The sequence below is a fragment of the Polypterus senegalus genome, chromosome 3 (genome assembly GCF_016835505.1).
Source record: "Polypterus senegalus isolate Bchr_013 chromosome 3, ASM1683550v1, whole genome shotgun sequence".
Classification (NCBI taxonomy): Eukaryota; Metazoa; Chordata; class Cladistia; order Polypteriformes; family Polypteridae; genus Polypterus; species Polypterus senegalus.
The window spans coordinates 282,722,225-282,794,313 of NC_053156.1; the positions used below are offsets into that span (position 1 = coordinate 282,722,225).

Below are 72,089 nucleotides of genomic sequence, written 5' to 3' on the forward strand. Positions count from 1 at the left end.
GAAGCTTCAGTTTGCATCAATAACATTTGCTCAGACTACTTTAAACTAGAACGTGGCACAAGACAAGGATGCCCTTTGTCACCACTGCTGTTTGCAATTGCCATTGAACCACTGGCAATACATTGTCGAAATACTGATCAGATAAAGGGGATTAGCAGAGAAGGACTGGAACAGAAAATCTCATTATATGCAGATGACATGGTACTGTATATATCGGACCCAGAAAATTCTGTGCCTGCAGTCTTAGCAGCACTCACAGAATTTCAAAAGCTCTCTGGTCTCAGAATTAATCTGAATAAAAGTGTACTCTTTCCGTGAATTCTCAAGCATATAATATTAGATTAGACACCCTTCCTTTTATCATTGCAGAACAGTTTAAATACCTCGGGGTAAACATCACAAGTAAACATAAAGCTCTTATCAACAAAATTTCGTCGTCTGCATGGAAAAAATTAAACAAGACTTGCATAGATGGTCAACCCTTCATCTCACACTAGCTGGAAGAATTAACACTGTTAAGATGAATATTCTTCCTAAGCTCCTTTTTATTTCAAAACATACCAATATACATTAATAAATCGTTCTTTAAGCAATTAGATTCAACAATAACCTCATTTATTTGGAATTCTAAACATCCACGCATCAAAAGAGCGACCCTACAAAGACAAAAGGCAGAAGGCGGCATGGCTCTACCTAACTTCCAGTTTTATTACTGGGCGCAAATATACAGTCGATAAGAACCTGGACACAAATAGAAGAACATACACAGGCATGGACCGCAATAGAAGTAAAATCCTGCAGTACTTCTTTGTATTCCTTGCTCTGGGCTCCAATAAACACACGATATCGGCAATACACTAATAACCCAATTGTGCTCCACTCACTTAGAATCTGGAACCAATGTAGAAAGCATTTTAAGACGGAGAAGCTTCTTTCTGTGGCACCCTGCAAAGAACCACCTCTTTCAACCCTCACAAACATATGCAGTTTTAATATCTGGAAAAATTTGGAATTAACTTGCTTAGAGATCTTTATATAGACAACGCCTTTGCATCCTATGAACAATTACATTCCAAATTTAACATTCCAGCTACAAATTTCTTTCACTATCTTCAAATCAGGAACTTTGTTAAACAGAACCTTCCAGATTTTCCTCATCTTGCACCCTCATCCACGCTGGAAAAATATTGCTCAATTTCAAGGAGTTAGACTCCATCTCTACAATATATAAAATCCTTTTACAATCCCTTCCTTTCAAAGATCCAAGAGGACACTGGGAAAATGACCTCTCAATTAATATATCAGAAAAGGAGTGGAAAGTAGCAATGCAGAGAATTCACTCAAGCTCCATATGCAAAGCATACAATTATACAACTCAAAATTATATATCGAGCACATCTGTCTCGACTAAAACTCTCCAAAATGTTTCCAGGGCATGATCCAACCTGTGAACGTTGCAACCAAGCCCCAGCCTCACTAGGTCACATGTTCTGGGCCTGCACCAAATTAACATTATTCTGGACAAAAATTTTAATTACCTCTCAGACAGTCTTGGACTCACAATCCCTCCTAACCCATTAACAGCTGTGTTTGGGGTTCTTCCAGAGGGGCTTAAAGTGGAGAAAGACAAACAAATTGTGATCGCATTCACTACACTGTTGGCACGCAGACTTATTCTGATAAACTGGAAGAACCCAAACTCTCCTCTTTTAAGTCAGTGGGAAACTGATGTGTTATATTATTTAAAATTGGAAAAATCAAATACTCAGTAGAGGATCTGTGCAGACTTTTTTCAAAACATGGCAGGATCTAATCAGTAATATTTTGAAATAAGTTTATAAAGCACAGAGAATTTGTTGATTTAGGTATTTTTAAAGCCTTAAATTTTACACCTTTGGCTTGCTCTCTCTCTCAAGGGTGGGGATCGATCTGTTCTTACATAATTTTTTTTGTAAAAACTTGATTGCTATGTATTGATTGTAATAAAATTAATAAATAAAAAAAAAAAAATTAAACATAGGCATGCCGCTCATCACATATGTTTTAATAATACGCAAAATGCAACTCACGCACGTCTCTTATAAAAACCTTAAAAGTGTGTGCACCCGTTTTAATGGCAGTTAAACTGAGTTGTTTGTTCCTCCTTTGCTAGGGATGTGCGAGCTTGCCCGTGAATCGGATTAGTTGATTTTTCTAATTATTTAACCATTTTGAAAGTACATATCTGTATATATTTTAACAAAGAGTATTTTTTCTTGTCAACACAAAGGGCAAAAGGTCAAAAACAGAGAGCAAGTAAATACGAATAAGTCAGTAAGCCCCGTGAGGCGTCTTAACATTGTCCAAATGACCTTAATAGAGATAAAGTGACACAGCGTTAGCAACCTACCTAACGAGTTATCAGACTTGCCTGTTCAGACCACCAACATCCATTTAAAGCTCATCCACCATTTTAAGATCGCGATCTGCCTGTCATTACCCAATTTGCGCGCGCAGGCGTATTGAAAGCCTAACATGGCGTAGTGTTCACGCAGGCGTTAAACAGATTGGGCAGCACCGTAAAGTGTGTGATGACGTAACATTTCAATAAACACGCACATGCAGATCGGGCCGCAACGGAACCAGGTAGTGACACACACCGCATGCGCTTAATGAAAAACATCCATTTTCCAACCCGTTGAATCCGAACACAGGGTCACGGGGGTCTGCTGGAGCCAATCCCAGCCATCACAGGGCGCAAGGCAGGAACCAACCGCAGGACACACACCAAGCACACACTACGGACAATTTAGAATCGCCAATCCACCTAACCTGCATGTCGACTGTGGGAGGAAACCGACGCAGACACGGGGAGAACATTCAAACTCCACGCAGGGGTCTCCTAACTGCGAGGCAGCAGCGCTACCACCGTGCCGCCCGAAAAAAACATAAAAAAAAAAATCACTGTACGGCACGACCCGATCTGAACTGTGCATGCAGCACAATTTAACATTACGGTTTATTCATTTTAGTTCCACATTAGTTGACCATAATGAAAACATTCATCCTGCAAAATAAACGAAGCAGCCTTTGTGGCGTAACGTTGATGTCCAATGTTTAATCGCCGTAAGAGGAAGCTTAGGTGTGCACAACTGATTAGCCCCAATTAAGGCGAACTACACGTTGTGTACTCTTTGTATTATTTGGCAGGTACTAATATATATATATGTTATATAAAGTCTGTAGTGTTTTTATTTTCCCACTCACGTAATAAACCATATAAAGTTTCCTTTCCTTTTGATCTATTGTTGCAATTTCCCTCTTATGTGCAAATTGTGTTTGTTTAAAAATATCTTCAGACATCAATTATTATTAATAAAATTGCTATTTTTCTTAAGGCATCAGGTTACAAAATCTAAAGTATCCAACCAGTTTTACAGAAATATATGGTCCTTATTCCAAAAAAAAAAAAGAAAAGAATTAACACAGTGTTGCATGGCATTGTGCTGACTGTCCCTGTCCTTAGTGTTAACTGTGACGGTCCACTTGTTAAAATTCTTTCATTCGTTCTCAGTTGTGCAGTCAGGTCAGATGCTGAAGAAATGAAGAGCATAAAGCCACCGGTTCAAATCCTCATTTATTCCAATGGCTATTAATCTTAAAGAGAAGTTTAACTTTATATCCACAGACTTAAATTAAGGAAGTGCTCTGTTATCGCTTGAATCAATCTATTTGATCTATTTTTTTTTCTTTTTTACAGTAAGTGCTTGTTGCTGTAGTTCATATTTGTAATATGTTTGTTCTTAGTGTTTTTAATTTTAATTCAAGGCGTCTCTGTAACACCCGCTGAGAAACCAACTTACCTATTAATATAAAACTGAACTGAATTTATCGGCTGTAAAATAAAATATTCTCCACTAACTGAGCAGAATTTAAAAAGCATGAAGTAGTTCAGTTTATGATGAACAGCGGGCAGTGATATTCTTTCTTACAAGTTTAATCAACATAACACACCGCTGTTTGTGTGCAGACTCCTCGTCTCATGTCAGTGATTTTATTCACCCATATTGACACAGAGCCAGTTCATTTTTATAACTTAAAAAAAGGAAATACAAATACACTTATCGTACATTTTTATTGAAGGAATAAATGGTATGTTTAAAAATAAAAGTGAAAGATCTGTGAACAATGTTTCTCAAAAACAAATTACACACTTATATTTATATGTATATATACTGCATGTATATTATGAGTAGAAAATTCAGTAATCATAAAGATGTATAAATGGTAAATGCATTTAACTAGAACACAACTACAATGAAAATGGCCAACAAGGGGAGGTGTTAAAAACTATTAGGGAAGGAGAACACAAATATATTTACAGATTTTTACTTTAGTATTTAAAAAAAAAAAAAAAAGTTAGCCATGGTTTTGAACACAAAAGTGAATCATTAAATTTGTCAAAAAAGGAAAAATGCTATTTTAGCTTTGTGAACAAGATGCTACTCAGTTTTTATCCAGCAATATTCCATTAAAATTCTGTTCTATTTAAACTGACATTTTTCCTGCTCTGTCCTTTAATATTTGTTCATTAATAATATTTTTACATCACCTTTGCTTACAAGTGTAGCTCAAATTGCTCCACAAAAATATACAGTTACAAAGAAAACTGAAGGCATTATAAAAGTAAATGAGAAGCAAATGGAGGGGTCCTTGTCCTTTGTAATAAATACACTGCCTGGTCAATTGGCCAGGGACAAAGACAAACTTGCAGCCTTCAAGGATACTGGTGATAATAAACCTCTGGGGGTCCCAAGCCAAAGCCCACACAGACCCCCTCCGCACATCCCAGCATATATGATTGTGGCGTCTCACTCCAATCACAATTCCATTTCAGGGTGTCTTGTGAACTTTTCTTCTGTCACAGGCAGTTGGAGTTGATGTAACAGACGGTGGAGACGCAGGGGGGCACCATTGCAATAAACTGGAAAAAAAACAACAGAGAAAAAGAGCAGAGGTTACCGCCCAGTGCAGATTTTACAAACTGTACAGAGTACCATTTCTAATCTATTACAACCAATGCAAGTAACTAAGAAAAAGCCAAATTAGAAAAGTGGGCTTGTTCAAGTTTTTTGAAATGCTTGACATTTGGAGCCTGGCACTTCTCTATTGGCAAAGCACTCCAGATTTTGTTGCACGAGTACAGAAAGCTGCCTTTTTTTATGGTTGATCTTGGAATAAAAAGCAAAGTAATGTTTGAGAAAAGAAATATTGGGAGCAGACACTTGAAAAAACAGGCAGGGCCTAAAACCCTCAAAGCCTTCTGATTATTTAATAGAACCTTAAAACCAATTCTAAGTGAGACAGCCAGCCAGTGTAATGAGACCGAGACAAAAAGGCCAATACCTCGTGATCACTTGGCAAAGGCACAGCAGATCAGACCAGAGACTGAGATGGAGGATTCTAGAAGTGCCAGGCAGGAGGGGCAGCTGCTACTTCAACATGGCACACATCTCTCCGTCCTTCTTCTTTAACTGCTGCCCCATAACACGACCGGACTCTTCTACTTCACTGTAACTGTTAAAAACATAAACACAGTAGATATTCACTCACGGAGTTCAAACATTAATAAAGTGTACTCTTACTTCTTATTCTGCCTCCTTTCTTGGTTCACCTGTAGATCAATTATTACCAAAGTAAACCATCACAATAGATAAAGGTCTGCTTAGAGTAAAGTCTAACTAATAATATTATTCTTAATTGTGTTTTTTGTTGTTGGATTTTGAAAGAACCCCAACTTAACTGCCATTATATGTAACATCATTTTTTTCCTTTTACATTACACATACAGTAGACATTGTGTTACAATCTCTGTATATCTGAACTTCTAATGTGATGTGCTCAGGTGTCAGTACTTACATGAAAACATCTTTGTTTTTCACTCCTGCATTAGTTTTGTATTAATTTAAAATTAAGTTTCGGTTCTTTCAAAATCCAACAAGAACAAGAACATAAATGTTATTTTGCAAAACAGAACAATATCCCGGTTTAGTGACTGCTGGGACTGATGCACCTCAGTCTCTGTGTTTGTGAGGATTCACGCTCTGAGGCTTTCCTGTCTAAAATTAAAAAGCCGTGTTAGTTACTGGACAGAGTGAGCAGACATATAGTACAGTATTCAAGGCAGCAAAATATTCCCAATCAAGTAATAAATATGGAGAGGCTTTGCAGGAATTGTGCACAAATTACTTTTGAAACTGGAAGCCTCAGTAGTCTTACCTGTAGAAATATAGAATATTAGAAATCTAATATGAACTGCACATCATCTTGAACTGGAAATCTTAAAAACAGAAGAAAAGAACATCCAGTTGGGTCTCAGAATTCGGGTACACTGGCATCTGTTCAGCCACATGGAAGGCTGGTTACCACCAGGCATCCTATAGGATCAAGAGAAAAAATACAATAAAGGGGCATTGTTTTTCTAACTGCAGCAATAAGAAATAAGTTCTCTAAGTAGCAAGGCTCCTCCATTATATTCAGTTAAATGTATGTATGTGTACTTCTATAAGCTTATAACACACGACAACAGCAGGTGCCCAGCCTGTCACTGTGCCACATCAGACAAATTTTAAAATTGCCTATTTTCAACCATGGAATTTTTTTCTACTAAATAAGGTTAAAGAAATCCATTAACAATTTGTAATGCTATTATCCGCATTCTGCTTTCTTGTAATAACTTCGTTGTTGCTACTCTTGTATGCAATATAGCCTTCATCATTATATTTTGTTAACTTTATTGTGGAAAAACTATTGCATTGATGTAATCGGATATCAACATAAAAAAAATGGCTTTGGAGGGCACACTTTACACCGATCGAGTGTCAGTCCTGCACTCCTAATTCTATTCCTAATTCGACACCTCGATTACATTGTTTTGCTTAATTATTAGCACGCCGTGTTCGCTCTTTAATATAAAAAATGTGGACAAATGTTAAAAGAAACACATCACCAAATGCTAATAGGGTGTTACGAAATAAATGACACACATCTATTAATCCATTAACCCAAACACGGAAAATGCTATGATTTTTACGATTAAACCACGAGATTACGAAGTGGTTTAACTAAAAGTGATGTACTTACAAAAAGATGTAGATGGCCATTAATAAAGTTCACAGACACACGTCGCATTTCATTTCGCTCCCTCTTCATTCGACTGGAGTTAAATTTTTCAGGCGACACATCTTCCATGACGTTATAAAATTCAAAAAAGTTGCCATCTTTTCCAGTAACTAGTCGACTTACAGACATAAATAAACGACAACACATAAATGACTCGCAAGTACAAGTCAAACCTGACGAGTGATGTGTGTCGTAAAACATTCGACATGCGCAGAACAAATTGGGCAGCGTCGTGAAATGAATTTTAATTAAGCAGAGAGCGCGTGCGCGAGACAAATCGGATGGGGTCTCATGTCGCAAAGTAAAAAAATGCAGATCGGACAGGGTCGTAATAGTAAAGCTCTGCGCATGCGTACGCAAATCGGGTAGCGACAGTGCCCAATGGAATTGAATTATCTGGATTAATACGTAGTTAAACATCTGCATCGAGTAAGGTTCATGTTTGAGCTCAGGTCACGTGCTTTCGCGCTATTGGCTTGTTAACTTGTATTCCTCTTCGTTTTAGCGCCCAAAGTGCTTTTCGGTACAGTCTTGAAAAATCGAAGCGTATCTTCAGAACGATGCCAGAAGGGATTTGGTTGCTAGAAGACCTATCCCAATGAAGGTACCACAATGGACCTTTACTTTGATCCTTAACAGACTCAATACCAGTGTTTCCCAAACTCGGTGCTCGGGACCCACTGTGACTGCAGATTCCTTATCAGTGACAACACCTTATAACACTGAGCGCTTTTAATTAGCTGTTTTTTCCCTTTTATTCGACATTCAGAAAAGCATAGCAGCGTGATTTTTACATGTATCAGCCATTTAGAAATTTCTGCTTTTTCTATAGGCTCACTTTTGGTGATTTCATTATATTTTGCCCTTTCTCTGTGCAGTTTTTCCACTTCGTTGTATCGTATTAATGACAATTTAAAAACGAGCAGAGCAGACACGCACGCAAACATCACTGAATAATCAAAGGCTGAAACTACTTTAGTGTCAGACCTACTAATTAGTAAATAATGGATTAATTAAACAATTACAACACATAGAAAAGTAGAATGAAAATCAAAATGAAAATAGTGTTAAAAAAAAAATAAAACATTATTCCTATATAACTGTTCGGTACATAAATATATTTAGCAGCCTTAGTTTTCTAATTTCTATATTGTTCCAAAAACACAGAACTTGGGATAATTAAGTGATGTGTTATTTCCCAGGAGTCCAATTAAAAAGAGAGGCTGGTTGGAACAAAAACCTGCAGCCACAGTGTGTCCCCAGGAGCGAGTTTGGGAAACACTGCTCTATACAGTAAATAGGTGGTAACTTATTGTGAAATACCATCAAGTCGTGATTTGAAAAGACACTCGTTGCATACAATAACACAGGCTAAGTCCAGGTTTCCTTAATTGATTAGTGTCCTGCTAGGTGGTCTACCATACATTATAGATTTTTTCCCTACATAGACGTTTTTGAAAGCACAAACCACAAACTTTATATGCAGAGACCCAATCCCAGAATTAAATGGTGCTTTGTCGAGCAATAATTTTACGAAGAACCATCACGTGCCATTTAAAGAAAAAAAAAAAACACAACAACACAGGATTTTCAAGAGTGTAATTGGGATGTATCCGTACCATATTTTGTAATATAACAATTGCCGAATTTGGCTAAACTCAGTCGGTGCCGAATTGAAAATTTTCCTGAGAATTCGGATTTTTCTACGCCAGAATGTAAAAGCACAGCGTGCAACAGTATTTTTTAATTTAGGCACAATTTAAAGATTCCAAAAAAATTACATACATACTGGGGCAATTTTACTATTGCAGCACCACAGTACTCAACCACCCTGTGCAATTTACTAATGAAATTATCATAACGTTACAAAACAAAACAAACTGAATGAGATCTTTAAAGCCCCTAAAGAGGCGGGTGGAGCCATGTCCGGAGCATCACTATTTTACCCAGCTAAAACAGAAAATAAAATACAACCCCAAGTTTAACACAACCTAAATAAAACTGTGTCGTGAACTTTGATGTTTGTGCTTCAACACCGACACAAGAGGGTATGGATCTGAAACAACTACTTGCAAGTTCTACAAGTCGCAACAAGGGCGACCACCTTTCCAGCCCTCTGAGAAGCCGAACAGTGGCCCACAGACGCAATCAGGTGGCTCATCAGGCACGGTTAAAACCGCAAGCCCTAAGTTAGTCCCTCGCCACATACAGTAGGAAACGAAGGCTCATCCGACACGGTTGAAACCATGACACCCCACCCAGTCCTTAGACACGCACTCTGCAATAGAGGCTCTTCAGTCGATGTTGAAACTGAAAGCCTCGCCCCAGCCCTAGCTGCATATAATCTGCTAAACAAACTACCAAGAGCGCGTCACATACCGACTAGAAATGCAATCTTTTATTTACTTTTCTTCTTCTGATCCAGTTTCGTACTTTTTGAGTGAGTTTGTCCTTTTATATCCCATCCAGCACTAATCAGACCCAACCACATGAGGCTCGGGGGAATACACCTCCTTCTAGTGCAGACAGTCTCCTCAGGCTTCTTGCAGGCGGTTGAACTAATGCACTATGGGCTTGTCAACTGCCATAAAAAGACAAAAGAATAAATAGTGTCTTCCAAATACTGACTGATAAACACCGGTCATTTCAGACGTAACGCGTTCAAGCTAATTAAACAAAGACAATGATACAGTATCAGTATATTTTTCCCGACCAGTATTGCCGCTTTTACCGTAACATTTAAAATTCCGAGATCCACTTAATCCGATTCAAAGTCGCAGGTGTCTGAGGCCATCCCGATTTGATTCACACGTTTGGGGGGTGGTAGTGTAGATTAGTCTTTAAAATCACCCAAACAAGGAGAGAACGCGCTAAGTCCTCGTTGATCATGACTAAGAAGTCAATGAAGCTACATTTTTTCTATCCATCCATCCATCCATTACCCAACCCGCTATATCTGCTGGAGCCAATCCCAGCCAACATAAGGCGCAAGGCAGGAAACAGACCCAGGGCAGGGCGCCACCACAGGGCACGCGCACGGGACAATTTAGAATCGCCAATGCACCTAACCTGCATGTCTTTGGACTGTGGGAGGAAACCGGAGTACCCGGAGGAAACCCACGTACACACGGGGAGAACATGCAAACTCCACGCAGGGAGGACCCGGGAAGCGAACCCAGGTCTCCTAACTCGCCACGCACAACCGGTTTTTGCCTTTTATGTGTAGCATCATTTTCTGATAGTGGATTAAAAAAAAGTCTTTTAAGTTGTCTTGTGCAGTTAATTCCACGGACCAGCTACGACCAATAACTACAGTACTGTAATTCCTCGTAACAAATACCGTATTTATTTTGCTACGCGAAAATACTTAGATTCAAATTCAGCTGAGCTTCTATGAAGAAATACCGAGATTTAGCGAATCCTTCATCATCAATACTAATCCCTCTGCCATGGAAATTATGAATAAGGAGTCTGGTGGCGGGGCACTGATGCAGAGAATGTGATGTGTACACTCTTAAAAATAAAGATGCCAGAGTAGTTCTTCAGAGCGATGCCATACAGGAACAATTTTTCGTTTCCAAAAGACGAATCCAAATCAAGATTAAAGAAAGAGCCTTTATTTATTTAGATCTGTAATAGGTCCCATACAGTAAATGACCTTGAATAAGTGGTAACAGATTTGCGAAATATCACTGGGTCCTGATTTTAAAGGGACTTTAGCAGCACACAATAACGCAGGCTGTGTCCCGGTTTTCTTAATCTGTTAGTGTCTTTCTAGGATACACGAAAGATTTTTTTTCCACATATAGACAAGTTTTTCAAATCACAAAGAACCAACCTCATATGCAAAAAACCCTCCCTAGATTTACATGGCACTTTATCAACTAATGTCTCTAGTCTATAAGAAACCACACAACCCAGTAAAGAACCATAAGATGCCATTAAAGCACTGTTATTTTTCAGAGTGTAAAATGTAAACATTGTATATATGATTATGAATATAAAGTATCTATCTATCTATCTATCTATCTATCTATCTATCTATCTATCTATCTATCTATCTATCTATCTATCTATCTATCTATCAATATAAAATTGTATATATGATTACACTGTTGCGTTTATCAGAATGGGGCTGTCAAATGAACATTCAGCTGGATTAAAGATACCCAAGCCCGTGAAATTAGAGGGAGCCTGAGTCTGAAAAAGTCTCTAAAGTGGGTGAAGGGATACGATCGCTTGAAACAAAAAAAGTCCAAATTAGCGTAAGCCGACCAAAGGGTGTTCATAACAAATGAGATGATTTACTTTATCAGGTAGAATTACATAATAAACAAGAATAGATTAATTAAGTATTAACACATATGCTTTAATTTAAATGTTTAAAATTGAAATATTCTTGATTGTAATAGAAAAATGTCCATTTTGTACCCTATGATAGAGGTACACTAGAGGTTTACTATAGATAGATCCACATAGTAAAGGACCACAAAAATTAAAAATCCCCCTTAATAAAAGGATAAGTGTCTGTGTTTCTATCTGCATATCCATCCGGTTTCTATGTTTCTGTTATTAGAAAAGATGGCACACCACATACCTTCTCTGCATGTAATAAAATGAATGGCATTTGTCATTCCAACAGATAACACATCAAAATATTTGTAGTAATGTATTTTGCAAACAGTATTTTAAAAACAGTGTAATATTACAGTTTTCACTGATGTTTGTGGTGTATATTGCAATTTTGCAAACAAAAATGACTTCTAGCAGTTTACAGAGTGAGAGTCAGGAGAGTTCCAATGAGAGAATATAAGTTTAGCAGAGATGGTACCTAGACACAATAACATCTGCTGGACAAAAGGCAAAGTAAGAGAAGAGTGGTCCAGTAAACAAAATATATGAGGCAAAAGGGGAATGTCAACAGAGAAGGTATTCAATAAGCAAATGGAAATATTTGTCTAAAAAGAAAAAAATGGAGAGCAGTCACCAGAACATATGGAAAAAAGTTCTAGAGATATTTAAAGGACATACAGTAAGTGACAAGATAGGATCAGCAGCCCAATACACAAAAGTTTATGAGGGGAGAAGTACAGATGATGTACAAATGTAAATTGTTCATGATGACAATTGGGGTTTTTGGAGGATGCTGAGATATTGTTAAGAATAGCTTTTCATAAGATGGGGAAAAAGAAACTGAATATAAGGGTAGAGGTCTAGTGGCTGTCTTACATAAATGTGCATATAGGGATGATACCTAAATCCTTACACTGGCTCCTGGTTAAGTTTAGGGCAGATTTCAAAATCCTCCTTTTAACATATAAAGCATTAAATGGCCAAGGTCCGACTTACTTGACTGAACTTATCATGACCTACAAGCCAGAGCGTACATTAAGATCTCAAGATGCCGGTCTGCTTATGATTCCAAGGATTAATAAAATAACAGTAGGAGGTCGAGCTTTTAGTTACAGGGCCCCTAAACTGTGGAATGGTCTTCCTGCTTCTATAAGAGATGCCCCTTCGTTCCCAGCCTTTAAATCTCGGCTGAAGACTCACTACTTCAGTTTAGCATATTCTGACTAGAGCTGCTGATTAACTGTACAGACTGCATCTCTGTTGTTAGTCATTAGCACTAAAACATAAGTCATTTGTTACTAACCCTCACCTATTTTGTTTCTGTTCTCAGTACTCAAATGTGGCAATTGGTGCCACGGCCCACCTGACAAGTTGTTTGTTTGCCTGTGGTAAAGTCATCCCTGATGGAGGATCACAGGAATCATGGGAAAGAGGGGTCCTTTCATTGGATTGGCTGGCCGAGCAACGTTTCAGCCGTTGAATGGCCAAATGGGGAGGCAGCTTGATGGATGAGGTCTCCAGGACTCTAAAAATATCCAAATCTTATTATGTGATATCATCTACTGTTAAATTCTGCTGCGTACTTCAAAAATCTTTATTATTATACTGTATTAAGGATTTGTTCTGTTCTGTGTATTGTATTGTATTGACCCCCTTCTTTTGACACCCACTGCACGCCCAACCTACCTGGAAAGGGGTCTCTCTTTGAACTGCCTTTCCCAAGGTTTCTTCCGTACAAGTTTTTTTTTGGGAGTTTTTTCTTGTCTTCTCAGAGAGTCAAGGCTGGGGGGCTGTCAAGAGGCAGGGCCTGTTAAAGCCCATTGCGGCACTTCCTTTGTGATTTTGGGCTATACAAAAATAAACTGTATTGTATTGTATTGTATACCGGCTTAAAGGCTGGAGATAGTATTTAAGCAGTAAAATTTATGAAGTGATGAGAAGGCAGTGCAGATGATATTTAGATCCCGGTAGCCTTAAGGAGTGAACTGATTTGAAGATATTAAAAGAAGGAAGCAGGAGAAGCAGAAAGCCTGGACCTTAGTAACTGGAAATTCAAAGTCCACAGTCATTGTAAATCTCACCCAGTGTTCTATGCCTCCAAGCAGCACATATCTGAAAAGAGATGGGCCTGTCAGTACAAAGGCATTGGTTGTGGAAGATGGGGTTATGGTTGTGCCAAAGTGGAGTTGTGCCAAGAATTTTCTCATCTTACTGCCAAATCTGCAGAGTATATATATCTTCTACTGTATATATATGACTTAAAATAGGGAGATGTGACTTCAATTTCAGAGCAGTAATGGGAAGAACAGAAAGAGATCTAGTGGTCACCATGTTGATTTCAAATTGTGAGGTGGATCAGATAGGGCATTACCAAGAAATAGCAAAATAAGATTGGCATATAAAGAGATTTTTAGGTAAGTGCCATGAGCCTTAATAGGGGTGATTAACTCAAGACTGCAAGCAGCAACAGTAAAGAGCTCAAGTGAGATATTAAAAAGTTAAGGAGATAATGAACAAATCATCTTCATGAAGGAGTAATATGATGTTTTGATCAAACTGATGTAGCTTGCACTAAAATCCATTGTTTGTAGTACTAGTAGAAAACACCTATTCATACAGTCGAAAGCCTTCTCCACATCAAGAGCCAGCAAAGCTATAGGTTGTATAGTATGGGAGCTTCATCTCTAATATGTAGAAGCAGATCTTATCTACTGTTTGATGGGAGCAGATAAAGCCAGTCGGGGCAGGGTGTATTAATTTATGAAAAATCCCTTCCAAATTAGGGTATAGAGATTTGATAACAACTTTGCCTCAGCATTCATCAGGGAGATGGGCTGTTAGTTAGAGCCAACCAATGGTTCTTTATTCTGTTTTAAAATAAGCGTAATTAATGCTAAAATAATTGAAGGGTTCAGATTGGAAGAAGAGATAGCAAAGATCAGTTGCAGTAGGCGTGTTTTTCGGGGTGCTACCAGAAAATGGAAAGAACCTTTGAAAAAAAAACCATCAGGCCCTGGGGATTTTCCAGAACTCAAGGAATCTAGAACCTCCTTCAGTTCTAATACTATTAGAACATTAGAACAATCTGCATCACAAGACCGTGCGTCTCCCCAGTTTTTGCAAATTTGTAGTAATATAGTTGCTATTTTCATTTCTTTTTCCTCGATACAGTCATGCAAATACATCACATAGCCAACTAGAACTTTTGAACATCAGTTCCCTTTCTAAAAATGCAGCACTGGACCATATTCAACCACCACTGGAGACAGCCAGAAGACCACCATTTAGCAAATCAGCTCTGCTGACAGCAAGAGCCCAGCAGTAGCGTCGAGAACATAAACAAAGGAAAAAGAAGTGTGGAGGTATTTGGGCTAGGCTTCAGCTAGCCCCCCACCATCTATGTCTGCCAAGCATTTTCCTTGCCAATGTTTGATCTCTGGCATACAAATTAGATGACTTCTGGATTACTTTATACACCTGAATTATGAACTGCGACATCATGATTTTTACAGAAATGTGGTTAACTGATTGTATCCTGGACAATGCTATTGAGCTGGAGGGACACACCATCTTCAGGGCCAACATAACCATACCATACCATTTTTATTTATTGAGTGCTTAAAAACACAGCATTACAACTGACCGAAGCGCTGTACAGTTAAAAAGAAGCAAGACTAAAAACAAAATATTAAAAACAAACATTAAGAGAGAATTAAAAGAGAGATACTAAAAACAGGTCAGAGGACTCAATAAAATAGAGAAATAGAAAGAAGCAAGTGGAAATGAGACAGGTTAAGAATTAAAAGCCAATGTGAAGAAGTGTGTTTTTAGGCGTGATTTAAATGTGGCGACTGAGGCGGCTTGCCTAACCACTAAAGGTAGGGAGTTCCAGAGTCTGGGTGCACAGACAGAGAAAGCCCTTTCACCACGAGCTTTAAAACTTGCCTTGGGAACGGTTAGGAGCAACTGATCTGCAGATCTAAGAACACGAAGAGGATTGTGACGATGGAGCAAGACACTCAAATAGGCGGGGGGTAGACCGTTTAGTGCCTTATAGTTTATTATTTTTTATTTACCTTTATTTAACCAGGCAAGACAGTTTAAGAACATGTTTCTTATTTACAACTGTGGTCTGGAAAGGGCAAAGCTTTAAGAGGGAAATGGGGGAAGAAAAAACAAAAACATATTAAGAAAGATACATATATACAATATAAACGAAATTACAAAAAGAAAAAGGAAAAAGAAAGGAAAAAAAATAAAGAAAGAAAGAAATGAAGCAAGAAACAGTGAATAAGTTACATGTTTACAAAAAATGTCATAAAATATTATATAAACAATAAGAACATTGGAGCAACAATGAATAGAGCAGCAGTGAATTGGAGCAGCTAGCCTAAATAACAGCGACACACGTCTTTATAATAAGCCGAAATCCGTGATTGGAAAGCTGATTTAGGAATGCAATTATTCAATTTTAACATGTTCTGCAGGTCATTCCAGTCTCCAGCAGCAGCGTTCTGAAAAGACGACAGGCCAAGTACAGAAGTAGCCTTAGGAACTGTCAGCAGAATCAGATTAGCAGAACGAGTATTATACACAGTAGAAGAAAAGTGTAACAATTCCTGTAAGTAAGGAGGGGAACAACCAAGGAGAGTTTTGTAAATAATCATAAGCCAATGGATTTTATGGCGGGTGTACAATGAAGACCAGTTGAGAGAAGAATACAGGGTACAATGATGGGTTTTGAAAGGAGCATTTGTTATGAACCGGATGGCAGAGTGATAAAGAACGTCGAGCTTCTGAAGCAGGCCTTTGGATGCTGATCTGTAAATAACATCACCATAGTCAAACATGGGAAGGATTGTCATTTGAACCAGAGTTTTCCTAGCAGATGATGTAAATGCAGAACGCATTCTATAAAGGAACCCAAGTTTTAATTTGATCCTAGACTTCAGATTGTCAATGTGTTTTGAGAAAGATAGAGTATTATCCAGCCAAATTCCCAGATATTTATATTCAGTAATCTGATCCAGTGGTGTCCCGTCAAGGGAACAGATACCTGGAGAGCTTGATGGAATATGACCTTTTTTACCGAACCACATAACTTTAGTTTTGGAAGTATTTAACTGGGGGTGCAAATTAGAAAGAGTCAGTTGCAAAATATTAAAACTAAGTTGGAGTTGCTGCAAGACTGTAGCAGGGGAAGGACCTGTAGAGTAAAGAATTGTGTCATCAGCGTAAAGATGGATAGATGAATCTGTAACCGAATTAGTGACAGTATTAATATAAATAGAAAAAAGTGTATAGGTTAAGAGGAGTATCTTAAAATCGATTCTGAATCTAACTGGCAGCCAGTGTAGGGTTTTTAAAATCGGTGTAATGTGTTGGCTTCTGCTGCTTCCAGTTAGAAGCCTTGCAGCCGCATTTTGAGCCAGTTGGAGTCTAGAAAGAGTGGCTTTATTGATACCATATAGGCAGGAATTAGAGTAGTCGAGCCGGAACGTAATGAATGCATGGTTTACTGATTCCAGGAGGTGGTTAGACAGAATAGGCTTGAGTTTGGCGATTCGCCTGAGATGGAAAAAGCAGGATTTTACTGTGCTGTTGACTTGAGCATCCATTTTCAGGACCGTATCCATTTTGATTCCAAGATTGGAGACAATGGTGGGGTCTGTTTGCAGTCGGGACTAACAACAATGACCTTGGTTTTTGAATCGTTCAGGTGAAGAAAGCTTACAGCCATCCAGTCCTTAATGTCAGATAGGCAGTCAAGGAGAGGTTTGGTGGAGTCAGTTGGCTTGAGGGGAAAATAAAATTGTCAGTCGTCAGCATATAGGTGATATGAAATTGCATGTTTTCTAAAAATTGCACCTAAAGGCAGGATATAGATTGAAAAAAGTAGTGGTCCTAAAATGGAACCCTGGGGGACCCCACATGGGAGTGGGACTGATTCAGATGAAAAATCGTCTAGCATGACTCTGAGAGTCCTGTTGCAGAAATATTACAACAATCGAGAACTCCGGTTAGACCAAAGGTGGCGGTTTGTACATTTATGTGAACAATGCTTTGTTTGCAGACACTGTTGTAACAGAAAGTCATTATTCTGCTGATCTGGAATATCTGATGATAAAATGTAGACTTTTTTACTTACCATGGGAATTAACGTCTATTATTATCACTGCTGTGCATGTACCACCGGATGCCTATGCAAAACTTGCAATGAAAGAACTGCATGCTGCTGTTAGCGAACAACATACAGCTGATCCAGATGTGGCTTTCGTTACTGTGGGCAATTTCAATCATTTCATATTTAGAACTGTATACTTTAAATTCCATTAAAACATCTCTTGTCCCACCCAAGGAAACAGAGTCTTGGATCACATGTATGCAAACATTGCTGAAGCCTAGAGTGCCTTTCAGCTCCACCACATTGGACAATCAGATCAACTTCTCCCTGCTCCCCCTCCCCAAATACACACCACTGATCAGACATGTGAGACCTTCAGTGAGAATGCTGAAAGTCTCGCCTAAAGAGGCACTCTGATTTATAGCAGAAGTTTTAGTATACAGATTGGTGCTTGTTTACCACAAATGCCACTCGGGACTCGGAAGTGGACATTGACAAGCACACCTCTTCTGTCCTAGATTACAGTGAAAGGTCTGAGTACTGAACCCTGCAGAACACCATATTTAACTTCTAAATATACATAATGTTAAAGATCTGTCACCACATTTCTGTTCATACTGAAATCTATTTGATAAATAAGAACTAAACATTGCAAGGACAATACATGAGACCCTGTGTAATAAATAGGATAAATAGAAATAGCAACATAATAACTGTTGAATTTCCTTCTTTCAGAGGATATTAGAATGTCAGTTTCACCATGTGTTAGTGTCATTTCTATACTGTAAATGGTGTAGAAACAAGACTAGAATTTCTCAGATAAATTGCAATGTGTAAGGTGAGACTGAAGCAGCGTGGCAACTACTTTTTGAGAACTTTACAAAGAAATCATCATGTCTTCTGTTGTGCACCCAATACTAGGTCTAGGGTAGGTTGGAATTTAATAAGCATGGAAACATGGAAGGTTTCAATGGAATTTAATTTTATTCAGCTTAACTAAAGATGTATTTTCTGCTAATCCAGCAGGATGGATAAAAAATAGGCAGGGCTTCATGGAACATAACCACCATGGGCACCAATATCAAAGTCAAATTCAAAATAAACTTTATTGTTATCTCAACCATATACAAGTATACAGAGACAAAAAATGATGAAGCTCAGGTATCACGATGTACACAAACTGCCTGAAATATGCCAATAAAATTAACTTCAACAATTAAACAAAAGTCCATAGTACTAGGGTGTTGTACCATGTTAGCCATTATGAATGTAGAGAAAAGCCAAGCAAAATGACACCTTTTATTGGCTAACTAAAAAGATTACAATATTCAAACTTTCGAGGCAACTCAGGCCTGAGTTTGAATATTGTAATCTTTTTAGTAAGCCAATAAAAGGTTTCATTTTACTTGGCTTTTCTCTACAAAAGTCAATTTAATGCAAGTTCCACAGATCAGAGCAGTGACTGATCTTTAAACATGATAGATGAGATGTCTTGTACATAGACTGGCATGTGTGATTGTCATCTAAGATTTTAGGGAAAGTGGGATATCATGGTGGTTGTATTATGTTTATGAGTCTGACAGCTAGGGGGGAAAACTATCACATAACCAGACAGACCAGGCTCTAATTCTGTAGTGTTTTACTAGGTGGCAAAAGAATGAGGAATCCATCAGAGAAATGAGAAAGGCCCTGCACAATGCAGCAGAGACCTTACAGACACAGCGTTTGGAGAATGTGTCTTTCAGAAAAGAGAGAGGCACCCTGATAATATTCTCCGATGACCTCACTATTCTCTGCAGTCTTTTGAAGTTTCTATATCAGACCATAATACAGCTGGTCACAACACTCTCAATGAAGCTTCTGTAAAACGTGAAGGAAATGGAAGACAAGAGGCTTGCTTACTTTAGTCACCTCAAAAAGTGTAGTCTCTAGTGTTTTTTTTTTCATTAAGGAAGTAGTATTGTTAGTCAATGAGAGGTCCTTGGTTATACACACACTGAGGATCTTGGCACTCTTTATAATCTCCACAGTGGAGCCAAGGACGCAGGCTGGGATGTGATCAGGTTGGGAGCATGCACCGATTGTAGTGCATTGCTGCACCCACCACAGGATGAGCCACCCGGATTGGGACTCGAATACAGCAGTGCAACAGGTGACACCTCAGCACCACACTGGAACAGTGTGAGTTTTTTTTACAGTGGCTGGAGTGTGAATCCTGCCACCAACCATTAAGTTTTCCCTGCAAGTTGGAGGACCGGCATGCAGGGCAATGTGATCAGGGATTTTTTTTTTTCTTGAAGTCATCAGTTAATTTCATTAGTTTTACCAATGCTGACTGACAGACTGGTATCTCTGCACCAAATGGCCAGCTGTTCCACCTCCTTTCTATATGCTATATGTATCAGTTCTAGCACAGCTATGCCCTCAGTGAACTCGATAATGTAATTAGGGCTGTGCGTTTCTGTGCAGTTCTGAGTCAGCAGGGTGAGGAATGGAGGGCTAAGTAAGCATGCAGCCCTTAGGAGATCCAGTACTCAGCTTGATGAACCTGGAAGTGTTGTGACCAATCCAAACTGACTGAGGCCTCTGTGCTAGTTTGGATTGGTCGTTTCTCTGTCTCTAACCATATCTGTCCTTAACTATTAAATGTCAAATGTATTGAATACTGATCTTACTGAGTATTTTCATTTATTAGGAGTTCTTGCAGTATTTTAAACAGAACATTGGATATCTGTTACTTGTGTAGAAAATGAATAATTTCAAACAAATTAATAAATGATGACCTTTTTGTCAGAATAAAGGTAAAGTAAGCATGTAGTTGCATTGCTTTTCAAGGTAGCATTTGGCAATGCAGAAATTAACACACAGGTAAAGGAGAATATATACTTTTTATTACAATGGATTAAATTAAAAAATATTACATTATAGTTTTAATAATTAAAAATATTACATTATAGTTTTAATAATCATTCTGAAAATAACAGTAAGAATTTTGAATTTCAAATGAATGTCTCTGACTTTCCAGGTCAGATTGCATAGTTATTCATCACCTTAATTAAACACTTTGATTTAAACAAATACATATTCCAAAAAATAATTTTCTTATCATAATTTTCTAAAATTATTCTCTAACATCCTGACGCCTATTAGCAAACCCACTTAATCCAGAATAAGGTTGCAGAAGTTTAGATTCCTATACAACATATTTAAACACAAGGTTGAAGAAAATGTGATCTCAAATCTCTTACAAATCCCCAAGATTATACAGTTAGGTCCATAAATATTTGGACAGAGACAACTTTTTTCTCATTTTGGTTCTGTACATTACAACAGTGAATTTTAAATGAAACAACTCAGATGCAGCTGAAGTGCAGACATTCAGCTTTAATTTAGTGGGTTGAACAAAACAATTGCATAAAAATGTGAGGCAACTAAAGTATTTTGTAACACAATCCCTTCATTTCAGGGGCTCAAAAGTAATTGGAGAAATTAAATAACTGGAAATAAAATGTTAATTTCTAATACTTGGTTGAAAACCCTTTGCTGGCAATGCCAGCCTGAAGTCTTGAACTCATGGACATCACCAGATGCTGGGTTTCCTCCTTTTTAATGCTCTGCCAGGCCTTTACTGCAGCGGCTTTCAGTTGCTGTTTATTTGTGGGCCTTTCTGTCCGAAGTTTAGTCTTCAACAAGTGAAATGCCTGCTCAATTGGGTTAAGATCAGGTGACCGACTTGGCCATTCAAGAATTTTCCACTTCTTTGCTTTAATAAACTCCTGGGTTGTTTTGGCTATATGTTTTGGGTCATTGTCCATCTGTATCATGAAATGCCCGCCGCCCAATCAATTTGAACGCATTTAGCTGGATTTGAGCAGACAGTATGTCTCTGAACACCTCAGAATTCATTCGGCTGCTTCTGTCCTGTGTCACATCATCAATAAACACTAGTGTCCCAGTGCCACTGGCAGCCATGCACCCCCAAGCCATCACACTGCCTCCACCATGTTTTACAGATGATGTGCTATCCTTTGGATAATGAGCTGTTCCACGCTTTCTCCATACTTTTTTCTTGCCATCATTCTAGTAGAGGTTGATCCTGGTTTCATCTGTCCAAAGAATGTTTTTCCAGAACTGTGCTGGCTTTTTTAGATGTTCTTTTGCAAAGTCCAATCTAGCCTTTTTATTCTTGAGGCTTATGATTGGCTTGCACCTTGCAGTGCACCCTCTGTATTTACTTTCATGCAGTCTTCTCTTTATGGTAGACTTGGATATCGATACGCCGACCAAGCCCTGGAGAGTCTTGGTCACTTGGTTGGCTGTTGTGAAGGGGTTTCTCTTCACCTTGGAAATGATTCTGCGATCATCCACCACTGTTGTCTTCTGTGGATGTCCAGGTCTTTTTGCTTTGCTGAGTTCACCAGTACTTGCTTTCTTTCTCAGGATGCACCAAACTGCAGATTTTGCCACTCGTAGTATTGTAGTAATTTCTCAGATGGGTTTTTTCTGTTTTCGCAGCTTAAGGATGGCTTCTTTCACCTGCATGGAGAGCTCCTTTGACCTCATGCTGTCTGTTCACAGCAAAATCTTCCACATGCAAGCAACACACCTCAAATCAACTGCAGGCCTTTTATCTGCTTAATTGATAATGACAGAACGACGGACTTGAACACACCTGCCCATGAAATAGCCTTTGAGTCAATTGTCCAATTACTTTTGAGCCCCTGAAATGAAGGGATTGTGTTAAAAAATGCTTTAGTTGCCTCACATTTTTATGCAATCGTTTTGTTCAACCCACTAAATTAAAGCTGAAAGTCTGCACTTCAGCTGCATCTGAGTTGTTTCATTTAAAATTCATTGTGGTAATGTACAGAACCAAAATGAGAAAAAAGTTGTCTCTGTCCAAATATTTATGGACCTAACTGTATACGTGATGCAATGAAGCATTCCCAGCAGTTATTGTAAACTTAACCTGCTCAGTCTTAATTAAGGGCTTATTTATTATATGTGTTATTTTAAATCTCTCCAGAGTTCACATTTTTTAAACTAACATCTATCTATCTATCTATCTATCTATCTATCTATCTATCTATCTATCTATCTATCTATCTATCTATCTATTTTAAAAAAGTGATCAAAATGGGTCTCAAAGCCAATCTCTTGAAGGTCTGAAGTGGCAGAACAAGCTACTGTGCCAACATGGTGCTCAAAGAAACAGTCTGTTAAAAACTAAGTACACCTCATTGAAAGTGTTGACTTTTCCAACATATTTGAAAGCCAAAACTGCAAGCAATGTTGACAGATAAAGGTGAGATACTTGAATAAATGGCACATAAAACTGACATGACATATTCACTCTCATAATCTAAATGAACAAAAATGCAGATTTGTCATGGGGAAGAAGTAAGTCCCCCTACATTGCCGTCACGAGCAGCCACACCACCTGCACTTCAGAACAGGTCATCCACCTGAAGCTAAGAGTGTTTGGGCCCAGCCAGTAATTGGATGGGAGATTAACCAGGAAATGCTAGGGTTGCTGCTGGAATAGGTGTTGGTGAAGACAGCAGGGTGTGCCAACCCTGTGGTCTGAATATGGACCCCAAAGCACCAGTGCAGTGACAGGGACACTGTGTTGTAAAAATGGCACCATCTTTTTGGTTGAGATGTAAAGCTGAGGTCCTGACTCTCTGTGGTCATATAAGATCCCTGGGCATCCTACGTAAAGAGTATGGTGTATTCCAATATCCCGGTTAAGTAGTCCACCACAGCCTGATCATTCTGGGCCCTTAATCATGCACAGTCTCTGATTGGCTAACTATCTCTCACCCCTTCACCTCCAAATAGCTAATGTGTGGTGGTACAAAATGGCCACTGTCACATCATCCTGGTTGATACTGCATATTAGTATTGGTTGAAGTGGCTCCCCTTTCACTGTGTAAAGAACGTTGAGTACCTTGAATAGTACAATATAAATATAATTAATTATTATTATTACATTGCTCACCACTTTAAATTTGTCAATTTAGAATCAGATTATATGCTTATGATTGGAACCTACTTAAGGAGTACTTAAGTTGTCTTGTCTTATTTAAACAACAGATATCAAGGGTCTGGTGTCCTCTTTGCCAATGATATGTGTGGTGTCTTCATGCCAAGATCAAAATAACTCTTTAATGCCTTCAAAGAGAAAATTGTGGCTGCCTTGAAATCTAGCCAAGTATTTTAAAAGATCAGCAAATTATTTGAAAACAATCATTCTTCTATGATGAAAATCACCTACTAGACAACTGCTAATTTGTCTAGGACTGGCCAGAAAATTCAGCCAAAGAATTGATCATTTATTACAAAGGAAATCTCCAAGAACCCCAAAATTTCATGATATCTGCCAGTAACTATTGTAATCATTGGTGTCAAAGTGTGTATATCTACAATCAGAAAGAGATTGCACAAGTTTGACCTGCATTGAAAGTGTGCCAGGAAAAAGTCTTTGCTGTCGATGAAGAATATTAGAACAATACTACAGTTTGCCGTTAAGTCTCTAGGCCAAGACCAGGCATTCTGAAATAATGTACTCATCACAGCATTCAATGTTCCACAATAACCATAGACTTGTTTAGCACAAACTGAAGATAGCATTTCAGGAGAAGAACCTCTTACCAGTTGTAAAGCATAGTGGTCGAAATGTAATAACTTGGGATTACTTTACCACCTCAGGGCCTGGGCAGCCGACAGTCATCGAGTCAACTCTGAATTCTGCAGCATATCAAAGTATGCTTGAGGAAAATGTGAGGTCATCTGCCCTAAAAGGGGCATTGAATCAGAAATGGACCTTTCAACATGATAATGATTCAAAACACACTTGCAAATCCACCAGGGAAAGGCTCAAAAAGAAGAAGTGGAGCATTTTGGGCTGACCTGGTTAAAGACCTGATTTGAATCCAACTGAAATGTTTTGTAGGGATCTGAAACAGGTAGGGCATGCAAGAAAATCCAAAAACATCTTGAAAATGAAGGAATATCATATGGAGGAGAGATTAAAATTTCATAGAATCAATGTCAGAGACTGGTGGGCAGCAATGCAAAATACACAAGATCATTTCTGATACAAGGAGCAACATCGGCTCCTGAGGCCAATGGTAGATTTACTTCTTCCCAGAAGATCATTACATTTATTGATATTTTTGTGGAATAAATGAGTAAAAATGCACATTTTCCTTGTATTTTTATTCAGGTATCTCACCTTTACTTGTAGGAACTGTTTGCATGAAGATCCACTTTTTCCCTATTGAAATATACTGAAAAAGTCAACAATTTCAATGGGGTATACTTAATTTTAAATCAACATACTCTAATTCTTTGATTTAAAAGAATGAAGGAATGACTGTGAGTATTGAAAAAGTTGATAATTTATTCCCATCAACCTAAATATGAAATTTCTGAAGTTGCCTGAAATTTTCATTATTCCTTACTCTGACATAAATAATACAATTTCAATAGTGAAAGGATAATGGAACATCCATTTTAAATATTAAAATATGTTTTTTCTCAAATTTCACTTAATTACTCTAAAGTCTTGTAAAAAAAAAACAAAAGTATACAGTTTTTTTCCGTTTTTTGAAAAGAAAAGAGATAAATCTTGCCATGAAAGCATTGTGAAAAGTCTACCTCAAGTAAAGCAGAAAAACAATTCCTGAAAAATTAATTTTAAACCTCAAATATGACTCAGTGGCCATTGCTTATTTGGATGCTGTAGCGAATATGGCATTAAACTTGAGACCTCTGTCTTCCCTGTCTTCCATGTAAACATCTTTGAATCCAGTGGCCTGCAGGACATCAATGTAGGGTTCTGGCTGCCATATCTTACCTCGAAGGGGCCCAAAGTAAACCTCCTTTTTGATACTGTGCAGCTTGAATGTAGTTACCATCACTCCTTCTGTTAATAAATGGAAGGAAAAAAATATGTCAAAAAATTCAGACATGAGCATCAGTAGGCTTTGCACCCTAGGAACCAAGATACACAAACAATTCTGGAACATTTCAGTAATTATTTGTTGTTCTGAGGTTGATCTTTCTGACCATAAAATAGGTTATTACAATAGCATTTGATGACAAGAATTCATAATTAGTTGCAGAAGTACAGTATTTGAGGGTTCCTCTAGAGCAGGGGTCCCCAACTCTGGTCCTGGAGGTCCACATTGGCTTCAGGTTTTTATTCTAACTATATTCTTGCTGTCTTTGCTGCAAATGAACTTCATTTGAATTCATTTTAATTGGCTTGTTTTTTAAGATTTGTTCCCCTAAATTTCTTCATTGTTCATCTGAATTGCTTCATTTCTTTCCTTAAATGGCATCCAAACAGAAATGAAATGTGAAATGAGTGAGCCAAGAGAAGACCAACTAAGTCACTGCCTCAAACTCCAACCAGTTGCTTCATTAGGTGCTGATTCTTGTTGTTAATTAAACTCTTTCTTTAATTCCATGGCTTGTTGCTGCTCTCGTTTTCCCATAGCAGATATTTCTGAAATTGCTGATTTTCTCATTTCTAACAGCTCTGTTAAAATGTTTCAGGGACCTGAGCAGATCAACATTCCCGAGACCTTCGTCTTTATTTTCAGATATTTTATGATGGACACAGTTTGCTGGTCATGTTTTGTCTCATTCTATATCTCATTCTTATCTGGCAGCTAATTTGGGAAAAAGAAACAATTAAGGGGTCCGAGTCTTCAAGAGCAAGTCAATGAAATTGAATTATTATTTAATAAAGAATATAATTTGCTACAAAAATAGGTGACTAAGAAAAGGGTTAGAATGAAAACTTGCAGCCACGTTCTCTTGAACGATTTGGCTCAAAATCTAATCAGCACATCATCTCATAACTTGCTTTAGTTTCTAGTTTAGTATTTTTTAGACTTCCTTTAAGAACACACACCCATCATCAAGATATCGATATTTTCAGTATCAGGGGACCATTAAAACATCAGGATCCGTCAAAAACTGGAGATGGAAATTTTTGACAAATCTAAAGCTTTCACTCTTCCCCCATAGATGATGGGCTATACAGTAGTGGTAGGAGGGCACAAAGCAATAACTGCAAAAAACGTATGCCTAATGAATTTCTTCATACTGTGAGCCAACATCTCCCATTATAAGACAACAGATGCAAAGTAGGAACCGACTCTGAATTATGTTGTTGTACACACTTTCATAAGAGGGTCCATTTTTCCTAATGTGCACACCTTTGAGATGAGTGAGGAAGATGCAGCACCAGGAGAACTGGAGGACAACTTGCAATTTAAATTGACAATAATCAAGTTTGGAAATCAACTCCGGACTTTACAGCTATGGGTCAGTAGTGTATCATTTCCTTTTTCAGACACTTTATCTCTGCCTAAAGAAGTTCCCCCTAATAATAAAATATCATATATAATACACAACTGTCTTGACATATTCCAGATAATGTCTTTTTACCACCATATTCCTTTATTTAGAATATTTTATTTGATTATACCAATGTGTAAGATTGTCTATAACAGGAAACTCTCACAAGATGTATCTGTTTAAAAATCGTACACCACCAGACTCTGGTCCAATGTATTTTTTTGATTCATTTTTCTTCCATGTGATATGTGCATATGTTATGAAACACAAGGTGTCTGGGAATTACTGTGAGCAAAAAAGAAAAGGAAATGAGCAGGGTATATGCAGGGTCATGTTTAAAACCATGCTTTGATTCCACACTAAAACTGGCAAAAATAACAAATACAAAAAAAAAAAAAAGATTTATAAAACTGTATGTATGCCACATGCCACACCAAGCTCCTTTAGAAATCTCAAATCAACTTAAAACTAGACGGTTTAGCTCTTCCCCATCACCTCCTGCCAGTAACCATGTATGGATTAAAAAAAAACATCGACCTCCACAAAGAAATGGGAAAAGATGAAGGAGAAGAAAACACTTTTTGAATATTAATGACCTACTCACCATATAAATTTGGCCATGTTCCTGAGTGGCATCTTTACTAAAAAAATCATGGGAGAACGCAGACAATGAAGCTTCAGTGAATGTGAACTTGAGGTATTATTGACATTTGGTGGAGTTAAATGGGAGGCAAGAGGGACCTGCCAACAGATGCACTATGCTTCTAAAATAAATAAAGGGTATTTGGTTCTCAATCTTTTAAGATCACAGTTGATGAAAATTTGTTAACAAATATTAGGCACACTGTGATGCAGCGTTAGCACTGCTGTCTCATAGTAAGAGTCTGGGAGTGCCACGGGTACTCCATGAGTGGAGTTTGCATGGGGTCCACCTTGGGTTTGCTCTTGTTTCCTCTCGCAGTTCAAAGACATGCTGGTTAGCTGAATAAGCAATTCTAAATTATCACTGATGAAAACTAATAGTATTAATCAGAAGCAAGGACTGCAGTTTTGTAATCATAGTGAAGTCTTTTATTACCACAGACAACTGTATATACATTTCACCTTATACTACTGAGAACACAATACAAATATTTTCAAACTGAAAAAAATAAAATGTCAATACACTTCTTGTAAAATCTGAGGCCATTGTGTGACTTTGCTGAGATCTTTATTGAAGGTGAAGAGGAGACACTTGTGAGAATGCTATTTTTTTCCCTGAGAAGCAGGAGACAAAAGATAATGTCTCCAATTTATTTCTTTCTGATCTCTAGTAGAAACCAAAAAGATATTCCATCCATCCATTTTCCAACCTGCTGAATCTGAACACAGGGTCACGGGGGTCTGCTGGAACCAATCCCAGCCAACACAGGGCACAAGGCAGGAACCAATCCCGGGCAGGATGCCAACCCACTGCAGGACACACACAAACACACACTAGGGCCAATTTAGAATCGCCAATCCACCTAACCGGCATGTCTTTGGACTGTGGGAGGAAACCGGAGCGCCGGAGGAAACCCTCACAGACACGGGGAGAACATGCAAACTCCACGCAGGGAGGACCCGGGAAGCAAATCCGGGTCTCCTAACTGCGAGGCAGCAGTGCTACCACTGCACCACCGTGCTGCCCACAAAAAGATATCAAGGAGATCTATTTTTTTGAAATTTTATTCCTATGGAAAATCAACAGCCAACACAGCCAAGTACACCTCAGTTAAAAATGAGGCAGAGAGACAGAAAGGGCATCCTGGCCACCACAGTGACATTCTCTGTGCCAGTCTTCATTGGCTTCTCTCTGCAGAGTCTATTAAAGTCCTGTAGGGGATCCAGACTTGCTCTTATAATTCCATAACTTTGAAGCCAAGAAGGCCGTTGCTTTGGTCTGTTTGTTTATGCTTTGTGCCCTTGGGTGCTTGTTTTGTTTAACGCTTCCTAAGAATTTAAAGGGGTGACCTGGTTGGCAACCCAATACTTCTCTGTATTAGCTCTGCATTCCTTCTACCCATCCACAGTTGAAAACCATCAAAAGGAAGCATCACAATAAGCAGCATGATAGATCCAAACCAGAGATCTTTGACAAAGACAAACTGCTTAGATTACTTCACTTCTTTAGACAGAAACAGAAATGGAAGGCTCTGGGGTCTTGTCACAGATAGCTGACTGGGAATGCTGCCTTTTTATACTCTCACATTCTGACCTGAGCAAATGAGAGATGCTCAGTCTCTATAAATAACGTCTTCTACAATTTAACAGCAAATGTGATTTTTTAAAATTTGTTGAGTGTTATTATGTAATTGTTTAATTCTCTTCTACAGCAATGTAAATTGCAGAATGCGTCCAGAACAATCCTCTGCTCATGCAGACCTCAGTACTGCAGTCCATGTACCCCACTAGGGCCCAAGCATATCAATTTAATGAGCATTGGCTCATTCCAACATTGAACTGGAATAAGATAACTTATGAATGAATGACAAAAACACTTTTTAGCTGACACAATTTTAATCATAGCTAACAAAAGTAAAGATAGCGTACCTGGTTTCATCACTCTGTGAAGTTCAACAGAACCCTTCTTGAGATCTGGCCAGTAGTAATGACAGTTGGAATGAAACACTCTGTCCACAACTGAGTCTGGTAATGGTATCTTCTCCACACTGCCCAGAAAAAGTTGTGCCTTCCCAGAGGCAATCTGCTCCCGGAGTCGCTTACTGGCCACACTGTACATATATTCAGAGTGGTCGAGTCCATACAGCTTACCCTTAGCGTTGGTTAGGTAACGGATAGCTTCCTGGAGCCCCAAACCGGGTCCAAAGCCCACTTCCAATACTGCGCTGTCTGGCTGGATCTGTGCAAGTTTTGCTGTATTTATCTCTAGAGTCTCATGTATATTTTCCAGAATTTTCTTTATCATCCAGCCTGTTAATGACAGCGTTGGGTGACCAAACTTCTCAGTCACCTTGTCAAGCAGCATGGCTAAAGTGAAAAGAGATGTTATTATAGTTAATGCAGTTTTTTAAGGTTAAACATACTCAATTGTAAGTTTAGACGTATTTACTTAGAAGATGCACACATCTGAAGAATCATAAAATCCTCGATTCTTTCTTTCATATTTCTTCAGTTGGTTAAGCGACTTGCTGATCCGTCAGATACGGAGTCCTTTTCTCTTAGTGTCCACCCTGTTTTGTTTTATTTACCTTAAATGTTTATTCAATATGAGTTATAAATTAAACTTAAATGACTTTTATATTTTTAGCTTTTTCACAGAGTCACTGTTGTTTTCAAATTGGAAATTGACAAGTCTGTAGGGCTTAAAATTAATATTTTTAAAGACTAGGAAATGAAAGACTTTCTTTGAGGAGAAAACTAAACGATGAGTGAGCTCAACATAAACAAGAGAACCCAAGAATCAAAGAAAAAAGCAAAACCAAAAGTCCAAAAAATAAAGCCAAAAATCCTAACACTAAATTATTATCATTTCACTCTCCATAATCTCAAATGTTTTATTTAGCAGATGCAAAACTTGGATAGCAGTTTATGTCACACACCATCTTTTGTACTGGCTTGTCATACATGCACATGTGACAGATGTCCTGCCTGTTATGGGGTGACACTCGAGGATCCAGACCTCCTTGTCTTCTAACATACTGCAGTGCACGTTACCTTACATTTGAAGCTGTGTGTGTGCATATTTTTCAATCAAATTTAGTTCTTGTAGCTGCGTTTTCCCAAAATTACCAAAGTTCTGCAGCTTCAACTCAAAAAATGGGATTCAACAAAAGCCTGATGCGCAGAAATGATTCCACAGACAAAATATCTTCATTTTTGAAAGTTTAGTTAAGTTTTAAAGTAAGACAGATCAAACAAAAAAAAGAAAATGAAAACAGCAAAAAAGGGAAAATTAATGTTAAGAAAAGTTCAATTCTAAGCTTAAATCTTGTTACATCTCAAATCGTTACTATTTACTTAACATTTCTGAACCATTTCAAAACGGTCAGAAAACTGTATGCTTATCCCATTTCTAAGCTTAAAATGGATCTTTCAGGTCCCTCTTTACTGGGACCTGTTCCAAACAAACTGAGCTTATTATCACACTGTTATTCAGTTATAGTAAGAAGGTTCTATCTCTTGTTAACCATAGGGGGAAAAGATTATACCATAAGGTGTGACTGTGAAAGACATTAATATTCTATTCAAATTAAGCAAACATCAACATGAGTTTAACTCAAAACTTTAAGTTTCTAAGATTGGCTCTTACAGTTCTTTATTAAACAGAGCATTTCCATGTACAAATCCAGATCACTATATAATTTTTAAAAATATAATATTATTAAAAATGGCACAATAACACAATGTGGAAGACAGAAACTAGTAACATAAAAAAATGTATGTGTCTTTATATTTCCTTTAAATTAGATCCTTACTATCCATCCATTATCCAACCCGCTGAATCCAAACACAGGGTCACAGGGGTCTGCTGGAGCCAACCCCAGCCAACACAGGAACAAATCCCAGGCAGGGTGCCAACCTACCACTGGACACACACAAACCCACCAAGCACACACTAGGGCCAATTTAGAATCACCAATCCAGCATGTCTTTGGACTGTGGGAGGAAACCAGAGTGCCCAGAGGAAACCCACACAGACACTGGGAGAACATGCAAACTCCACACAGGGAGGACCCAGGAAGCAAACCCAGGTCTCCTAAATGCAAGGCAGCAGCGCTACTACTGCGCCACCGTGCCGCCCTAGATCCTTACTATTTTGAAACAATTCAAGGATGGATGGTGACCTGGCCAGGATGGTTTTGTGGTACCTTTCCTAGTTGGGTTGCCAATACCATGGATGAGCAACAGATGACTGCCTGTCGGGGTAATGTGGTCTCTCACTACACTTGTGATTCTTTTCTGGGCTGTAGAACTATTGCTTGACAAAGCTCTGTCTCATTCCAGGAAGGGTTCTCTGCATATGAAGTTGGTTCTTTGTGCTTTGAAAAACTTCATAATACATAGAAGAAAAAAAATTGTTAATGTATGGTATACAGTAGACTACCCAGCAGGACACTAATAAATTACGAAAGGTTGAACGTAATGCAGCAAGAGTTCTTTTCAAATCATGACTTATTGGTACACTGAAATGGCCACCCTAGTTTGTGGAGTACTTGCTGATTCTTTTAATGAGACAACAGTGTAGATACAATGCTGAGCTGCAATCACTTCTTTATTTCACAATTCCACTCCCACACTTATACCTCACTGCTTGCTGCTCCTTCATTTTTAAATCATCAATAAAACTGTATTAACACTTGTGGAATGGAAGATAAAATCTATTGCTAGCTTCTGTATGAAAATCTGCATGTTCTCTGTATGGCTAGGTATTATTATAACAGATAAATAAGCCTGCTTGCATGGAGTGGGGCTGCCGGTGTAGGGTGCGGTTTTTGGCTTCTTCCCGGCTTTCCTCAGCAGTGACTAGGTTATCGTCCAATTAAGATGCCAAATGTATGACAGGTTTTCTGATAAGCCTAATTAAAAATATAAGAAAAGACTAGAATTTCTGCTTTCCGTTGTAATCAACAAATTGTGTAAGAATGTTCTGTGACCTTTAGATGAAACTGAGCTTATTTTTTCTAACCGCTTTTTTTGAAGATCTCTGTTATAAAATACAGCTCACCCCCCTATGAGGGGGCTTTTTACACTTAGTCTCTGTAAGGCAAAGACCCTCTACTCACCAAGTATAAAGAAATAAATAAATTATGCTTGTTTGAATTGGTATCTGCTTGCTGTTGCATTGAACCTTCATCCACACACTCTAACATAAATCATTGCATAAAAGATCAGAATCAGAATCACTTTTATTTGCCATTACTTAATGTACAGGAATTTCACTTGGTAGATTTGTAGCTGCGTATAACAGAACACAACATCGCCTAAAAATAACATAAATAGCATAAGTTAAAAAGAAAAAAACTTCATACAACTTTGCAAGATAATATAATTCTAAAGATGTGTGAATGATGATGTGCAAGTGAAAGTGTGAGTGTGTATCCACATGTACACGCATACAGGTGCACATACTGTGCACACACACACATTCAGAATGCATGAATATACAAAGAAGTCAGGCTAGGTTACTGTTTGAGAGGCCTATGGCTCTGGGAAAGAAACTATTGAAGTGTCTGTTAGTTTTAGTTTTAATTGACCTGAAGCGTTTGCCAGAAGGGAGCTTATGGAATAAGTGTTGAGTACGGTGAGATGAGTCCATGGTGATCTTTTTGACATGATTAATGACATGAGATGTATACAGGTCTGCAACAGATGGAAGGGCACAGCCAGTTATTTTCTCAGCAGACCTCACAACACGCTGAAATTTATTTCTGGAGTGTGCAGCTGCTGAACCAAACCAGACAAAAATGGAGAATTTGATTACACTTTCAGTTATGTCATTGTAAAATTGAACTAGGATTGGCTGGGAAATATTTTATTTCTTATGTCAGTGTAAGAAGTACAATCGCTGCCGTGTCTTTTTAGTGATGTAGGTGGTGTTAAGGTCCCGGCTTGAGAGTGTTTGTGATAATAGTGACCAAAAATTTTAAAGATTCTACCATGTTGACTGCAGAATCATAAATTTTAGTGAGAGAGGTTGTGACTGCTGATTGCGAAAGTCAATGACCATTTCCACTGTCTTGGAGGTATTAAGCACTAGAATGTTGGAAGCACACCTTGACATAAGACGGGACACCTCTTTTCTATAATGTGTTTCATTGCCATTAGTAATTAGACCAATAATGATGGTGTCATCTGCAAACTTAATGATTTTAACTGCAGGATCACTGGATCTACAGTCATTGGTGTACAAGGAATAAAGTAGGTAGGAAAGTACATGGCCTTGAGGGTGTAGAATTTTTTATTAGCATAAGAGAATAGCAAATTAACATATAGAGCCATAAAAAGTAATTAAAAGCTTCTAAAACATTAGATTAAGCATAAATTAGAATATTAAAGCAAATACGATAGGTCTAGCAAATAGTTAACTAAAAATCAGTTATATTGCATTATTTTATAGGCTTACATTAAAATTTCCAAAGTAAGAAAGGAACAGCTAATTGATACACCGAGACCAGTTTTGGACAGGATAAGAGTTTGAGAACACCTGTGATTCAAGGCTAGGAAACGATAACATAGAGAAGAGGCCTCTGAAACCAGCTGGGTTGCTGAATCAGCAGAAAGGCTTTTGCTATAAGCAGAGTCACGCTGACCTAATGCATGAAGAGAAAATCTTAGTAAATGCAAGCATTAGCAAAAATATTATAAGAATATATTAGCAATTAACTTTAGTGTAGAAATTAAGACAAATCAAGCATGCCAAGCAATGATTAAATGAAAGCACATACTATACTTCTTTTAATTAAAGCTTAAGCTTCAGGTCACTATTGTAAAACGTTTGGAAGGCTTAAGAGAGGAAATCCATATATGGAACTGAAGCCTTGGCCAGTGAGAGAAAATGGGACCAGCATAGAAAAATAACACATTCCATAAGGAGGCCAGTGATAGGAATAGTAAGGAGATGATAAGGGTTCCCATGGAAACTCAAGGTCCAGCCGGACAGGATTAGAGGGTAGTCAGAGGAGTTACTGGGAGGAAGCCATCCACCCAGTCTTAGGCCAATCAAAATAAGCCGAGCAGACACCAAGAGGAATAATGGACAGTAAAGCCAGGTGCAGAATGAGCTAATTGAATGATAAGAAATTGTTATAAAAACTTCAATTGCTGTAATGATCGGGGCTCAATCTCATTCGGCCAAATTGGGTTGAGTCCATGTTGTTGATTTATTGCAATAAAGCCTTAAAACTCTGTCTGTCTATCTCGAGTCCTAATAGCCTTTATTTTTAGGTAAAAAGCCTTCTGATGATGAATTTTTCGCCACGACAAGGTGCACCTGTGCCAATATGGAGACAGTTTCAGAGGTGGAAGCCTAATACAAATGCTTTGTTTCTGGTTTACCAGAAAACTGTAAGTCTATTTACAAATGGAAGGATTCAGTTCAGTCTGCAGAAGTTTAGTTAACAACGGTTCAAGGACAATGGTGTTAAAAGCTGAACTGAAGTCAACAACAGTATTCTGGCATAAATACCTTTACAATCCAGATGCTGCAGCACACAAATGAAGGCCCATGTTGATGGCATTGTCGACAGATCTGCTGGCTTGATATGCAAACTGAAGAGGGTCAAGAACACTAACAGACTTCAGATGGGTTAAAACAAGTCATTCAAATATTTTCATTAGAACTGAAATAAGAGCAATAGGCCTGTAATCATTGAGGCAACTTATTTTGTCACTTTTGGGAACAGAAAGAGCAATAGACGATTTAAAGAAATCAGGTACAGTACTCCGTGCAAAAGACTGGTTAAAGATGTCTGTGAGGAGGGGAGCGAACTGCCTAGCACAGTGCTTGTTTGTTGTAGGTGAGACAGAATCAGGACCAGCTGACTTTTTGCAGTTCTGTGTTGAAAACAGCTTACAGACGTCGTATTCGATCGAAAAGGAAGAAGAGGGGGTGAGGCTTTTTGAAGACGTGACTGGTTTCAAAATCACTTCAGAGCTGGAGGAGCAGTGTGATTATAGATATTCAGCATTCTTGCTGTTCAAATCTGCCATAGAACTTGTTAAGTTTGTCAGGGAGGGATGAATCTGAGTAAGCATTATCTTTAGTAATTAGCAAAAGACTGAAGGCTTATTTTTGTGTTCCCTTTTAGCATATCTGAGTGCATTGTTTAGCCTATTCCTGGCCAGTTTGTATGTGTCCTTATCACCATTTTTATGTGATTTTTCTTTCACCTAAAAGAGATTCCTAAGTTCTTTGGTAACCACAGCTTTTCATTGCTATAAATCACAATTGATTTGCTGAGAATGCAAACCTCTTCACAGAAGTTGATATAAGAAGTAACGTAATCAGTCATGTCGTGAATGTTTTCAAAAGCATTTTCGTAAACGTCCCAATCTGTACAGTTTAGACAGTCTTGTAATAATTCAAGTGACTCGTCGTTGCGTGAACGAACAGAGTTCTTTACCGGTTTAGCTAATTTTAGCTTTGTTTAAATGTGGGTAACAACTGTACCCCGCGGCGTGCGAGATAAAGCCCAGTATGCGTCCTTTCTACAGCGCAGTAGCGGGGATCCAAAGTCTTCTCGTCCCTCGTGCGGCATTTTACAAGCAGCTGTTTGTATCTGGGAAGCTCGATAGTTAGGTCTGCTTTATTAACGTCGCCCATCCCTATAATCGGAGAGTTTGCGCGACTGTTCTCCAAACCAGTGACCGAGTCCAAACTAATCTTCCTACTGCTGCACTTCATTCACGTTCGCGGCAAGCGGAATGTAAACTCCAACGAGAATTATTGAAGAAAATTCTCGAGGTATGACTTACAGTTAACAACGAATAGTTAAAGATTGGTGGAGCAGTGTTTCGATAATATGGAAACGTAAGTACGCAAATTTTTATTAACGTAGAAGCAGATTCCACCGCATTTTGACTTGTTGCAACAACCAGCATCGCTGTCTGTACTGTAAAACAGAAAACTCGACAGTTCTAATACTGAGTCGGCAACTGCCGCATTAAGTCATCTCCACAAAGCAATAGGCTAAATAGCTAAAATAATCCTTGCTTGTGGTGGGAAGAAGAGTAAATTCGTCAGTTTTGTTCCTCAGTGATCAGACGTTGGATAAAACTAGTCCGGGAAGGGGCGCTCGAAATGCAAGACCCATCCTACTTCCCCCTTCTCCGCTTCAGGTGCGAGTGAACTGGCTGGGAGTCTGAGTTTGCAGTCGGAGGGTTCATAAGTGATAAATCTGCATGTAAATGTCCTTGATCGGTTGAGGATAAATAAAGTCTAAACCCAATATACAGTAGCTGATCTCGGGTGTAAGTAATCCTCATATTGTTGCAAAAGGCAAAGTTAACAGACAAAAGACAACTGACACATAAGCAGCGACCAAACAAACGTGGTGGCTGTCCTGATCGGCGCCATCATTCTAAAATGAAGATTCTAGCAAAACTAAAACAATGGCTTAAGACCCCAACACCAACAAGAAGATTAAGAAAGTAATTTTCAAATGAGAAGTATTATTTAGAAAAATAAAATATTAAAGCCAGAATGCAAACTAACCAAAGCTGCAGCCAATATGGTTCTCTGTGATATTGCAAAAGCCCTAAAAGTATTCCCAATACCCACTAATTAACACGCTCATGTGTTCATCGACACTCCAAAATCGAATGGTTGAAGTGGGTCAGTCATTTTGAACCCCGTGCCACATTTTCAGTTGCAAAAAAAAAAAATACACATGAAGGTTCCAGAAAGAACCTTTATTTATTCCATTGCACAACAGGCTCCATGCAGTAAATAGTCATGAGCAGATTTGTGAAGTACCAGTATGTTCCTTTAAAGGGACATTTTGCTGCACACACAGGGTCAGGGTTTATTAATTTATTTGTTTATTTATCTGCCAGTATCATCGAATAAAGATCTATCTATCTATCTATCTATCTATCTATCTATCTATCTATCTATCTATCTATCTATCTATCTATCTATCTATCTATCTATCTATCTATCTATCTATCTATCGGCAGCCTATACATTTTTTTTGTTTTGTCCACACATTAGGAATTAAATGCATATGAAAAAATAACCTTAAAAGAATGAAATGGTACTTTATCAAAATCTGACTTTAAGAGGAACCACGCAGCCTTTTTATATAACACTATTATTTTTTTAAAAGTATACACACATAAAACCAGTACAAGACTCATATGTAATCGACCTAATGTATACAAAACGGAAAAAGATTTCATACGTAAAACTGATATATTACCCATATGAAACCAGCATAAGACGTACATGAAACTAATTTAGTATGTCCAATAAAACCCAAAAACTATTTCTATGGTAGCAGACCGATAGTATAAGAAAGTAATCCAATATAGTTGTGCGTACCGAGCGTACAAGCGCCACCCGATTCAGTTTACTCACAAACTAATAACAAACACTCCTAACCCTAAACAATTCAATAGTTCATGAGCAAGCCATGAGTATATATATATATATATATATATATATATATATATATATATATATATATATATATATATATATATATATATATATATGCACAAACCCAAGTAGTTCACACACAAACCGATCACAGACGGATACGAACCAGTACAGTTAATATGAATGAAACTGGTATCGAACGCACGAAAACCAATAAATATACGCAAGAAATCTGATAGTAAAAAGTTATTAACCAGTTGGGTAAATATGTCAAGCAATACATTAAATACACAAATATATGGCTATATCCTATCTGTCCCCTCATGTTTCTATTGACGTCTTTTGAGCTCAGTCACAATAAGGAATCATCGGTACCTGATGTGTCTGCTTTACCCCTAGGAGGTCAGTGAAGAGCAGCTTTGAAATGTGCCCGAACCTCTTATATTCACTAGGCACGTTCAGATGTGACGTCACTGTTTAATCTTTATGCAAAATCATCACCTTCTTTTGGTTCACAATCACTATCGGACTAGAATCTATAAAGCCATGTCGATTCTAGCAGATGTCTGGCTGTGATCATTAAAAACGAATTTAGGTAACCCTAGACTTGTTTTAAAGCAGTCCCTTATGGATGGCCCAAATGGGACACTGCATCACGCGGTGTGCACCCAAGGTTCATGGGGTCAATATGGGTTAGTACACTGATACTGGACAGGTTCAGGGTCCCTAGGCTAGAAAACATGCACCTAAGCTTGTAGCAATCATTTAAAATAAAGAAAGGTGTATTAACATCCATTCATTTTCCAACCCGCTATATCCTAACACAGGGTCACAAGGAGCCAATCCCAGCCAACACAGGGCGCAAGGCAGGAACCAATCCCAGGCAGGGCACCAACTCACCACAGGACACAGTTTAGGATCGCCAATGCACCAAACCTGCATGTCTTTGGACTGTGGGAGGAAACCCACGCGGACGCGGGGAAAACATGCAAACTCCACGCAGGAAGGACCCGGGAAGTGAACCAAGGTCTCTTTACTGCGAGGCAGCAGCGCTACCACTGCGCTACCGTGCCGCCTGTATATTAACATACATTTACTTATTTGGCTGACACCTTTATCTAAGGTGACTTTACAGCATCTGAAATATAAATGGTTGCATTTCTTTCTTTCTTTTTTTCTAGCTGAATACATTCTTCAAAATACTGGTTCTTTAATGACGCTATGGTTCTCTACTAGGTTGCATGTTTCCAAAATATTCCTTGACAATTAACCATTTTATTCTGGGAAGGATGTGTTGCATGTGAATTTGTTTCTTTATGCTCTGAATAAAAGAAAAATAAAATGTAGAAAAAAAATCTTTAATGTATGGTAGGCTGCAGGAACACTAACAGATTAAGAAAACCTGGATTTAGCTTGTGTTGCTGGACCTATGCAGTAAGAGTCTTGAAATCATGACCCACCAAATCTCATACCATCAGTTTACTGTTATTTACTCTATGGAGTTTGTTATGAATCCAAATAAATACATAGTCTTTTCTAGAACCTTCATGTGGATTGATCTTTTGGGAACCTAAAATGGTTCCTATGGTATTACTCAGCAGAACTGCTCTGGCACCTTTTATTTAAGAATGTACATGTACTGGGCAGTCAGCAACCAAGTACTACCCTATAAGGGCCACAGATAATCAATGGGTGCTCAATTTGACAGGTGCCATATGGGATCCATATTTTGGCCCACGTCATTACCTAAAAATAACCTTGTCGGTAGCTGTGGGGGAGGTTATGATCTGATTAAAACAGTTTATCCACGTGGTGTCGATCGAACCCAGCTTAACAATGGAATTTGTATAATCGCAAACCAGCGAAAATTTAATTGGCACGATGGAATTCAGCAGTTTAGAATGATCGTCGCGTGCCCTGTAGCAATGTCAGCCTGACACGTTTTCCATTGTATTTGAATAGTGTACACACCTGCTGAAACTGTCAAAATTCGGACATCTGAGCGCAGGTGCTTCTTATCATATACTTGTAAAAATAATAACGAACAAATCAAACACGATGTAGTCTTCTGCGATTGCAGTCAAACGTCGCGGTTCAGTCCGTCTTGTGGTCCAGATGTAAGATTTTGCCGATGAAAAGAGTATTAAGGAAATAAAAAAACAGAGATACAGTGAAGAAAAAATGACTATGTCGTCATTAAATGTGCAGTTTCCACCATTATCACGTAGTTCATTCCGTCATTAAAGTAGAACGTGGTAAACTTCAGCTTAAAATGGGTATTTAAATTATTAGAGTTTCTCAAACACCATCGTATCTGAAGCAGCACGTTAAATGACCAATGATTCCAAGTGACCAACAAAACCCCCTTCCGGAGTTGATAATCACTACGAGCTTTGCGCTGAGAGGAGCTGCAGCAATCGCCACACAGAAATACACACAATTCCTGATATTAGAGCTCTCTGAACATTTTAAATCCTAAGATTTATTCTTGATATATTTTTCATGATGAAATGTATGAAAGCATGTATATTACATTTAACAGATAAATTACTAACTTCATTTAAATAATTTCAACTGTTAATACGTGTAGGGGCACGGTGGCGCAACGTATTGTGCTATACTGCCTCGCAGTATTCGGGTATTCCCTGCCTGAAATTTGCATGCTTTCCTAGTGTGCTTCGGTTTCCTTCCAGAGATCCAGGTTGGGGATTTGGTGATGTTAAACTTACCCACGTGTATGTGTGTGCTTGTAGTCACCTTGCGACAAGCTGGCGCCCAGACCAAGGATTGTTCCATTTAAGTCCCAGGAACCCTTTCGACATGTGTTTGGGGTGAATACATAAATAAACTACATAAATAAACTAAGCAGCTCTTCGCAGCGGCTCGTGGGGTTCATCATTTACACCTTGAATTAAGTGCCTCATTTTGGTCTTCCCGTTAAAGTGCAAGAATTAAGTTCCTCTTCAGTTTTCCTTTAAATATTTTTTTTAAATAAACTTTAGTGCAGGTATTTTTTTTCCTTTTTCCACTTGGTAGTTATGACATTATGCACTTTTTTAATGTAATGTTGTTCTGTTTTACAGGTTAACATTATAAATTACATAAAATTGCTTGAATGCAGGGCGGCACAGTGGTAGCGCTGCTGCCTTGCAGTAAGGAGACCCGGGTTCGCTTCCTGGGTCTTCCCTGTGTGGAGTTTGCGTGTTCTCCCCGTGTCTGTGTGGGTTTCCTACCACAGTCCAAAGATATGCAGGTTAGGTGGATTGGCGATTCTACATTGGCCCTAGTGTGTGTCCTGCGGTGGATTTGTGCCCTGTGTTGGCTGGGATTGGCTCCAGCAGACCCCCATGACCCTGTGTTCAGATTCATCGGGTTGAAAAATGGATGGATGTTTGAATGCAGTGGCATATAGCTTTTGGTGAAAATAAGAGGGTTGTTGAAGCAGCTTTTACAATTTCTCTAGGAATCTTTTAATTAAGCCTAAATACAGGACTGTTATTACATGCGTTATATTTACAATATTTTGCTATACGTGTTTTAAAGTGAAAATACTACAAATTAAATCCAGCTGCGGTTTTGCGTTTGAACTTCGGGATCTCTTGTCTATAACAACTCACTCATGAAGACAGTGAATTGGCAGGAAGTCATTTCGAAATTGATATCCCTCTGTATAGGATTAATTGGTTACCTTTTATCATGCTTAGTCTGTCCAGGATGACGTTCAGGTGGAACCTTTATTTTTTAAGAGCGTGGAGGTTGTGACCTGACATCTTGCTATTCCGTGGAGGGTGATCTTGTCTGCTGTCTCTGGTTTCACATTAGCTACATTTTTTTTTCCTCGCATTTATTACTTGCTGTTGTTCACATGATCCAATCCATTTTTGTTGTTCTGTTTATTTGTTTTAATTTATCCTACTCATATAGTGAAAAAGTGATTATTGCTGATTTGCTACATGCATATATCCGTATGCTTTCTAATGCTGCTGCTTTTGTAAAGGGTTTCCAAAATAGGTGCAAATACGCCTAAGTGAAAGGTTCGAGTATGAAGTATGAGACTTATACAAAAATTGTGTCTTCGATTCAAATTAAGCAAACACTCATTTTGCCGTTACCTTTAACTGGGATCTTACACGCACTCAAAGTTAATGTCATTCTTGTACACAGTTTCCTCTTTATTTTGCAGATGATTTATTTCATTGTTAAAGTTTCCAAACTGTACGGTAGTATTTTTAAATAGGGATTGACAGACATAACTGCTGATTTGTGCTATTGCAGTGCAATTCGACAAAGCAGTACGAATCGATAGACCACCGGATCTGCATCACTCCGCTCACTCGTGGTCAGAAGAAACCCATATTCCATACTAATCCTAGGCTCTGTACGAGCGGACTCAAGTTTATTAATCATATCCAAGGCTCAGTGGCGGCCACGCATCCGTGCCAACGGTCTCTAGCATCACAGCAAAATTGCCAAACGAAAAGTGATTTTCAGTTCAGTTTATTGCCCTGTCGCCTGGCGTTGCTAAAATCTCTTATACAGTATATATTTCTCTTTTGGTTCGTCCTGCTTCTATTTCAAAACCGGTCCCGCCCACACGCAGCCGACACGGCATTTCTCGATTCCTATTCGACCTCTTCCAGACCCTTCCCCTCGCTGCCTGCGGCCTCCCATACACCTTGCTATTTTTGTTATACTGCTACGGTTGTTTCCGAAGCCTTTGTTATAAAATGAACGACAGTATCTTCTCTGTCGACGGGGTTTTGTACAACGTCATCTCTATTACGGGATCCGGCAACTGCCTGTTCCTATCAGTGGGTTCTTGACACAAACGGTTGACGAAGGCAATGCAACGTTTTCCGTTCCTATTCTTACACCTCCGTATGCTACGGTGGGCGTCGGCTATCTAGTACCATAATAAACAGTCTGCATAGGACTTAACAGGTGCTTGAAACTCGATCATTTAATTTTCATGCCAAGTGCATGTTTTATAAATCCTGACTTTTGGCTTACACATGTTTCCAACCATTTAAGCCTTATGCACGAGGCCTCTGAGCTTATTTAGTATGTACATTTTTAGTATATTAAAAGAGTTTAAGCAGCTTCACCAACAATGCTAATGATCACATGATTCAGAGAATGATGGGATTCAAATTCTGCTATCTGGCATTTGTGTAGAAAATTTGTGAATTCAAACAAATTAGTAAAAAGATGACCTGGCTGTTGAGATAAAGGTCAAGTGAGCATGTGGTTCTTTTGCATTTATAAAGTCAGAGATCAATAAATAGGCAAAGGATAATGCTGCCATAAATATGAGTCTAAGACATTATAAAGGTTTGGGGCAGCCACCCATATATTGTTTTTCCCAGCTGCAAAAGGGTTTCTTGAATCAAAAGCACGATGTGCATATCACAGAGTCCAAAACAGAACTGGCTATAGTAGCCCAAGATGGAGGCTTTAAAGGTCTGGAGAGGAACTGATGTCAGCAAAGGGGCCGGAACCAGAAGTGACGTCATCAGAGGGGCCGGCTTCAGAAGTGACGTCATCAAAGCGGCCGGCTTCAGAAGTGACGTCATCAAAGGGGTCGGCTTCAGAAGAGATGTCTTCTGAGGTGCCGGGACATTGCAGGATTTCCCGGGAAAGGTCTGTAAGGAAATGAGAAAGACCACCCCCGGTCGGATGTTTTATTACAATTACTCAGGCCCTTTAGCTGCCTCCTACTTGCACGTGTGTGACATGCGTTTTTGATATTAGTGATAAACAATGTGAAAGTTAGATACATCGAAGCTCCTACAGTTACTGAGAGAAGCACGGAAAGAATTACTCAATGCCATTGCTCATTTATAAAAATATTCGTGGGTGAAAATATGCTTACACCAAAAGGTAGGAATATGACATAAAAATTAAACAAATAAACAAATAGATAATTAAAAAATAATCAGACTTTATAAAACCTGTCGTACACACATTTCTACTCAATGTACCCTATCTCAATCGCCTTGTACATATGCGTAAGGGAACACGTGTCTGACATCGCCCTGAGACATCCATATATGGAGCATGCTAATCAACCTTATACAGTGCATCCAGAAAGTATTCACAGCGCATCACTTTTTCCACATTTTGTTATGTTACAGCCTTATTCCAAAATGGATTAAACTATTTTTTTTCCTCAGGATTCTACACACAACATCCCATAATGACAACGTGAAAAAAGTTTACTTGAGGTTCTTGCAAATTTATTAAAAATAAAAACACTGAGAAATCACATGTACATAAGTATTCACAGCCTTTGCTCAATACTTTGTCGATGTACCTTTGGCAGCAAATACAGCCTCAAGTCTTTTTGAATATGATGCAACAAGCCTGGCACACCTATCCTTGGCCTGTTTCGCCCATTCCTCTTTTCAGCACCTCTCAAGCTCCATCAGGTTGGATGGGATGCGTCGGTGCACAGCCATTTTAAGATCTCTCCAGAGATGTTCAATCGGATTCAAGTCTGGGCTCAGGCTGGGCCACTCGAGGACATTCACAGAGTTGTCCTGAAGCCACTCCTTTGATATCTTGGCTGTGTGCTTAGGGTCCTGCTGAACGATGAACCGTCGCCCCAGTCTGAGGTCAAGAATGCTCTGGAGCAGGTTTTCATCCAGGATGTCTCTGTACATTGCTGCAGTCATCTTTCCCTTTTTCCTGACTAGTCTCCCAGTTCCTGCCACTGAAAAACATCCCCACAGCATGATGCTGCCACCACCATGCTTCACTGTAAGGATGGTATTGGCCTGGTGATAAGCGGTGCCTGGTTTCAACACCAAAGAGTTCAATCTTTGTCTCATCAGACCAGAGAATTTTGTTTCTCATGGTCTGAAAGTCCTTCAGGTGCTTTTGGCAAACTCCAGGCAGGCTGCCATGTGCCTTTTACTAAGGAGTGGCTTCCGTCTGGCCACTCTACCATACAGGCCTGATTGGTGGATTGCTGCAGAGATGGTTGTCCTTCTGGAAGGTTCTCCTCTCTCCACAGAGGACCTCTGGAGCTCTGACAGAGTGACTATCTGGTTCTTGGTTACCTCCCTGATTAGCTCTAGGAAGAGTCCTGGTGGTTTCGAACTTCTTGCACTTACAGATGATGGAGGCCACTGTGCTCATTGGGACCTTCAAAGCAGCAGAAATTTTTCTGTAACCTTCCCCAGATTTGTGCCTCGAGACAATCCTGTCTCGGAGGTCTACAGACAATTCCTTTGACTTCATGCTTGGTTTGTGCTCTGACATGAACTGTCAACTGTGGGACCTTCTATAGACAGGTGTGTGCCTTTTCAAATCATGTCCAGTCAACTGAATTTACCATAGGTGGACTCCAATTAAGCTGCAGAAACATCTCAAGGATGATCAGGGGAAACAGGATGCACCTGAGCTCAATTTGGAGCTTCATGGCAAAGGCTGTGAATACTTATGTACATGTGCTTTGTCAATTTTTTTATTTTTAATAAATTTGCAAAAACCTCAAGTAAACTTTTTCATGTTGTCATTATGGGGTGTTGTGTGTAGAATACTGAGGAAAAAAATAAATTTAATGCATTTTGGAATAAGGCTGAAACATAACAAAATGTGGAAAAAGTGATGCGCTGTGAATACTTTCTGGATGCACTGTACATATGCAATCATTGGCTGGTAGAGTACCCTCAACTTCTGATACGTCGAGACTCCACCACCAGCATTCAAGAGTATCAGGCTGCGCTCCACAACTGAGAATGCAAAATCATGCACAGCATTATAACGATTCTCCTCTATGTTTTGTGGATGAGGGACAGGAGTAAGGTATCTGCTATCACCTGGCACATGCAATGACGTGCCTGCTGTTACAATGTATAGTACACGCCATGCAAAACACTGACGGTTCAGTCAGTTACTTTACCAACTAGTGAGCCAACACCCACAGCATCACATCTGTTTGCTATTTTGCCTCAGAATAAATGGTTGACCCAGGCTAGTGAGACACAGCGTTTCTCAGCCACTTCTTGATATCACATACTGTACGACATGTGGATTAATGGAATGTAAATATTTATTTTTTAACATAAAGCAGTGTCATTCCTGCTAGTTTCCCTTATTGCAATATGAGTACTGTAAATTGCTCCAATTACAATAGAAGAACTGGACCCTACTATAAATTGCCTTTTTATGTTGACATAAACATGTTATGTTTTATGTATGTACACCAAGACCATAAAGAAACTGAATGTAGTGCCTTGCTGGTTGGTTAATGGCAGTAAAGCACAGTATGCATGACAGAGTGAAGCTTGGCTGAGGTATCCCTGATGTATCTGCCAGTTCCTTAAGAAGTGACAACAGCTATTTGACACTGTAAACATGTAGCATTGGCCCTCTTAAAAGTGAACTAAAATACAGTCTGTGCATCATATTCATCACTTCTGAGGTGTAATATGTTTGTCACATAAATGTAATTATAATGATGGGTGGCTGATACGATTTATTTTGCGTGCAAATCATTGTTTTTCTGGTTTGGCTGCATTTCCCTACTTGATCAATGGTGTCCTCATTTCCCAGTTTCTCTGAAAAATTGCGTGTACATGCATCAGGATTGCCATAACTATAGGCACATTTATTAAAATAAAAATAAAATAAATCACTATGTTTGCGTTGTACATTTTGAGCCTCTTATTGTGTTTACACAATAGTTATGAATGAGGCTCCAGGTCTTTTTGCACTGCTGGCCCTCTCCTCACTGTTTAATTTAAACAAACACATTTTTCCAAAAATCTATTGTCTTATAATAACACGAAACATACGTTTAAAAAATCAATTTTGCCACTGCTACTATCCATCCATCCATTATCCAACCCGCTATATCCCAACTACAGGGTCGCGGGGGTCTGCTGGAGCCAATTTCAGCCAATACAGGGCACAAGGCAGGAAACAAACCCCAGGCAGGGCCCCAGCCCACCTCAGGGCACACACACACACACCCACACACCAAGCACACACACGGGACAATTTAGAATCGCCAATGCACCTAACCTGCATGTCTTTGGACTGTGGGAGGAAACCGGAGTACCCGGAGGAAACCCACACAGACACGGGGAGAACATGCAAACGCCACTGCTACTAACCCCACTTTATTCAGTTCAAGGTCAGGGTGGCAAGGCAGGGCCACCAGCACTAACCTCAAGGCAGGAGAAAATCAGATGTAAAATCTGCAGCAAATCTGCCCCTTAACCTTTCCCCCAAAGTAACTTATGAAATCCTATATTTTCTGTAATGTAGGTTCCCAGTAAATAAAGTACCCAAGATTTGCTCAAGGTCATTGTTGACTTCATTGTCTTTATTTCAAGATTTACCTGTGCTCCCAATTTTTAAACTCACAATATAGGAACTTTTTTTGTTTGTTTTCATTTGTACTCTTTGTCATGCATTTTTTAAAAAGCATTTGTTTATTCATCCATTTTTTAACCCACACTGAAATAGTTACCAAGACTAGGTTTAAACTAAGTCTTCAGAATTTGTAAGAAGCTGCATTAACCACTGTTCTACCATACTGCCAAGGAATAAACATGTGGGCATAGTAAGAAAAACAAAAAAATCACCAGATGCCCATAGTATGGATTATGCAGGTTCAACAATAAACTGACAGAGCCTTCATTATACAATGTATTCCATAGATATTCCTTTTTTCCCAAAAAAATTCAGGTAATTATGTTGGATGTTCAAAAAGTTTCTGCACTTATAATAAACTCTGTTTATTAAGAATTTCAAAAACAAATGACATCACTTTTCTACATGGTCACCTTCATTTGCAATGCAGTTTTCCCAGTGTTGCACCAACTTTTCAATGCCCAATTACTACTCCCGCCTTCACCATTTCCAACAAAAATATAAAAGTGCGGAAACGTTTTGAACGTCCTTTGTATCTTGTCAGTTCTACTTGTACAGCTTTTGCAATACATTTCTATCTATCTATCTAATTCATGTTGTAGCGGTGCCACATAGTTAGTGTTTAAATGTCAGTTCTGTTTGTTTCTCGTTTCATTGTCCCATTGATTATGTGTATGTGTATCAGTTAATGTTGTCCCCGTAAAGGAGGACGGATGATGGGAGGAGTTCACAACCGCTAATCTGGAAAGCACCTGTGTATCAATCAATCAATTACTGCCGTCACGGACTATTTAAGGAGAAGAGGAGTAGACGAAAGGGGAAACTAGCACGAGAGAGAGAGAGAGAGAGAGAGAGAGAGAGAGAGAGAGAGAGAGAGAGAGAGAGAGACCGAGACCGAGACCGAGACCGAGACCGAGACCGAGACCGACCGACCCCAATACCAATATCGCATTCACGACTACAACTTGCTTGCCGATTCATTTTCATTGCGCTTGGACCCAGTTTGTTTTTCATTCATCCGGTCTGCCTTTCAACCTGCTTGCTGCTGAAGACCCCGGGGTCGAATCATCATTCGCCACACGCCGAGGAATCACGGTGAGGTTGATCCAAACGCCGGGAAATACAAACGCTACTATTGCCGCTAATCAGTATCCGTATTCAGGACATTTACTCACGTATCGGACTCAAGTTCACAATCATTCTGTTTGCTAGTCATTTGTCGTTTGTGTGGTGTGTGTTATATGTTACGTGGACAAGGGAGGGGATTTGTATATATATTTTCGGTGTTGCTTTGGGATTGTTGGGGTGGAGGAATATTTGGGTGTGCATTTGTCTTGTGGTGTGTCTTGTCTCATTTAATACATTTATTCCTGTTTAATTTTACATTCTGCCTATTGTGTCTTTGCATTTCAAACCGTCGATTGTGGGGAAAGTTTATCTGTGTAGGAGTACGGCTTGACAGGAAAGGTTTCTCAGTAAATTATCCAGGCCACAGGTCTTGGAGGTGTAGCTGCCGGCTGGGAACAAGGGGTCGGCCGTTACAATGTAAACAATGAAAAATGTAAAATGTGTTTATGTTTAAAAATTATGCAAATCAAATCAATGAAATGTATCATGACATTAGTCTAAATTTGACAAACAGAGCCACAAATCCTGAATCGTTTGATGTTAAACATGCAAAGGTGTCTCTCTGACAAAGGCAAACTTTCAGCTTTATTTGGATGCTGTAGTGAGAATGGCATTAAATTTCCGGTCTCTGTCTTCCATTTCCTCCATGCGTATGTCTTTGAAACCAGTAGCCAGAAGGGCATCCATATAGTGTTCAGGGTGCAATATCTTACCTCACAGCAGTCCTTGGGAGACCACCTTTTTGACAAGATCATCAGTCCTTCTGTTAGGAATTGGAAGAAAAAAATGTCAAATATAGCAACAAAATGTCTAAAATGTGAATGTAAGTTTAATGAATTAGTCCACTGTGTGAATCCACTGTTCCCACTGTAAAGTGACAATGACATGAAGCCAATCTCTGCTGGACCACTTACAAAGCAGAATCCAACCATGAATAAATGGGCCTAATCCTCCTAACATTCACAACCATAATTTCTTTCCCTAAGAAGCCCCTCCCATCTAGCTATAATGACTATCGACCCATAGCACTGACTTCCACCATCATGAAATGCTTTGAGGGGCTAGTTATGTGGAGCATTAAGTCCATTCTTCCCCCCACCCATGACCCATTTCAGTTTGCATATAGGTCAAAACAGGTCCATAGAGGATGCCATTTCTGCTGCTCTCCATCCAGCCCTCACCACCTGGACTCAAAGAACTCCTATGTGCGAATGTTGTTCTTAGATTTTAGTTCAGCATTCAACACAATCATTCCCCAGCAGCTGATACAAAATCTCAGCCATTTGGGACTCAAGACCTCACTCTGCAACTGGGTGTTGGCAATATCACCTCTAAGACCGTCATGTTGAGCACAGGGGCCCCACAAGGGTGTGTGCTCAGCCCATTGCTCTTTACCCTGCAGACCCACGACTGTGTACCAATCTACAGTTCCAATCACATTGTCAAGTCTGCGGACAATACAACCGTGGTTGTCTCATCATCAACAATGATGAAGCCAACTACAGGAACGAGGTGAGTCAACTGGTCCAGTGGTGTAAAGACCTCTTCTCTTCCTGAACGTGGGAAAGACCAAAGAGATTGTGGTCGATTTCAGGAGAGGTCATTCACAGCTCCCCCCAGTGACTATCGATGGTGCAGCTGTGGAAAGGGTGAGTAGCACCAAGTTCCTGGGGACGTACACCTCCGAGGACCTCTCCTGGTTAAATAACATCACATCACTGGCCAAGAAAGCTCAAACCCGCCTCTACTTCCTACGCAAACTGAGGAGAGCACACGTTCCACCCGCCATCATGCGCTCTTTCTACCGGGGCACAATTAAGAGCATCCTCACCAGCTGCATATCTGTGTGGTGTGCAGGCTGCACTACCTCCTGTAGGAAGTCCCTGAAACGCATAGTGGATGCGGCCAGTAAGATCATTGGTGCCCCACTGCCCTCCCCCAAGCACATTTTTCACACTTGTTTCACCCGTAGAGCCATCAGCATTGCTGAAGACTCTTCCCACCCCTTACATTCCCTCTTCAGCTCCCTCCCCTCAGGGAAAAGGTACCGGAGCCTCCAAGACCATTCCACAAGAATGTCAAACAGCTTCATCCACCAAGCTGTCAGGATGCTCAACTCTGTCCACTACCTTCCCCCCTTGCCCCCTACCCCTGGACCGCAACAAGAGTCACTATCTATCAAGTACCCTACCTCAGCTGGTATTATATAAAGACTCAATATTACAGTACATCTGCTGCTAACTGTCTGTCTTTTTGTACATCTCATAAGCTACTCTATAATGCACCTTCTCATTTTTTCTGTAATTGGCTTTTGGAGTACTGACTATTGCACATTGTACACAGGTCTACTTTACAAGTTCTAATGTTATTTATCTTATATGTTATACTTTTTTATATTATATTTTATTGTATTATGAATATGAGAGAGAAACAGTATTTTGATTATCCTGTATGTTCTGCACATATAGTGAATTGACAATAAAAGGCGATTTGATTTGATTTTATTTGATTCACACCTTTGGAGGCGAGGAGGAAGACACATCATTCAGAGAACTGGAACACAACATTTAAACTCAACAGACAATGATCAAGCCGGGAACTGAAAGTGTCTTTTCTATTGGTCAGTGTAAAAAAGCCAAATTAAATCCCTTGTGATCCAATGCTGTATAACAGCAACATGTAAAAAAGGTCAATAGTGTGAATATTTTTAATAGGCACTGTAGTCTGTTTATATTCTCATTAACCTTGGACCCATGTGGTTTGAAATTGCTTTCCGTATTGAAAAAAAAAACACATTCACCAGAGCAGAGCAAACCTGGTAGGTGACACAGTAGCCTGTGATGCTACCTGTGTTCAGTTCATAGCCTGTCTGTACACACTTTGTATGATCTTACGATAGATAGATAGATAGATAGATAGATAGATAGATAGATAGATAGATAGATAGATAGATAGATAGATAGATAGATAGATAGATAGATAGATAGATAGATAGATAGATAGATAGATAGATAGATAGATAGATAGATAGATAGATAGATAGATAGATAGACTTAAAGAGAGGAAAAAATAAAAAAAGAAAAGAATTGGTGTAAAGGAACCCCCGTAGCATTTCTTGGTACACTTCGGCTATATAATTTGTTGGCTGAAACTCCTCAGTGTTGGTGTGTCTGAGAGAGGATGTGCAGCATTGTTCATAAGGGCACTCAGTTTAGTTTCAATCCTCCCCATTGCTACAACCTGCGGGTGGTCCAAAGTGCATCCTATAAATGACTTTTCCCTTTTTATTAGCTTGTTGATTCAGTGACCTTCTCTTAAAGTGATGTTACCAACCCAGCACACATTAAAGTAAAAAAATACACTGACAATCATAGAGTAGTAGAAGATGTGAAAGATGTCACTTCCCACATTAAAGGAGCACAGATACCTAAGGAGAAAGAGCCTGCTCTGCCCATTCTTCCATAGTTCCTTTGTGTTATGGGACCAGTTAAACCTGTTATCAATGTGGACCCTCAAATACTTGTAGGATAGCACCACCTCTACATCCATTCCATGAATAGTGTCCGGACATAGAGACTCTTTCGTGTGGCAAAAGTCAATAACCAGCTCCTTGGTTTTGTTAAAGTTAAGCTGTAGACCTGTAGATTGTTGGCAATAATGGATACAGTGAGGCTATTAGAAATAAACTGGATACATTAGAATTAAAAGTCAAGACGGAGGTAAAAAGCTTAGGGGTAATTGTTGACTGTAATCTGAATTTTAAATCGCATATTCATCAGACCACTAGGACAACATTTTTTCACCTAAGAAACATAGAAAAAGTTAGACCTCTTATATCTTTGAAAGATGCTGAGAAATTAGTTCACGCATTTGTTTTCTGTCGACTAGATTACTGTAACGCACTCCTCTCAGGACTACCCAAAAAAGACATCAATCACTTGCAACGAGTGCAGAATGCAGCTGCTAGAATCCTAACTAGGAAAAGAAAATCTGAACACATTTCTCCAGTTTTGATGTCACTACACTGGTTACCTGTGTCATTCAGGATTGACTTTAAAATTCTGCTTATGGTTTATAAAGCCTTAAATAATCTCGCCCCATCTTATATATCGGAATGTCTGACACCTTATATTCCAAATCGTAACCTCAGACCCTCAAATGAGTGTCTCCTTAGAATTCCAAGAACAAAACTTAAAAGAAGTGGTGAGGCGGCCTTCTGCTGCTGTGCACCTAAAATCTGGAATAGCCTGCCAATAGGAATTCGCCGGGCTGATACAGTAGAGCACTTTAAAACACTGCTGAAAACATATTACTTTAACATGGCCTTTTTATAACTTCAATTTAACTTAATTTAACTTAATTCTGATACTCTGTATGTTCAATTCATCATAAAAACTATTCATGGTGGCTTTAAAATCCGTACTGACCCCTACTCTCTCTTCTGTTTCTTTTTTCCGGTTTCTTTGTGGTGGTGGCCTGCACCACCACCAACCTACTCAAAGCTTCATGATGCTCCAACAATGATCATCATCATCAAGTCCTTCCGTGAGAATCCTAAATCCAAAGAGGACTGTTTCATTTATGTCAGGTAGAATGCCCAGAGGGGACTGGGCGGTCTCATGGTCTGGAATCCCTACAGATTTTATTTTTTTCTCCAGCTGTCTGGAGTTTTTTTGTTTTTTCTGTCCCCCCTGGCCATTGGCCCTTACTCTTATTCTATGTTAATTAATGTTGACTTATTTTGTTTTCTTATTGTGTCTTTTATTTTTCTATTCTTTATTATGTAAAGCACTTTGAGCTACTGTTTGTATGAAAATGTGCTATATAAATAAATGTTGCTGTTGTTGTTGTAGACCTAACTCCTATACTCCGAGTCATTCTCTCTTGTCAAAACACCCCTTTAGGCAGAATCATCTGAGAATTTATTCAGGTGACATGGCCTGCTGTTATATTTATAGTCTAAGGCACATCTGTGATCTTTTCTTGACCACTCCAGTTATTACAAACATATCAAATAAAAACTGGAAATTTTAAAGTGTTAAATGTAAATAAGTATCTGGGCACCTTGGTATCCAATAAAACTGGCCAGCTGAGAGTGAGTAAGACCTATGGTGGCCTTTGTCTGCTTCAGTACTGGCTCCTGCGAAGCATCTGATAGTCCTGGGACAGGTTGGAATGAAATAATCATGGAGAAAAGTAATAATTCAAAACAAAATAGGCTTTGGCTTCACTTATACCTGACCATATAAATAATATGTTAGTACTTAGCCATTCAAAAACATGGGCTCCTGAGTCTATTAGTTTATTCACCTATTATAGAAGTTTAAGTAGTTTTCATTTAATTCCCTGCATTACACAATTCATAGAATGCAAGAGTGCAAATTCTGATACCTGTCACTGAGTATAAACTTTACGAATTCAAACAAAACAATAAAAGATGAGCCCCACTGTAAGGATAAAGATCAGGTTGTCATGCATGCCAGGGGACCACCTTACAGGCTGTGAGATGGTACGCAATACCACCCTGAGATGAGAGGGGACACAAACCACTGTTTCTGTTTCCATCACAGTTCGAGAAGGATGCCAGAAGATGTCAGATAGCACTGCCCACAATGCCCCACATTTTCCGCATGTGATGCTATGAAAATGAGCATTTCTAAGAAGGAGGTGTTCATTACGAAGCATTACTGGTGACAGAGCTTCCTCTGGAGTAGCTTCACATAGGCTAAGAAAAGCCTCCATTAGTACATGCCAAGTGCTCAGCTCCTTTTTTTATTTTAGCTCAAATCATTCAAGAGGGTTGCCTTTTTGGCACCCCAGTATTTTTTCTGGCTTCTCAGTCTTGTCACTCAGTCACAAAGTAATTATATGACTCTTTTTTATATATATATTCTGCATTTTTTGTTTATTGTGTTTAAATTAACAATTTGTGAATAACATAGAACATTGTACATTCAAGATTTTCAAATCAATAAGAGAAACACAAAAATAATGTTACATGTCACAACCTTGTCTCTTTGAGAAGTATCTATCCGCGGTCAGGACAGTTTTAGGCAGCTGACAGATCCAAGCACTACAAACATTATGAGGCCCAGAAATTCTTTGCATTTATGTAAGAAACACTATGATGTTTATCTTTACCTCTTCTATAAATGTACAATTACATAATTTAATAATTGGGTTGTTTCAGGGCTGTGGTGGCAGCACTAGCATTAAATATAAAGCAAGAGACAATCAGATGTAGAAATGTGACCCTTAATCTGCTTTCCAAGATAATATTTGAAATAATAATATTGCGCCAATAAAGATTTCCTAGTAATGGCTCATATATTTTAAGATTCACATGTGTTCCAATATTTCAAACCTAGAAAGAGGTTTTGGTTACTATTTATTATTTTTTTCTGGCATGATCTTTCTTTTAATTTTTTATCTAGCCACATTGATAAAGTATCATGAACCTGTAAGGCATTAGAATGGTGTACTGTACAGTGTGCTGCCCAGAGCCAATCAGCATTTGCTTTGGCCTAGTTAAAAAAGAAAAAAAAGAAACAAAACATGAAATTCTGCAGATCTTGATTTACAAAAAAACAGAATATTTTCATGACTGGTGTTTCCATTTTCCCCGACCCTGACTTTGAGAATGTGGGCTCAAAAATGGTTAATAAATTAAAAATGTATGTAGATTTTCTTTTAAATACTCATATTAATTATCTCTTTGCTTATAACATTAAAGTTATTGTAATAAATGTCTCAATTCCCATCCTCAAGCAATAATGTACACAAATAAAATAAATCAAATCTACCAGGAAATTATTTTGAATTTGCCAGTTCATTCAAAAAAGCAAGAAAAAAAAAACAAAAACAAATCCTGAAGCACTTATGTTGGGCTCATTCTGAACTCTTATTTGGATGCAGTAGCGAAAATGGCCTTATACTTGAAGTTTCTATGTTCCATGTCCTTTATGTGAACATCTTTGAAGCCAGTGGCCAGTATAGCATCCATGTAGATTTCAGGTTGCCATGTTTTCCCTTGCAACAATCCCTTGGAGACATTCTTTTTGATATAAGCCAAGTTGACGGTGGCAACCATAAGTCCTTCTGTTAGTAAATGGGAAAATGTCAAAATAAATAAATAAATAAATAAATCATTTAAGCTTTCATCTACTTTGCAAAAGTCACTTCTCCTAGTAAAAAGTCACAATGCAATTTCACCTATCCCATTGTGTAACCAATTAGACATCAGAGTTCCTCCACTCAGATGGGTCCAGTTGATTTGCAATTACAAGTAAGAACGTCACCGTACTCTGTACACATGACAACAAAGAGCCCGCTATTAAATAATTATCCTAATGTGCACACTGTTGAGATGTATGAGGATGGAGCAGAACCTAGAGAACCAGAGGGCAATCTTCAAACTTAGTAAAAAATGACCTAGGACTGTCTTTGGATCTATTAGGCAAAAATGCAGCACTCACTTTGTCTAAAGGTTCTCTCCCATTGCGGGACCTTTGTTCTGGAACCAGTGGAATCTTTAGAAACTCAGAAACTTTTGTTGCAGTCCCACCACAGGAACTAAGGCCATGTGTATTTCCTGAAAGGTTGTTCCTGGTGTTTCTTTAGCTCTTACTCCAGTGTAGGGTGTGTACTTTTCCTTTAGATGGGAACTATCATGGGTGGGACTCGGGTGATGAATTGTGTGGAGCAGCTGACCAAAACCACTGGTGCCATCTTACAAATCTATTAGTAGTTTGGACTTTGGAAAGTTACTGTTGAAAATGGATTGTCACATATCGCACCACATCACTCTTCACAGACGTCTTCTTGTTGAAGTGTGCATTGCTCCACATTGAAGCAAAAATCTCCCCCCTGAAGTCACGATTGCTTGAAAATAATAAGGTGGAGGGGTCCCTCTTGGACACCTAATTGCACCACACTTGCATCAGTGCAATAATCTCTCCTATGAAATCGTGACTGGTTTTAAGCAATAAATTGAAGGTGTCTCCTGTGAATTCCTGAACGTGTCTTCGCACTGCATGGCTCTTCTTCACATGTCAAATATTTTCATGAAGGCTACAATACCTTTTGTGTAGTGGGAACACAACACATAAAAAAAAAGCCACGGACCACAAGTGGCCAAGGGCCTACACAATACACGACTTCACTGGTCCCTAAAAATAAATTCCTTTAACACTTATTCCCTGCTTAATGTGGTTCCTTTACTGTGAAACTACAATATACAATAGACAAACCTCTTGACATAGTCCAGCTAATGGGTTTATTTTTTTAATTCATAGAAGATTACTACAACCACTCATATTTTTGTTTTTCATTGCATTATTTTGCAATAATTGTCTTCTGATGTCAAAGAGTGACAGGGAGATTCAGTACATGTGTAGCGTGTAACCCTCTTGTACACACACATCCACACTCACATGTAAACTCCTCAGGCAATGGCCATATATAATATTCAAAGTGAGGTCATCGGACCTGTGATACGCCAGGATGGCACCAGAGTGCTACTCCGGTGTGGCAACAGAGAGAAATTAAATCTTTGATGTCTACTATAGTACTGTGTCACCAACAAACATCAATTCCAATGAATATTTTATTTTTGGTAGCATCCACACTCACCATCACAGGACATTTTACAATGATTATGATTCAGTATCAGACTAAAATTAATGAAGAGATGGAAAGTTTAAAAAGAAATGACAGTACAATATTGACAGGTAAATGGAACCAGAGAAAGAAGTATCAGCAACAATGAGGTGTCATGAACACACTGATAAAACAGAAAAAAACTTGAAATAGTTACAATATCAGAGCACAATGTCAGACCACAAAAGTAATGAGCACCACGGTCCATTCCAGTTAAACAATATATAAAGAATGAAATGGTAGTTTAAGTGTTTCATATTTTTGGAACCTGCTGGGAGTATTGCTGAAAATGATATCCTATAAACTTCTAAAAGATTTCTGATGCTACATGAAGATATAAAGAGTACATTAGAGTTTTTGTAGACTGCTTCAAGTCTGGAGCTGAGCGGCTGAGAGAATCTACAGTAAGAAGAAGAAACCTGCAAGAGATAGGGGGGTATGAAAGGCTGCAAGTTCATCATGAATGGTCCCAGGTAGCTACTCCATGTGGCATCTGAAGAACCCGAGTAAATCGAGAAAGTCCTGGTTGATCCAGGCATTCATTACTTACAAAAGTGTAATAGTCTGTTTTTCACTATAAAATTGTTGTTGGCTGAAAGATCTGGGTTTGTGGCCTTTTGTAAATTGACTGCTAAGATCCCTGTCTCTGAAGATCTTACCCCAGAACTATAGAAAATTGCAGCATTTCTCTATGGGGTTTGCAGATGGGGGTTCTCTATGCATGTGGACCCCATTATTAAAGTACTCAGATTTTTACTGAGACCCCAGCTCATTAACTGTGGGCTGGGATTGGATCTGGCTCTCTTCAATGTTAAACTGGTAAAAACTTGCAAAATTAATGACTAAAAAAGGAACTCACTACTAATTACGGTTTACAACAGTAAAGACTGGTACAGCTCACCTGATTTCATCACTCTGTGCAGTTCCGCAGAACACTTCTTGAGGTCTGGCCAGAAGTAGTAACAATTGCAGTGAAACACTCTGTCCACACTGCAGTCTGGTAGTGGGATGTCCTCCACGCTGCCCAGTATAAGCTGTACTTTTCCTGAAGCTATCTGCTCCTGGAGTCGCCTAGTGGCCATTTTGTACATGTATTCAGAGTAGTCAAGTCCATACAGCTTACCATTAGAGTCAGTGAGGTAACGGAGAGCTTCCTGGAGCCCCAAACCGGGTCCAAAGCCCACTTCCAAAACTGTGTTATTGGGCTGGATCTGTGCCAGCTTTGCTGCATTTGCTTCTAAGACCCAATTTTTCTTCTCCAGAAATCTTTTTACCAGCCAGCCAATCAATGACTGTGTAGGGTGTCCAAGCTGCTGAGTCAGTTTATTGAGCAACATGGCTGAAGAAAAGAAAACAAATTTTGCTGTTAATAAGATTAATTTACAAGAAAGCATATACTGTCCTAGGTTTCATTTAGTTCACTGAGGTATTCATCTAAATAAACACATAAATCACACAATTTGGTAATGTGACACATTGAGTCAGTGGTGGTAGATGGAACCAGCATCTATTTTGCTTTACAGTCCATCGGCTTAACATTACTTATGACGTAATTATGAGTAGTCAATGTTTTATTGTGTGGTTTCTGTTTTAGGTTTGCTTATTATTTTTTATCGTTGCATATTATCTTTAAACGTTCTGCCATTCCTTATAATTTGTGGGTTGAACCCCAGGATGTAAGGCCAACCTGAAGTCATTGCTACTGGATCCTCCATCAGAGAGAGGGTCACAGCAGTTAATCATTAAGTTTTTAGAGTTTACTGTTTCCTTTTGAATTTTCTGGTTTTACAACTTGCTTGCCTCACGAGTGTCTTATGGGCATATCTTTTCTTGATGTTTTTGTGCCTTTTGTTCTACTTTTACAAGTGTTTAATTTTTTGTCAATAAATTCCCTACTTATACAAATTCTTGGTTTGGATTGTCTCTGTAGATGCCTGTGGTGAACCTCTTCCTTGTAAGGTATTTTTGATATATTTTGGGACTTTAATGACATTTTGAACTTTCAAAAGCGGCTTCCCATTTTGAGGCCCGGTTACACTGAGGCCTGCCATTAGTAGTTGGAGGCTTGCTGCTTGGTGTAGCTGTATCTGGGCAGACTGGTGATGGTACTGGCTTGATTTAGGACTCTTATTGGAGGCTTCATAAACTCCACCATGTTTGGGACTCCAATGTGCAATAGCAGCACCCAATTCATAAACTCAGGTTCATAAGCCCAAAGTAGACTGCAGAAAGGAACTGTCTTCGTGTTGGTGGGTCTTGTGGATTTTATTACATGTTCTCTTTTCAGCAATGTGTCTTGCTGGTTTCTTCTTTAGTGCTCTGTATTAAAAGCCATTAACAGAAGACTATTTCAAACAAAACTAAATAAACAAACCAATAAATTAAATCTTTTATGAAATGCGACAATACAAAAATTACACAATTAAATGTGATCATACTCAAATAAATATGTTACAAACTGTTTTGTTGCCTATTTTTTTTACAAAATTAATTATTTCTTCATTTTAATTCCAAGTTCTAAAATTATTCTTTTTTTTTTTTTGCAGGTAATCGATGGGTACCTGCAGATAATAATACCAAATCCTATGGAGGACTAGCATTGAACCTGCCACAGAAGGTGTGTCATTCAGCTCTGCTGTAGTTCTAGTATGTGCCACTAGGCTGCGCCTTGTTCTGTGCTGTCCGTTGCAAGGACATTCAATGGTAAAGGAGATCAAAGTACTTTATAAAGAAACCTAACGATGCTGGGTACACATTAGTTCAGGTGATGCTGTTTAGTGGGCTTCATACATTACGATGGATAATAAAATAAAAAAGAAAAACACAAAGTGGTTTATTTGATGATCATGGAACCTTCAAGACACATTAACGAGTCACTGGTATAGCACAAAGTTTGTGTATGTCCCTCCTCACCTTGCAATTTCAGAAGTTGTGCCCCCAAGATGAAAAAAGCACTTACAGCAAAATCCCATTATAACATTTCGATATTTAGTATTTTTCTACATTAACTCAGGGCTGATGTTGACTTTTGTCGAAATTGAGGGTCAGAGGATGGTAATCCACCGGAAACGACGACAAAACTCACCATTATGTTTTAGTTCAACTCTCTTTGCTAGAAGGAAGGAAAAGCTTTGTCGATTTGACCTCGATTCCTTGTGCAAGCACGAGTATCAAAGAAACACCCTCTAAAATGGCAGCGACTTCTAACGAGAGACCAAAGCGAATGCACAAAGCAAAATAGTCTGTGGACGACGTTTTGCATATTATCACCAAATTGGACTCCGACTTGCCAGAGTCCAGTTTTGATGCAAGTGATCTGAAGATGGAGATTGAAAACGAAAGTGAGGTACTGGCTTCAGCTGATCGGTCCCCAGCTGATCGTGGTGCTGAACATGCTTGTGTAGCAGATGCGCCAACGGCAACATTCGCCTGGTTGGACCGCCACACGAAGACAGACCAGGCAGCTGGCTCGCCACGCTTTCCTGTCGGCCATCATGCTGCCCCTACACAACCACAAGAGACGCAGTACAGGAGCAGACAGCAGCCACAGCAATAGATGTTTTATGTTGAATTACAAGCAACACCTTTGCTTTGTGTGCTTTTCAGAAAATGGAGTTGCCTTCAAAAAATATTCAGCCCTTAAAGAGTTAAGAATGTTTTTAACTCCGTTGTTGACATACATGTGAAAAGCTCTTTTTTCAGCAAGTGTGAGTTCATAAAGCTATGTAAAGACCACAGCAACAGATTTTTTTCACACGTCTCCAAGCCACCATGGCAGATTTTCACTAGAGAATGATGATTATGTGTATCGAGATTGATAGACAAGTTCATAAAGAATTTGTTTTTCGTGGACAGACTATTAATCAGCGATATTACATTGAACTCCTGAAGCATCTTTGAGAAAGATAAAAAAAAGATTAAAAAAAATGGATAAGTAGAGCACTGAAAACTCCATTTTGCACCATGATAATGCAGCTGCACACACAGTGTTGTCTGTTAAATGGTTTTTGACCAAAAACAATGTGGTTGTTGCTTGACACCCCCACATATTCACGAGATCTTGCACTGTAGCTGCTCCTGAAAGTTTTCTCCTGGTACAGATGAGACCACACTTCGACTGATGCTTGAAGAGTATTTATTTGCTCTCTCAATCTCTTTTTTACAGCTCTCAAACACCATGAAAAGCTAAAATAAAATAAAGCTAGCAAATTAAACAATAAATGAGTTACTCAGGTGTGGGGATAACAAAATTAAAACATACCGTGTGTGCCTTCTGACCAGAAATTCAGAAGTCTTTATTACAGTCTCTCTGATACTGCACTCATGTCTATCTTATTAAAACAAACACCTTTCTTCAGCTCAGCGTCCATTAAGTGCGTCACTATGTGTATTTCCACTCCACCAATGAACCTTATCACGTGACCTCAGCGCCCTTCCGATTAGACCAACTTTGTATACTTGTGTATGTAGTGTTTTGGTGTCTTGTATGTCTGTAGTACTAAGGTGTTGTACAGACATACAAGACACCGAAATAACCCGGTACAACACCCTAGTATTATATACTTATGTAAAAATACATTGAGATCAAAAATAAATAAAATTACAATTAGAAAAGAAAAGATTATCAACAATATGATTGCAACACAACTATTATGATATATAATATAATTAACAATTTATATATTTTACAAATTCAAACATCAAATTTACATATATATACCCTGTACAAACACATATTTTGCGACAGCTACATACACCTTATAACTTCTATTCATTAGACAAATTCAAATTGAGATTGAAAGGAAGAAGATTTTCTACCATGGAAGAAATGCAGGCAAAAATCCAGGAAGCTGTAGACACAGTAACAAAAGATGAATACAAGAAATGTTTCCAGGAATGTGAGAAACACAGGATCAAGTGTATTTGATCTTAGGAAAATGTTTTAATGGTGACTATAAGAGAATTGATAGTTTTATAGTAAAGTTTTTATAAACATTTTTGGGTCCCCCATCGTATTTAAGATAACTTGTGCAGATTTCAAGTATTATCACGACTACTTGTCTATTGCCTGTTAATATCACATTTGTGGCCAGTTGCAGAATGACAGCAAAGGGACGTGAAAATTTGAGACACCAACTGGGTCATCCCGCTTACTTCAAATTGAATCAGAAAGAGAACTGATGCCAACAGGCAGAAAAGAAAAATAGTCTCTTGGGCAATATAAGAGAAATAGTTCTTGGTTCTTAAGAAATTAGCGAGTTGTTCTTGAGGGAGCGGTTAGCTCTCATAAGTGAATGATGCCTCTGTCCATGAGGCTGGGATTCTTTACAGCATGAGCACCAGAAAGGGCAAGAGATACGGGCCCTCAGTTGGTGGTTTCTTAAAACTGCAGGTGAAGAAGGAGAAGACAAAGTTAGCAACAGCACCACCTCTCACCCTCGTGGGTTATAACATACCTGGACTGGGCCCATGTGGAGTTTCTATAACTGCATGCATGACACTTGTTTCAGTACACCAGTTCCTCACGGTTTTGTTTAGTCTAAAGATATACAAGTATTCATTTTTGTTTTCTAAAACTAAATATATATTCCTATGCATTGCTTTGCCGTGGTTTGATGAAGTGGCCCTTTTGATTTAGAGGCCTTCCTGCCGGGTAGAAGGTGCAGAATTGTCCCTTATGCCAGAGATTATAGTGGTAACTTGATCGAGAATGGTCTGGAAAAGCTTAATGCTCTTTAGAGAACCTTTGAGAAGACAAAGAAAAATCAAAGCAAAGCAGGAGATAAGTGGGACCCAGCACAGGGAAGTAGTGGTCCCTTCTCAAGGTATCTTGGTGTGAAGGAGTACATGACTCAACAATCACGACATTTGTTAAAGTGAATTGGTTAGGAATTTTCCTGTGGCGTAAACAACAGGAAGGTTTGGTAAGTATCTGAAGTCATTGTCTTGTCTATATGAAATCAAGACACCATATTCAGGTTTTCTAAGCTGGAATGTGTGTGTTGCTACAGTCATGAGGTGGGAGATAGTATGGACAGATGACTGAAGGCAAAGAACTGGTGTAAGTGAAGGTCAGGTGTATGGGCCTGTTAGCCAAATGGCTAGACTCAAGGTAGAGACCACTGGATTAAATTTTATGTGGTCACTTTTTGGGGAAATTACATACTCCTGAGCCTTTCACTGGAGTTGCACACCAAGCATACTGGAATCCTGTGAGTGGTGGGTTGTCAGAAGTAATGGAATCATGTGGCAGTTATGTGATGACAGGGGAATCCAGTACACTACGGCAGTGGTCCCCAACCTTTTTGACACCAAGGACCACTTTACTAGAAGCTAATTTTTTCAGGGACCGGTGGAGGGAGGATTTTTAGGGGCGGGTTCGTAGGGCAGTTTCATACACAATTTGCATTACATTTCTATTATTATTAAGTTATAATATCATAATATAAATTATGCAGCTTACCATAATGCAGAATCAGTGGGAGCCCTGAACTTGTTTTCCTGCAACCAGAAGATCCCATCTGGGGACGATGGAAGACAGTGACATGCAAAGTGTGTTGCTTATGTTCAGCTTACTCCATAATCTCCTCCTGCCTACAAGTTATGCTGAAGAGAATTTTTCTCAGCATTTCCTTTTGATAATACACTTTCAGGGTGCGAATGATGCCCAAACCCAAAGGCTGAAGCACTCTGTGCAATTGGGCGGCAGGAATTCAATGCAAACATTATCTGAATATGGACGTATGTTGTGGGCAGCACAGTTATCAATCAGGAGCCAAATAATTCTCTTCTTCCTCTTGTGAGGTTTCTGAACTATTTTTGGACACCCCTACAGGAACGTCACACTGAACTGCATCCCGAAGTGCGATTGCAGCATCTGTGTAAGATTGTTTGTCCATTGCCAGGTCAGGGAAACAGCGTGTTGTCCCATTGTCAGAGGTCCCAAGAGAGTTTTAAAACCGCACATTTTCTTGAATGAGTGCCGCATTAATATGAATATTTCTTGAAGGAGCATCACTGAACCACATAAAAATGGCTTTTTCGCCATCTTCAAATGCAGCATTTTGCAAACATTTGCAACCCGAGATTTGTCTTCTTTTTTGCATATAACAAAGACATGTGCATTGCATTTGTCATTCCAACAGTGTGCACATTACAAACATTAACACTGTTATCGTTTTTTCGTGTCTGCCGTTTCTATAGAAGGGTGACAATGAGTTAAATTCCGATGGATATTTTTCAAATGTTGACGAGCAATAAGCAAAAGGTATCACTGAAAACCACAGAAAACAAAAACAGCATAAAAACAGTAGAAAAGTTTGAAGAAAGAACACTTTTTTAACAATGTTCCTGTTTGGGGATCATTGTACAAATGTGCACAACTGAGCTGCGACCACAGAACTAACTGCTCTGTGGATGATTCATTCAAGCATTTCAAGGTCACTTCGTTGTAAAGTGACTGCTGCTGAATGTACTTCTTAGTGACGAGATTTCTGTGGACTCGTGTCATATGGGGAAACTGTCAGAAACATAAAAATACTTTGTTGTAACACTCTCTCACCGCGGTCTCTCTCTTCTCTCTGTGCCGCTGCAAAGCCCCGCCCACCTAGCGTTCTGAAAAGTGTCCTTAGTGAAGGGGGCAGCCTTTTTGCTGTAGCCCTTCACTGAGTGAGTCTCGCGGCTCGGCTGTCAGTCAGCCACAGCCCACTGGGCGTTGGAGACCCCTGCACTACGGCATACCTTAACCTTGAGGAGAAGAGCTGAAGATGGGTCAGTAGTATAGGAGCGTCACTATTATACATCATCAGATTTTGACAGGTGTATGTCCCGCCCCCCTGGCATTTCCGGTACCCACCATATGCCACCTAGTTAATGGTCATTTCCCCCCGCGGTCTGATCTCTGCCTGTTGTTGGGTGCGCTGTTTGACCGGCATCGGACCTTTTGTCAGTCGTGCGCAAGGAAAATGGTCGGCCGATCTTAGCCTTGATGCTAAAACTGGGGGCTGATCATCTTTGTGATCCGAGACGGACCTTTGGGAGCCTGTAAGGTGTCATAAAAGGTAAGTCATCAATGGGGCGGAGCAGACATCCTGCTCCTATCTGCTTGCAGCGCTCGGGGGTGTGTACAGAGAGTACAGAGAGCGTGATTGAGACCCGGCGAGAGGATGTACAAGAAAACTTTAGAGAGAATCTATGACACACCCAAGGAACCTGGCAGTACAGCCCAAAACACCCCTTGAGCATCCCGTTACCTCGCCCACCTTGTAAAACCATGCCCTTTATAAAGCAAGGCATATTTCAGATACCAAAAGTGTTTAAAACAATAACTTTCAGAGTGGATGTACAAGGAAAGGTTTAAGAGAGAATCTAGGACACATCCAGGGAAAAAACCTGGCAGTGCGTCCCAAACACACCCATGGGTATAGCGTTACTTTGCCCACCATGTAAAAAACCATGCCCTTTATAAAGCAAGGCATATGGTAGATGCCCAAGTGTTTAAAACAATAACTTTCAGAGTGGATGTACAAGGAAAAAGGTTTTAGAGAGAGTCTATGACACACCCAAGGAACCTGGCAGTACAGCCCAAAACACCTCTTGAGCATCCCGTTACCTTGCCCACCTTGTAAAACCATGCCCTTTATAAAGCAAGGCATATTTCAGATACCAAAAGTGATTTAAAACAACAAGTTTTATTCAATGATTCAAAAAAAGATGCCAAAGTGTCTTAAAAACAACAAATTTTATTGAAGCAAAATTCCAAACATAGCAAAATAAGATCTGGTCTTCACTTTGAGTTACAAATTGTTTGCTATACATTAAAATTGTTTAAACTATGACTAAAAGCAGGAGAAACAGCCGTAAAATAATCACACAAGCTTAATTGTATAAAGATTTGCAATTCACTTGAAAAGAAAAAACACAAGAAAATGTATACATATAGGGGTACGCAAATGAAAATTCAAAACCTGGTCCAACAGTGAGTCGGTAATACACCTAAAATAAAAATGTTTAAGCCAGCAAATATACTTTATATATTTATATTTCACTAAATTATGCAAACCTATTTTCTGTTTGGAACAGAGCCGACCACATAAAGCTGGTCTTCACAGGCTGAATCAGTTTTGCATATCCATCAATGGGTCTCTCTCCTGCTCAAATTCAGCTATAACATCATCCACATCAATCTTGATAGCTTTACGAAAACAAGGGAGATTGTACATTTTAACAAAGCACGCACACAGGACACAAATCTATCTTTTCTAGCCCTTTTGAGCATAAATAAGCTATGTCTATATGCAATAATTGGTTATATTACAAAATGTGTCCATCTGGTATGCATTTTTTCTCTTGACATTCCATACATTTTTCCACTAAATGTTCAACAGAGCTAAACACATAAGCCCAAATGACTGAGCGACCAATATGGTCATAATGAATCTTTATTAGATATAATAAAAGGAGAAAACCTTCTATAGGTTGCATTACGTGTCACGCTGGGCAGGGACCTGGTTTTCCTTGTTCTAGCTGCCGAGTCTTGGTTCCTCTGACAACAGAAACAAAACACAAACAGTTAGCCGACAGAAAATATAACTCAAACAGATCTTGTTTAGCATGGATAATGCAATTTGCTTAGGTTTCTGTAAATTAATGTTGGTTTTAAAAAATAACAGTAATGGTGATTAGAGACAAGTTCAAAAGCTGCTGTCCGAATCTTGGACTTTGTTGCATGGTCTTTTGTATAAGCGAAAGTGTTTACTTCAGCAACAAACTGCTTCAGACAGTTTAGTATGAATTTTACTCGGTTTCACAATTCTTAAGCCACACAAGGCTTTAACCAAATAAAACACCGTGTGTATTAATCTTTAAATACTGATCTGTCGACAGATGCTGGAAACACAAGGGTGTATTTCCTCAGGATCACATTCTAGTAAAAGACAAGTGTGCCCATCCTGAGATTCGAACCCAAACGGCATGCTAAACAAGACCCAGTTAATACATCTTACACAGGTGCAGAACACGTAAGCTACAACAGACTTTACATAATGCTTCATTAAAATCAATCCGGCTCTGTGACTGCGATGGCTGACAAGTGTTTGAGAAAATACACAGGTCTTGAGACTTCCGCCTTGAAGTTGAACAATCTTTCACACTGTGCTTAAATACGTCACTGGCCATCGTCACTCTATGGGGGAAAAAAAGAAAAGAAATGTCAAGCAAAAACGTGTTGGAATGGATGAGTGAACAATACACTTACAGTATGCACAAACAAGCACAGCTGAGGTTCAAGAGAAACAGAACAATTGTTTCAATGATCAATTACCAGTAGCAAGTAGATTTAGCAGAGATGTCTTATTACTCAAAATTCAATGATGGATATAAAATTTATCCTCACTTGTATCAATGTGCTCTCAAAATATGCTTGGGCTGTGTAAATAAAAGGCCAAGACAGTTTCTCTGGGTTTTAGTTTGATCTTTAGACAGAGTCGAGTTCCTAAAAAGCTACATACAGGCCAAGGCAAAAAAATTTATAACACATTGGTACAAAAACTTCTAAGACAGAACAATATTGTACATTTGTACATTTGTCACGAACAGCGATGTAAAGGCCAGCATAGTAAAACGGTTCAAAAGCACCTTAAAATCCAAAATGTGGAAATATTTTACATATGCCAATACTTTTCGGTATATAGATGTCCCGTCAGACGTTCTGCAGAGTTATAACCACAGTTTACACACCACGATTAAAACAAGACCTGTAGATGTGACTCCTGAAAATGCCCCGAGTGTTTGGAAAACAATCTATGGTAGGGCGGGCAAAGAAAATCTACTCCGTGCACCTTCCAAACCATACCCTTTATAAAGCAAATCATAAAGTAAACACCAAGGTGTCTTAAAACAATAACTTTATTGTATATTTCAAGGACACACACAGTTTGCATCCTTTACCTCATGATCTAACCCAACCCATCTGTTATAACAGGATACATAAAGGGAGAGAAAAAAGGATATCAAAGTATCTTAAAACAACAAGTTTATTGAAGCAAAATTCCAAACATAGCAATTAACACGTAGTCTTTGCTTTCAGAGTTACACACTGTGTGCTATACATTATATATATATATTTTTTACATGTATGAATAAAGCAGGAGAAACAGCAGGAAAATATTCACTGATACATACAGTATATGATGTGGGCATCATAAATGTTTATGTTGGTGTAATGCACTCCTAGACAATAATGTTTTGTACTGTATGTTGCAAACTTCATTGAAAAGATTCCTTGAGCATTCTGTTCATAAATTTGTCAAAAGAGACTTTGGGTAAATTACAGTATGAAACTGCTTAGGAAAATTATACAAACAAGCTTGTGTGAATGAGATCAGAACCCATTTGAAAAGAAACAAAAACACAATTGTATACAAGTATGAGAACACAATCTAATTGCAAACCAGGTCCAAACCTATCAGTGAACCAATAATACCCCTAAATAAAAGTGTTTAATTCAGCACATGTTTAATATATTTGTATTTCACCAAATTATGCAAGCCTATTTTCTCTGTTTGGAACAGAGCCGACCACTAAAAGATGGTCCTCACAGGCTGAATCAGTTGTGCATAAGCATCAACGGGTATCTCTCCCTGCTCAAACACCGACAGAACATCATCCTGCACCTTTCTCTTGACAGATTTAAGAAAACAGGGAGATTACACATTTTAGCATAGCACAGACACAGGACACAAGTCTAGCCTTTCTACCCCTTTGGAGCATAAATAAGCTAGGTCTATAAGCCCAAGAACGTTTTTAGACAGGCATAGATCCAAATTACCTGTTTAGATTTCTCTGGTTCATGTTCTACCGACTGGTTATCTTCTATAATGATGACACCGGTCTCTGCTTTAGCGGTATGTTTTGTTGTTGCAGAATCCATGTTTTGCTTCTTTCTAGTAAAAGAAAACAGATAATGGTGTGTCTCGGGATGGACCAGCAAGCTCCAATGCCACGAGGGACCAGCGAGAACGCTCGACTGGCCAAGCGACACAGGGACACGGGTAAGCTGGGATCGGCAAGATCCGATGCCGCGACGGACCAGCGAGGGCACTCGCCTGTCCAAGCGACACAGGGACTATGGTTAGCGTAGCCAGTTAAAACCTTGCAAAAGTGGTGGACTCAGCCAACCAACTTAAGCTCGGTCAAAGGAATTGTTAGCTGTAAAACAAGCGTTGGTGTCTCCTTTCTGACTTGGACAGCGGTGGACTCAGCCGACCTGCTAGGTCTCTGTCATAAGGAGATGGCTACCAGTGCTTGGTTTTAATCAAAGGAGAGACAGAAAATAAAAGGAGAGGAAAAAGAAAGAAAGAAAGAAAGAAAGAAAGAAAGAAAGAAAGAAAGAAAGAAAGAAAGAAAAAAAAAACACAGCACAACTTACCCAATTCTTATTACTGAGGAGCCCGGGCCTTTGGGTCCAAATATCTGTACTTAAATATGCTTTTGGGCGAGGCTTTTACAACGCTGGGGCCAATCAAAACGTTTTAAGAAAAGATTTTTTAAGATAACCCGCCAACATATTTTTAACCAATCAACAAACACATGCCGCATGTTAAGCTAGCCAATGGAATTACACCATGCTGGTTCGGGCGTGTGCTGAGTGCATCCAGCGCTTCCCAAATTCAGAACCGACAATCAGGATACACACCAGGCAGCTGTGATGTGAATGGTCTCATATGGCTAAAAGGCAATATGGCGCGACTGAATAAATGTGTGAACTGGTCTGTCAATGAAAACGGTGTTAGCATATGAATTTAACAGTAACAGACAAAATCTTTGTAATACTGCACATGCAATGGTGGCGCACTCTAACCCAGGAGATCTGGTTTTGCGATTGGGGACGAGAGCAAAAATAAGACGGATCTATCTATCTATCTATCTATCTATCTATCTATCTATATTATCATGATTAAAATATGAATGTGTGTTATTCTAACATAGCCCCATAAACAATTAGGAAAAAAAAATGGAATGCTTTTCTTGTCATTCTTAATAAACACAATTTAATTTATAATACGCCTAGAAGTTGGTAAGACACGCTAGGGCTAATGGTTTTGTAAATAAATAAAAATCCGGTAACGCTTTAATATTTATATATAAGTCATGAATGTGTGTACACGTTTAATTAGTCTTTTCATTCCTGGCATGATTAACTTGTACCTTTAAAAAGAAGAAAATGCATTATTTTGGTGCATAGCACCCATTTATTAAGTAACTAGGATATGTTAAGGAAAAAGAAGCAGCGTTGCTACTCTCTGTATTGGCCCGTGGCGCATGTATAGAGCTGTCGCTTTCTAAATCAGCACATCGGGGTTCGCACCTGGACAGTACAATATGACATTGACTCTTAAAATGTGTATGTTATTATGACCTTACATTAGGCCTACGGTGTGTCATTCTTTTATAGACACATAAATGAAAAGGTAAAATGGAATTCTTTTGTCGTTATTCTTAATACGCGCAATTTAATTTATGATAGGCCTAGAAGTTGGTAAGTCACGCTGGGGCAGACGGTCTTGTAAATAAATAAATAAAAACCCGGTAACGCGTTAATATTTATGTATATATAGGTCATGATGGTGTGCACGTGTAATTTGACTTTTTATCCCTGGCATGATTAACTTGTGCCTTAAAATAAGAATAAGAAGAAAAAATGAACCAGAGCAGCGCATGCGTGTGTTGTCCGGTGGCGCACCCGTAGAGCTGTCACTTTCTTAAGATAGGGGATCTGGGTTCGAGTCCGGGCAGACAACAAAAGTAAAACATTGACTTTTCAAATGTGTATATGATTATGCATTACTGTATGTTATTCTATTATAGCCAAGTAAACTAAGTGGTCAAATGGAATTCTAGCAGGAGTTTGAAATGAGTAATAGATTTTTACTCGCGAAGGCAGATAGGAAGAGCATGCCAAATTTTAGGGGCCATCACACTGAAAGTTCTGCCACCCATAGTTACAAACCTGTATTTAGCTACGGTGAGTAAATTAGCGTCACGATGATCTTAAATCCTCACCCAGGGTAATCCGAAACACGTTTCTAACGGTTCAAAATCCTTATAAATAATTTTTCTTTACAAAAAGTAACACTCGTCAGGGGGACACTGGAATCTGTTGCTGCTCTTTAAGATGAGGCGAGTGTAGAGGGCCTTGTTGGAACATTCTAGATGTACTCTATTACATAAAATGAAATGATAAAATTCATTGGAATATACGTTTCATCGTCTGTCTATAAGTGATAACGGTGGAACATTCCAGAGGTATTACATATAATAAATGATGCAATTTAATTGTAGCACCTGTTTTACAGTTATGTTTCACCATGTGTCCATAAACGATAACAGCTGATTACGTCATGTTTGGTGGTTATTGGTCTATTATATATAACATGGACGGAATTACACATTAAATATTTTATGCATTTTGCATTATGGAGCATTATGGCTCGCTTCTTAGATTCGGATGAAACTGATGATCACCTTTCCGATTGCCACAGAATTAAGATTTGTATATTATATATTCATGCATAATTAGTGAAAAAAACTTACTTTGTCCCGGTCTGGAGATTGCTCCCGAAGGGGATATAATGCTATTTGTATGTACAAAGTCAATTTTAAAATACCGCCACAATATTTCTTACCAGGATTTTCAGCACGTGAGAAATTGCTTGAATCTCTATTGATGACTGTCTCGCCAAAAAGAGCACCATAAAGGAACCCTTACACGTCTTAACGACATTATTAGTATGACAGATCCCAGGTACGAAAACAAAACAAAAACAA

General features: G+C 38.9%; 3 protein-coding genes across 4 annotated transcripts in view; all 3 read right to left on the reverse strand.

Annotated features, from left to right (window-relative positions):
* The window catches only part of LOC120526247 (uncharacterized methyltransferase YdaC-like), a 19,071-nt gene extending 16,582 nt beyond the window's left edge, over positions 1-2,489 (reverse strand). Inside the window, exon 1 of one of the 2 annotated variants that reach the window (XM_039749320.1) lies at positions 2,411-2,489. The gene's annotated coding sequence lies outside the window, so the exon portion shown is untranslated. Of the gene's footprint in view, positions 1-2,389 lie in introns of both variants that reach the window. The other variant, XM_039749319.1, reaches the window with a different exon arrangement.
* A 22,788-nt stretch (positions 2,490-25,277) lies between these two features.
* LOC120526913 (uncharacterized methyltransferase YdaC-like) lies at positions 25,278-38,493 on the reverse strand. The gene is made up of 3 exons (XM_039750012.1): positions 38,469-38,493; positions 29,585-30,022; positions 25,278-25,568 (listed from the first exon to the last, which is right to left on the reverse strand). The coding sequence occupies exons 2-3, from the start codon at positions 30,018-30,020 to the stop codon at positions 25,372-25,374; spliced, it is 633 nt and encodes a 210-aa protein (XP_039605946.1). The 5' UTR covers positions 30,021-30,022; positions 38,469-38,493; the 3' UTR covers positions 25,278-25,371.
* Positions 38,494-55,506: 17,013 nt separating this feature from the next.
* LOC120526948 (uncharacterized methyltransferase YdaC-like) lies at positions 55,507-58,600 on the reverse strand. The gene is made up of 2 exons (XM_039750048.1): positions 58,165-58,600; positions 55,507-55,703 (listed from the first exon to the last, which is right to left on the reverse strand). The coding sequence occupies exons 1-2, from the start codon at positions 58,598-58,600 to the stop codon at positions 55,507-55,509; spliced, it is 633 nt and encodes a 210-aa protein (XP_039605982.1).
* Positions 58,601-72,089: the final 13,489 nt, after the last annotated feature.

Coding starts and splice junctions, on each gene's coding strand:
- LOC120526948 (XM_039750048.1), bottom strand. CDS start 58,600: ATGTTGCTCAATAAACTGACTCAGCAGCTTGGACACCCTACACAGTCA. Junction 55,704..58,164: donor GCACAGAGTGATGAAATCAG/GTGAGCTGTACC, acceptor ATTTACTAACAG/AAGGACTTATGGTTGCCACC.
- LOC120526913 (XM_039750012.1), bottom strand. CDS start 30,020: ATGCTGCTTGACAAGGTGACTGAGAAGTTTGGTCACCCAACGCTGTCA. Junction 25,569..29,584: donor TCACAGAGTGATGAAACCAG/GTACGCTATCTT, acceptor ATTTATTAACAG/AAGGAGTGATGGTAACTACA.